The sequence below is a fragment of the Cryptomeria japonica genome, chromosome 5 (assembly GCF_030272615.1).
Source record: "Cryptomeria japonica chromosome 5, Sugi_1.0, whole genome shotgun sequence".
In the NCBI taxonomy this organism is placed as follows: Eukaryota; Viridiplantae; Streptophyta; class Pinopsida; order Cupressales; family Cupressaceae; genus Cryptomeria; species Cryptomeria japonica.
Window position 1 is genome coordinate 550,974,280 of NC_081409.1, and position 72,089 is coordinate 551,046,368.

At 37.8% G+C, this 72,089-nt stretch overlaps 1 protein-coding gene across 1 annotated transcript; it reads left to right on the forward strand.

Annotated features, from left to right (window-relative positions):
• The first annotated feature begins 31,872 nt into the window (after positions 1 to 31,872).
• On the forward strand, positions 31,873 to 43,975 carry LOC131875635 (LRR receptor-like serine/threonine-protein kinase GSO1). The gene is made up of 2 exons (XM_059220225.1): positions 31,873 to 32,973; positions 42,823 to 43,975. The coding sequence occupies exons 1-2, from the start codon at positions 31,959 to 31,961 to the stop codon at positions 43,506 to 43,508; spliced, it is 1,701 nt and encodes a 566-aa protein (XP_059076208.1). The 5' UTR covers positions 31,873 to 31,958; the 3' UTR covers positions 43,509 to 43,975.
• The last annotated feature ends 28,114 nt before the right edge of the window (positions 43,976 to 72,089 follow it).

A 72,089-nucleotide genomic window follows, 5' to 3' on the forward strand; every position in this document is an offset into this window, starting at 1 on the left:
TATGTCCTTTTTAAAATCTTAAAAATATTGAAAGTAAGTAAAGTCATTGAAGCTTTTCACTTAAAATAAAAGAGCTAAAAGAATTTTATTTTCTCAATTGGTCAATTGTCACTTTTCTTTAATGCAAACTTAAACTAGCAATTGCATCTTGGTGTGCACTGGATATGTTGAAAATATGTGGAAGGTAGAATAGAAAATAATTGGTCTAATTTTTACATACATTTGCAGAATACATGAGGCCAATCGTTAGGCCATTTACAAAATAATGTTGTTTGGTCTCAATGGAGAAGTGATATTTTCAAATCAACTATGCATGCACTTAAATGGATTAAAAACTAACTAAAACAAAACCTATGAAGATAGAGGAAGAGAGAGGGAGAGAGAGATGAGAGAAGAGGATGGGTAGATAGAAGGATACATATTAAAATATAGAGAGGATAAAGGAAGATAGAGGTAGAGATGAGGATAGAGGGAGAGAGGGAGAGGGAGAGAAATAGATAGATATAGGTAGAGATAGAGATAGAGATAGAGATAGAGATGTTGGAATCCAAGAACATTGAGAGGGTGGGGTGAATCAGTGTTATGTCAGCAACATATGATTTTACCTTTTTATAACATACACATATAAATCGGTAAATGAAGAAACATAACTTGAAGTAAATAAACCAGCCACATGAATGAACACCATAACACACAAAATTTATACGTGGAAAACCTCAAAGAGGAAAAACCACGATGAGATTTGTGACTCACAATATCAATTCACTAGCCATATGAAAGATATTATATAGTATGGGGGCCTGCACATGTAGGAAGTCACATTGCCTAGAGCATACTTCTCAACACAAAAGAGTCTCACTGACTACAAGCTTCTGCTGAGATAAAACAGTAATGGTCAACTCACAAAATGCATTTGCAATGCCAAAAAGAGTTTCAGTTATAGCTTTGTTCTATACCAATCCATAAACCCTGAACACTTTACTAGTATCTCCTTTCCTCCAAGAATGCTTTACAAACCATCTATAGATCATTGCATGATATAACATTCATAGACAAATGATCTACATACATATCCTTCACATCACACAGTTCTACTACCTTGTCATACAAACTCTTCTATCCCATATATATCACAATGACCTAATAAACTGACTTATATACCCTTTACAAACAATATGCCTTATGTCAGCTTACAATACATTACAAAAGACATAAAATTTTGGCCCAATACAATAATTAAAAAATGATTGAATAAAACTTCCTTTGGATCCCAAACTGATGTTGTCTTCACTGAAGTGTTGGATGTTGGTGTCGGTGTCGGTTGTGACCCTAAATACTCCAATGTCGGTATCTGTCAGTGTATGCCTCACAATCTGTCAGTGTATGCCTCACAATGTCGATATATGTTGGTGTATGTCTTCTATAGAATCTTGTTGCCATCAATGACAACATATGAATCCAATGAGTGTCAATTTCCAACAATCTCCCCCTTTGGCATTGATGGCAACACTCATGTGAAAAATGGATTCCCTGCCGGTTCAACTGAAACATGAAACATGCTCCCCCTGAGCTGATTGACTATGTTTGTAATATACTTTGTCTGATATCCTCCCCATATTTTTCACATATATATAATCCACCTTTGGCATCAATGCCAAAGACTAGTGAAAGAATTGAAATAATTTGGTTAAGAATGTATGCATAAGAATGAATAATTATAGATTACTTTACCGGAGCTTGACCAATCTCACGATTTCTAGATAAGCTTTCTCTAGCAACTATGTATAAGTATCCTAGCTGGTTTTGAAAGTTTCAAATATGGATACAAGTCCACTTAGTAAATATGCAAGTGTTTCTTTCTCAGTGACTTCTGCTGGTGTGAGCTTCACAAGCATATCCATACATTCCCTCTTATGTACACCAAGTGAATCCAATCTTGGACTCACCAAACCTCTGAGACTCCTTGCTTGCCGAATGATCTTGTCTCTTTCTTTTTCAAAAGAAAAAATTTGGTTCTCCAAAGACACAATTTTTCCATCAATGGATGTTGTAAGTGAAGATAGTCCATCAAAAGAATTAGCAATATTAGCCATCTTTTCATGTAGCTCCTTTAACCTGTTATCTACATTTTTGTAAGAATTTCTATATTACAATAGACCTATAGATGTAAGTACACTATTTCAAATATTTTTCAATAAGTATAAGTTTCTCTCCAATCTTCCTCTTTTATGTCTCAATAATCTGGTCAAAAGCAGATTTCTTAGCCAAGGTGAATCTTTCAAGTGCTTGCTGGTTGGAAATCTACTATAATGATTGAATTTTTTTATATATGTGCTTTGTCAATACCTTAAGATTGTCGAAAGGGCTTGCTTCATTTTCAATCATACAATCAGGAATCAATATGTGCAAAACTATTATTGACTTATCTATTATTCCTTTGTCTGCAGATCCCTCCTTTATTAGCTTTTGAGTAGCCATCATCATTAGCTCTGTGGGACTCATCTTTGTGATTAATTTCTTCTCAATTTTAGAAGTATCAATTGCCAAAAGTTTTGTTGGGGAATCAACTGTCGGTATGGTATTGGGAGTCTTATCAGTCTTCTTTCCCTTATCCTCTCCTGGTGTATCCCTTTTCTCACCCTCTTTTGCACTGGTGGCTTCGCCACTTGGTGCAGTATCTATTACTGTCGGTGGAGTATTATCCACAATATTATCAGTACCCTATACATTATCTACATTGCCTTGCTCGAACTATACAAATGTTGTCTCTACCAGTATAGACTGTAAACTCTCATCAATTTTGGGTCTACCTATCGGTGGTGTCTATACACTTTTATTTACTGTTGGTTTATTCAAAATTTGATCTGAACTACCCAAAATTCCTTTCACTTTAGATTTGTCCTGAATGGTGGAAGTTGTTGCCTTAGAAAATTCTTCTTCAGAAGTAAAGAAATCAAGATTCTTTTGGAAGAATTTAGACCAACCATCTTTGGTCTCATTTATTATCTCATTTACTCTACCCATCATTAGGCTTATTTGCCAGGGTTTGCTACTAAAAACTGTTCTATTGGCAACATCTATACATCATTTCATCTCCTCATTATTTATAGAGCCACACATATTCAAAAGTTCAACTTCCTTAATTTCCCTATCCCTCTTGGCTACATCTAATCTTCTTGCATCTAACTTACTATACAATGATAAAGGAATTTCCTTCAAAATCTCTACTAAAGCCTTCTTATATATGTCTATATGTAACAAAATTGCTTCTTCAATTTCATTTTGCTCATTATCATCTAAATCTTCATAGAAATTTGACACATTCTTCAAAATACCATCTTTTGTTACCTCATCTATCAATTTTGCACAAGTCATTGGGGGAATGATGGTAACATTACCAAATTCAATTGCTTCATCTATCACACTCTTTTTCTTCTTGTTGGTTTTCTCTTTTGAGTACGTTTCCTTGTTGGAGGTGTGGGTGCAGTAGGCTTTGTCACTTTTCTTACTAGCTTACTCCTTGGCTCCACCTTCTTCTCCTCTATCGGAGGCTTGTTAGCTTTCTTCCTCTATACCCTTCTGAATGCAAGAGGTTGATTATCCTCTTGATCAAAGTCAGAAGTGATAGAAGAAATGAAAGTCTCAGGCCTCTTTACCTCAAGAGCACTAACCACTATTGGTTGATCTACTAGTTTAGATCTAGAACCTAGTTTTGTATCTATCCCGTGAATTACATTTTGAACAAATGTAGACATTTTGTCTATTTTCTTTTCTCTCCTTTTCTTATTGAAGCCAATTTTAACTTCAAGAACCTTCTCCTTCACAATGCCAAAATGTTCAGTCTTCTCATCTAATGGAGCATCAAGCAACATTTTTGCATAAAGTTCCAAGATGATGTCATCAACTTCATATCCTAGTTCAGTGACCCATATGGTTCTAGGTTCCACTGCTTCCATGAGGGTTTCATCAGTTTTTACCATGAAGCAGATATCAGTGGAGTATTTCTCCACAATGTGATTGGAGATCCTTTCCCTCTATCTCATGTTCTCTTGAAAAGTTTTAAAGTAGCCCCAAATCTTCTCATCCCTATCATTGCCAAGACTGATGATTGCATCTTTGATTTGCATACCTACTGGTATGTCATGAGGCCAACATTTCTTTCCCAAACCTGGTAGCTCATTCATGAAATACAACATTAAGTAGACAATAAAATTACCAAACCTAAATGTTCCTTTCTTGACACCCTTGATTTTTCCAAGATTCAATATTAATTCACTTCTTAGCCATTCACATAGATTATACTTTCTATTATTCTTTAAAATTTGGTGTGCAACATGGATACATGAACTAGCAACAGAGTTCAATCGACTTGATTGAGTTACCTTGCAGCCGATGATCATGCTGGCAAATTTCACATCTGTGTCTTTGATGGTGCTGATCCTCATCGATCTTCCATCATGGGTTGCGTTGGTGAGTTTTTCAACCTCAATGTTGGAGATCTTCTTCCTAGGTTCCTGTCCAACTTCGGGTAAGTCGATGACCACCTGAATTTCTTCCTTGGTGATCATGTAGGGTCGGTCCAGCCAAATGAATTCATTGTGGACCCTTCTCAGAACATATCTGATCACTTCATCCTTGAATTCTGGTATGTATAGGATTTTGGTTAACCCTAGGTCTTCAATGACTTGATATTCTGGTTTGATTATTCTGGAGTTGCCCAGTATCATAGATTGATACATACCCTTGATCTCCTTAGTGCCTAAATCCTCCAAGGTCCAGTGAATATAGGCCCTGCCATCTTCTACATAGACTATGTAGTCAGGAACCCTCGAGAATGCGCCCGTAGAGTCTTCCTTCTTTGCTATCTGAGGAACTTCCTAAAAAATGGGTCTAAGTCTATCCTTAACCTCAACAACAGTGGGATTCACAATGAAAGTAGGAGCAGATGATGATCTGGATGCCATTTCAAAGAAGTACCTAAAAATGATCGTCGGTTTGAAGATTTTGATTATTGTTGGAAATCCTTTAGAATGCCTTTGCTCATTTTTGATCACCTGTGATTTTCCTTTGCTTTTCTTTGGTTTTCTCGAGTGCTGGGTGAGTGAAAATGAGTCCATTTTTCCTTTTTATCAGCGAGTAAACCCCAATCCTTCATTATCATAAATTCTTAGCGATATACCTTACCAAATGTTAGTTTCATAGTTTTATGTCAGGTAAACCTTCATCAATGATCAATAGACCTCTCCATATCTCTTCCGAGGAATATGCAAGATTTGCAATGAATTTTTCAACCCCTAAGGTGTATGCCTTATTTATCGGTTGAATTTCCTATTGGTGCAGGAATGCTCTGTTCTACTAGTGGAGTTACTGGTGCAATTACCGGTGTAGTTGCATCTCCACTTGGTTCTTCAAACTTTCTAACCCATCTCTTGGTGTGATCTTGTTGTATTTTATCTACTTTCTTCTTTCCTTTCTCATTTACTTTATCATTGCTAACCGTTTTAGTCTTGCTTCTACAGTACTTAGCAACATGACCTATTTTGTTGCATGCATAACATGTAACATTATTCTTTTGAATTGATTTAACATATCCGATGTCATTCCTTGACCTACATTGATTAGCCAAATGTCCAAACTTTCCACATGCACGACATTTAACATTCATTTTGCAATCTTCTGACTTATGACCATATTTTTTGCAATTTGTTCATTGACTAGGAACAAAATTGTAGTTTTAATTTGCTCTATTTCTACATTGTTTAGCCATATGCCCAAATTTATTACAAACAAAGCATCTACCATTGAATTTATAAGCATTAGATTACCTTATCGATTTCCTCTAGTCCGATGAGTTCTACATACCGGTTGTCTGATCTTCATTTGTAGTACTAGATGTTTTACCTTGTACAAATCCAAGTCCTCTAGAATCTACATTCTGCCTTTTTCTTTTCAATAAATCATCCAATTGTGCAACACTAATCCTAATTTTTTTCTTTACTCACTTGTAGTAGTCAAATCATCTCTCAAAGTTATTATTTGTCTTTCAAGCTCATGCTCATTATTCTGGGATTGTACCAAATTAGTTTTCAACATATCATTCTCATGAGCCAATCTGCCACATTCTTCAGATTTGTTCTTTAGAGATACAACAAGATTTTCTTCCTTCTTCTTTTTGTCGTCAATATCTTTTGACATTCTCATAGTCAGGTCTTGCATTTCATTCTTCATGAGCATGTTTGCTTGACTCAGTTTCTAACATATTTCTTGAGTGCATTTTTCTCTTCATCATCCTGGTTTAGCAAAAGTTCCTTCCTCCTAGCTTTAGCTGATGATAACCTTTCTTGCAGGACAAGAATGAATTCATTAACAGAATTCAATTCATCTTGCAGTTTTAAGTTCTTCATCCTTTCAACATCATAATCCTCAAGTGCCATCTCAAGTTGCTTCTCAATAACCATGTTTAACGATTCTGGTTTTAGGATCTTCCTCAAGCTATTAAACTTCCTCCAAGGCACTAGGCTCTGATACCAATTGTTTGAATCTAAGAACACCGAGAGGGGGGGCGAATCAATGTTCTATCAGTAACATATGATTTTACCTTTTTATAACATACACATATAAATCGGTAAATGAAGAAACATATAACTTGAAGTAAATAAACCAGCCACATGAATCAACACCATAATACACATAATTTATACGTGGAAAACCTCAAAGAGGAAAAATCACGGTGGGATTTGTGACCCACAATATCAATTCACTGGCCATATGAAATATATTACATAGTATGGGGGCCTGCACATGTAGGAAGGGACACTACCTAGAGCACACTGCTCAACACAAAAGAGTCTCACTGACTACGAGCTTCTACTAAGATAAAACAGTAATGGTGAACTCACAAAATACATCTGCAATGCCAAAAAGAGTTTCGGTTATAGCTCTGTTCTGTACTAGTTCATAAACCCTGAACACTTCTACCAGTGTCTCCTTTCCTGAAAGAATGATTTGCAAACCATCTACAGATCATTGCATAATATAACATTCACATACAAATGATCTACATACATATCCTTTGCATCACACAATTCTACTACCTTGTCATACACAATCTTCTATCCGATATATATCACAATGACCTAATAAACTGACTTATATACCCTTTACAAACAATATGCCTTATGTCGGCTTACAATACATTACAAAAGATATACAATGTCATCCCAATACAATAATTACAAAATGATTGAATAAAACTTCATTTGGATCCCAGATTGATGTCAGCTTCATTGAAGTGCTGGATGCTAGTGTCAGTGTCGGTGTCAGTGCCGATTGTGACCCTAAATACTCCAATGTTGATGTATTCCTCCTAATGCCGATATATGCCGGTGTATGTCTTCTATAGAATCTTGTTTCCATCAATGACAACATATGAATCCAATGAGTGTCAATTGCCAACAAGAGATAGAGATAGAGATAGAGGGGAGTGAGTGGTGGGAAGGACAGATAGGGAGATAGAGATGGAGGGGTAAGAGTGAGAGAGAAAGGTGAAAAAGACAAGTGATAGAGAGATGTGTAGAGGGAGATAGATAGATAAAGAGGGTGAAAGTATATGAGTGAGAAATATAAAGTTGGAGATTGTAGACACTCAAAATTGTCATGTCTAATTAAATAAATATTTTATTTATTTAATTATCTAAGCCTAATTCTTCTATTAATTAAATAAATTTTTATTTATTTAATTAATTCATTTATCCTCTTCTAGCCTTATTTCTCATTTAAATAAATACATTTATTTATTTAAATTATCCCTTTCCTAAATTAAATAAATATTTTATTTATTTAATTGTCCTACTTCTTCTATTAATTAAATAAATCTTTATTTATTTAATTAATTCATTAGCTTTTTCTACCCATGACACATGTCATTCATCTCCTAATTCATACACTACCTACCTCTTTCATTATTTTGGTATTTCTTTTACCTACCCTCTAATCCTAGCCGACCTCTCTTTTTATACCTCTCAATCTTAACCCTCCATTTCCTATTGTGTCTTCTATTTAAGGAGATGCTTTCTTCATTGTCTAACCCTAATGACACATGCTAATGATCTTTTATGCAATTGACTACACTATGATCCTACTTGCAACCACATTCCGTTCTTTGTTGAGCTCTTGTGCATATAAAAATCTGAGAGCAAATATATCAAGCAAGATCAATGGAGATAGGAAGAATGGAGATCAAAACCCTATTGGACATGTGATGGTATAATCTTTGTGATTTTGAGTTATTTTGCATTGTCTTAGGTTATCTTCATATGTTATGGTGGATCTTTGTTGATTGTTAGGCTAGGGTTTGGTGGTTGAATTCATTTAGCCTTTCAATATTGTTATTATTGTTATCCATTTTCACCATAAACATTTTGGCACGCCCGGTGGGACTCTTGTCCCTTTGCATTTAACAATTTTGTTGATGATTTCGCATTTTTAAAGTTGCAGATCGGACAATTTTCGATGACATTTTAGGTTTTTCCGCGTCTGCGAGCGTTCGGATCGCGTTTTTGTGTTTCAGAAGTATCTGCAATATCTTGAATCGCGTCTGTGTTTTTTTTTGCCAGATTTTATTTTTGCAGGTTTCTGTAACCGCATCTGTGATTAATCTTATCGCGTCTGTGTTCGGGAATAGCGTCTGAGGTGTCCAAGCGCGTCTGTGAATAACAGAACCGCGTCTGTGTCTGGTATAGAGGCGTCTGTGCTTTCTGTTTTTCAATTTCAATTTTTCTGAGATTCGGGTTTTCGGATTTTGTACTTAGGATTTTAGATCTGGTTTATTTTCGGCTAACCCTTGCAGATCTAGCTAACTTGGTTTGTGCAGCTTGCTTTGGAGGCAAAAACGTGTTTGTTGAAGGCCCCTTTTTCACAAAGTCTTTTGGGTTTTCTAAAATTTACCTAACTTGTGTGCTTGCAGGAAGGGGTTATCATTTGAAACAACCCAAACTACTAACAATTTTGTTGCAGGGCCTTGGCTAGGGTTTTGTAATTTTGTTTGTGTGCCTTGTTTTCATAGCTTAGCAAACACTTCCATTGGTGCACTAAAATTGAATCATTGTCTTTTGTGTCTTGAGCAATAGGCTCTTTTTGTTTAATCTTTAGAGGGCCTGTCTTCCCGTGTGGTCATTAGGACTACTAGTGAGAAGAGAACGACCCAAGTGGTAGCGAGGAAAACCCACCTCATCCAAACCACTATAATCAAATGTATTCATGGTGAAAACTATGAATAACGTGTGCTGATTAGTTCATACCGACACTATGTCTCCCCATAAACCCGTTTGATCAAATTTATTTGATCATTTGTAGGGTGTAACCCCTACCGGCTGGGAGCCTTCTGTATTTACAGAGCTGAAAGTGCCGCATGTATGGCCACATGAGCGGATGCCCTTACTAGCACCTCTTTGTTTTAGATGCCCAAATCCTTCTAGTTGTTGAGGCAGGAGGTCGGACCTCTGGTAGTGGCCCACACACATACGGTTCTTAGTAGAGATACAAAGTTCGCCATGGGGACTGATGCTTGGCTGACCCGAGAAGTGAGTGCCGAGGGTGGAGCTAGTGAGGTCAAGCATCTAAGTATCCGCTCGGAATAGCGTAGCCTCGGGGGTAAAACCCTATGTGGGATCAACAACTATTGTCTTGGCCAGCCCTAAGATTTGTGCTTGTCTTATGCTAAACACTCAAACATTCAAGACAAAATAGCAAAACATTGTGTCTTTTGTGTCTTCAAGTGTATGCAAAAACTTTTTACATCAAACAACACACTTTTGGAGTCTAAACAGTTTGCAAACATTGAGTCATCAACATTGTGTCCTCTTGTCACGAAAAACAGTCGAAAAATCAGATTTGGTCACAACAAAACAACTTCACAGATAGGAAAAATTGCACTAAGGTTACAAAAACGCGTCTGTGTCTGTTTAAACCACATCTGCGTCAGATAAGCGCATCTGTGAAGTACAGAATAGCATCTATGTTTTTATCAGCGTGTGCGTCAAACAGAGAGGCGTCTGTGTCTGGGAATCACGTCTGTGAAGTATACAGAGGTGTCTGTGTCAGGATTTGAAAACTTTAACAGTCAAGCAAACAAAAAAAAAATCAGTTTCGGCATACTTGAGCTTCTTAGGTTGTCTCTTCAGGTTTCATCTAGCATTCAGCCTGTTCTAAGGTTTCACATAGTCCATCATTGCTTCATACCTCATTTTACATTCATACTTGTCTAAACTTGAGTCAAAAGGTCACTTGCTTGTCCTCATCATACTTTGTCAACACACTACATACAACAACACTTTGCTAAGTGGTCCCTCATCAAGGTTTCTTACCTTTGGGTCTCATTTGGTTTTACTTAGAGTCAAGGTCAGCTTACCTCATCAAGAGAAACTATCCTCTCTTTGGAAGTCACACCTACTCTACTACTTACATACTTGGTCTTACACTTTGGATATTGCAAGTACACCTCAAGATTCACTTACACTTCATACAACTCTTGGTCTTCCATACTCTTATCATTTTTCATCTAGTTTCTCACATCTTGGTCTAACACCTAGTTCATGGTTGAAACCCGCCTTCAAAAATCTAGGAGAATAGCTAAAGAAGCTCAAGAATCCGTAAATATGAGTTCTTATGAGTATGACAATGATCTATTCTACAATCCTGAGCACACTACATTACCAGACATGAATGTTTATAGACACAATCCAAATGTGGAAAGCACAAACACTATAAACAACAATGCTACGCACAATGACAATGTTGACAATTCTTCAATACTATCAGCAGACATACAAGAATCCATAATGGATCCTCAATTCAATAGATTGGTTGAAGAGATAATGAGGAGAGATCGTCAATACTTTTTAAACATGATGGCACAAAGTGGAGCTAAAATACCGCATGATTTTGACTTATCTCAACTTATGGAAAGTCGACCCTCACAGCAAACTCAACTCAACATGGATCAAAGGAGACCAAATAGTGGAGGAAATAGAGGACCGAATAATATGATGCCTGAGTCACCATCAGTTTTGCTTCAAAAACCAGCAATCCCACATACACAAGCTCAAACATATGATACTTACACTCAAGGACCATCATGGAGGCCTTATGCTCAATCACATGCTCAAGGTATGAATCAATCAAAACAAGTGGATACTCAAGGACATCCTCAAAATTTGGACACAAGGAGACCTCATGTCAAAATTGGGGGCAACACAATGGAAAATGAAAGGCCTATTGAATATGGTTTATACACACAAAATAGATATGGGGTCCCTCAACATGAAGTTTATGCCAAATGCTCCATATATGTCGCAACAATATAGACCTCCATATGGACATGTCTACGATCAGTATCATCCATACATGCAACAAGCTCCTCCTCAAATGGGCATTTCAAACATGGGGTATGCTACAAGAAATCCATCTCCTCCCAAGAATAATTTGGAGCAACAAATTAGAGATCTACAAAAGAAAATGGAGGACATGAGTACACCAAAACCTACATACACTATGAGAGATATATGTCCTTATCCGTTCGATAAGAGCATTCCAATGCCTCCATTTCCTGCTCACTTTGTGACACCAAAATTTGACAAATATAGAGGGAGAGGAGACCCCAAGGCACACATAAGACAATTCTTCACAGCTTGCATTGAGGTAGTGGCAGAAGAAACATACTTAATGAGGTTGTTCCCACAAAGCTTAGGAGATCAAGCTATGGAATGGTTTTCTCAATTACCTCCTGGTATTAAGTCATGGGGCGACCTAGCAGAGACATTCATTCAGCATTTCTCTTACAACATTGAAACAGATGTCTCAGTTACTACCTTGTGCAATACTAAACAAAAGGAAGGAGAATCTTTCGCAACATTTTTACAGAGATGGAGAAATTTAGCTAGCAGATGCTCTTGCGAAATCCCACAGAAACAAATGGTAGAAATGTTCACACAAAATGTTAACAAGGCTATTGGATATGATCTTAGGAAAGCTTGTTTGTCTACATTCAAGGATGCCATTGAAAAGGGCCTAGCAACAGAAAAGGTCTTAATTGAACAAGGAGTTATCAAACTATTCAAAGAAAACAAAGAGGACTTCAAAGGAAAGGACAAACCAAAATTTTGGAATAAGAACAAGAACACAGTTAATGATGGTGTTGTTGATGCCAACACAGTGAGACCCAAGTTCGTCTTTTCTGGATCAAGTTCTACCAACAATCAGGTGAACACTCAAACAACTTCTAGACCACGAAGGAAGTACACTCCATTGGGGGAACCACTTGAATCAGTATTCAAAAAACTTGTAGCAAACAAAGTAATTACAGTTCCAGATTTTCCTCCTTATGAACCAAAGGTAAAACCAAATTGGTGGAATGATGATGAGTATTGTGAGTTTCATAAGAGCAAGGGTCACAAGACAGGTAATTGCCATCGATTGAAAAACATTGTGCAAGATCTCATTGACAGAGGAGATATAGAGATTGAGGGACATTCATCTAATCAAGAGCATGAGATGTTTAAGGAACCATTCCCAAAACATGACAAAGGAAAAGCCAAAGTCACAGATGATCAAGCCAATTATACTAGAGCACCTTACAATTATGATTCTACTATCAATCACATCTCAATGGACAATCATATCTCTACCATTACTATCAAAAACAAAAATCCTGAGAATCCTTCTCAGAGACCCAAAATTGTCCTAAAAGGTGTGGGATCTTCCTCCGAATCTACCTCTGAATGTCATGTTACAACCTGTCGAGGTAAGATCACGTTGCCAGGTGCCTCCACTAAGAATACCAATCTTTCATCAATCAAGCCTAAGTACGACCTTGTAGAACAACTAGGGAAGACACCTGCACTCATCTCTATTCTTGAGCTCTTACGCATATCCCCTGCACATAAGGCTATTCTTGACAAAATCTTGAGAGACACTGCCGTTCCTACTGATCTGAACATGGACCAGTTTCAAGCCATGGTGGGATACCTTTCCATTCCACACTCCCTTACATTCACAGAAGCCGATGACGCCTCCGTAAGTCAGCCACATAATGCACCATTACATGTTGAAGCCTTCATACACAAACATCGAATAAAGCGAGTCCTGATAGATGGAGGAGCTGGTCTAAACATTTGTACCTTGAGTACCATAAGACAATTGGGATATTCTGACAAGGCTGTGAATGCTACAAACCAAATCACCATCAAGGCTTATGATGATGAAGAGTGCTCGTCCAAGAGCACAGTCACCTTACCGCTAAGAATAGGGCCAGTCACAAAGGATGTGGTTTGTCAAGTCCTAGATCTTGATCTCACATATAACATATTGCTAGGACGTCCGTGGATTCATGAAATGAGGGCAGTCCCATCAACATACCATCAGTGCATAAAGTTCCCTCACAATGGAGTCGAGGTAACGGTCAATGGTGATCCAAATCCATTCATATATTGTAATAACTTGAGATCACATACTGAAACTATCATTCCCAGTAATCGTGAGGCTACTCCTTCTTCAGCATACATTGATCCTGAGTCATTAAAACCCTCGACATCCAAACAAGGTGAACTTAGAGGCAAGTTTCAAGACAAAGGCATGGGAGAATACACTCTGAATCAGACAATGTTTTTACAACAAGTCCTGAGCTCTCCAAAAGAATATGGGAGGCCACATCCTAACAAGCAAATCTCCATCATGATACTCAAATGGGATCCTACCATCTTTCAAAAATGGGGTGAACTAGAAGAAGAAAATTTATATAAAATGCTCTATAAGGACGTTGAAGAGAACACACATGATCAGATTATTATACCCTGTGAGAACTATGGCAAAGGCTTCAAAATTTTGCAAAGATTCAGGTATGACAAAAAAATCCCTCTCGGACTACGCAAAGAAGGTGTCATGGAGCCCTTACAACCTGAGCTAACTACAAGAAGGGAACGCTCCAAGGGGCTTGGTTTTCTGAATCCCAGACTACATAATAAAAGAACAAAAGAGGTATGGCGAATTAAAGTTGCCGAAGTTCAACAAGAGGATTACTATTCCACAGACTCCAATGAGTGGGAATGGGGTTCAGACAAATCCTCCAGTGACTATGAGCTCACCGAGACATTCAGAGAGCCAGATGAACCCACAGAGGAGGAGGAATTTTACAAAAATTTCAGAGTTGGTCAAGAACCAACCCATAAGGATCCCGCACAAGCTTCGTTTCAAGGTCCTAGGTCAAAATCACATAGGATGAGGACACCTATCCCAAAAGGCTCTACTAGTGATGACAATTTGGATTCGCTCACGATCGAAACTGATGAGGAGAGTGTCATCGATGACCTCGATGATTACCTTGACATACCTGAATATAACCACATCTTCACTATTAGTCCTGCAAACCCTGAAAGCACTAAAGACCTTCCCCTTGTTCACCCCCAACTCATTGACTGGGATCATGAAGGACCAGCACAATTTGATACATTTCAAAATGACGAAGCTATTATCGACTACCTTGGCATTCGAGATGATCTTCCCCCTGGAGACCACAAAGCAGGATATGCCATAGAGCTCAACAACATAGCATACTTTGGTGAGGGTGTCGGGCCTTCTAGTCGCAAAAATGTGAAAATAAAAACAAAACAAGGGTCTTATGGCGAAAACCACACTGTGGCGCTATCTGACTCCAAAAAAGTAAAAAGAAAGGACGTATCTGAGGGTGAAAACCTCTCTGAGGCGCCCGAAGATGGAAGGCTCGACATTCTCCCAGCATCATACGAGGAAAAATCATCTATGTTGGTAGAGGAGACTATAAAGACAAACATTGGTACAGCAGAGGTCCCACACAACATATTTTTGGCTCAATCATTGACAGAGGCCGAGAGGACAAAATTCATGAGCTTCTTTAAGGGATGACAAATCAAATTCGCATGGTCATACGCTGATATGCCTGGACTGGATCCGGATTTGGTTATGCATCATTTGACAGTCAAACCGGGGGCAAAACCAGTAAAGCAGAAATTAAGGAAAATACATCCACAAGTGGCATTGCTAGTCAAGGCAGAGCTGGAGAAATTACTGGATGTCGGATTCATACGCCCAATTGATTATCCCGAATGGATTTCCAATCTAGTACCCGTCAGTAAACCGGATCGCAGCATAAGGATATGTACAGACTTTAGAGATATCAACAAGGCTTGTCCAAAGGATGATTTCCCATTACCAAACATTGACTTGATCGTTGATCTCACAGCAGGTCATGAAATGCTATCTTTAATGGACGGATTTTCTGGATATAATCAAATCAGGATTGCACCTGAAGATCAACATAAAACATCATTCAATTGTCCATGGGGAACCTTCTGTTGGAATGTCATGCCTTTTGGGTTGAAAAATGCAGGCGCTACTTATCAAAGAGCGATGACCACTATTTTTCATGATCTCATGCACATAACAGTGGAAGATTATGTTGATGATCTCTTGGGAAAATCAATAGACAGAGACACACACTTGGACATACTTTCAGTTGTCTTTGATAGGCTGGAAAAATACAAGGTAAGATTAAACCCAAAGAAATGTGTCTTTGGAGTAACCTCCGGGAAGCTCCTAGGATTCATTGTGTCTAAAAGAGGAATTGAAGCGGATCCAGCAAAAGTCAAGGCTATCTTGGACATGCCGCCACCCAAGAATATTAGTCAACTTCGATCTTTACAAGGGAGACTCCAGTCCATACGAAGATTCATAGCACAACTTGCAGATAAGTGTAATCCTTTCCAGCACCTGCTACACAAAAACATCAAGTTCAAATGGGATGAGAACTGTCAACAGGCTTTTCAGACGCTCAAAGACTATCTTTTGAACCCACCAGTCTTGATGCCACCAATTCCCGATCAACCATTGCTACTTTACATATTGGCTACTCCGACAGCACTAGGGGCACTCCTAGCACAGCAAATACCTGACGGCAAGGAAAAAGCAGTCTACTATATCAGTCACACATTGGTGGGATATGAGCTAAACTACACACCAATCGAGCGTGCATGTCTCGCTGTGGTCTTTGCTTCACAAAAATTATGACATTATATGCTCACTCACAAGACTAAGTTGATTGCCAGAATTGATCCACTAAAATATCTTCTCAACAAAGCTACACTTACTGGGCGGCTGGCCAAGTGGGTAATGATTTTGAGTGAATTTGACATTGAATACATGGACAGAAAAGCTATAAAAGGACAAGCAATTGTAGATCAACTGGCAGATGCTCCCATGATAGATGACGCTCCTCTACAGTCAGAATTTCCAGATGAGTCCATTCTAACAATATCACCTGCAAAGTCATGGCAATTATATTTTGACGGCTCATATACACAACACGGGGCAGGAGCGGGTATACTCTTTATAACTCCTCAAGGTGATTCTATACCAAAATCATACCGCTTGTCATTTCCTTGCACCAACAATATAGCGGAATACGAGGCATTAACAACTGGGTTAAGAATTGCAGTTCAATGGAAGATCCAAGAACTTCATGTTTTTGGGAATTCTCAACTTGTCATCCGTCAAGCAACTGATGATTACCAAACAAAAGATGAAAAACTAATGCCTTACAAACAACTGATAGATGATCTGAAACAACACTTTGCAAAGATAGAGTTTGAGCAGATACCAAGAGAATAGAATCGCGTTGCTGATGCCATGGCTACAATTGCTTCGCTCATTGATCTACCGCAAAATGAGACCTGCTATGAGTTCCTGGTAGACAACCTACTACTTCCGTCATATGAGATCACCCCTACGGAAATGATATGTGTTGTTGGTCCTGAATCCCAGTTATATGGTCCCATATTCACATACCTTCACGACAATATCTTACCTCCCGATCTATCGAACAATCAATGCCGCACTTTCATTCGCCAATCCTCTCGATACGTCATTTTAGCAGATATCCTATACCGATGAGGTCTAGATGGCACCCTTCTTAGATATTTAGAGAGTGACGAAGCTCAGATTGCGTTACGAGAAGTGCATGAAGGGATATGTGGTCCGCATACTAGTGGTCCTACCTTGGCCAAGAAACTCATCAGGACTGGATACTACTGGCCTACTATGGAAAAAGATGCATATCAGTTTGTCAAGAAGTGTAAGCAGTGTCAAATTCATGGAGACCTCATACATGCACCAGCACAAGAACTACAACCACTTGCATCTCCTTGGCCCTTTTGTCAGTGGGGACTCGATCTCATAGGCAAGATTCACCCTCCTTCTTCCAATGGACATAAATTCATTATTACAGCCACAGAGTATTTTACAAAGTGGATTGAAGCCGTGCCTCTCACACAAGTTACTAGGAAACAAATCGCTACCTTCATCCTGAACTACATCATTTGCTGATACGGGATTCCTACTTCCATTGTTACTGATAACGGGCGTCCCTTCAAAAATCAGGATGTTCGTGAACTCTGTGACCGCTTCCATATTGCCCACCGTTTCTCCACACCATATTACCCCCAAGGTAATGGCCAAGCTGAGGCGTCTAATAAAACAATTCTCAAAATCCTTAAAAAGACAGTCGACGATGCTGGCCGTAACTGGCATATCCAACTCAATCCTGCACTCTGGGCCTATCGCACAAGTGTCCGCACACCTACAGGAGCTACACCCTACTCGCTTGTCTATGGCGCTGAAGCCATCTTGCCTATTGAGGTCGAGTTACCTTCTCTACGGGTCTCCTTGAGAAACATAATCAACGATGAAGACTATAGGGTCTCTCGCTTACAAGAACTAGAACTGCTGGAGGAACGAAGGCACACTGCTTTTAACCATCTCAAGGCTTACCAACAACGAATGAGTCACAGTTACAATCACAAAGTTAAGCCTCGCACATTTGAGGTAGGTGACTTAGTACTCAGAGAGAACCCCAAGAATCAGCAAGACAGAGATAAGAAGGGCAAGTTCGAACCAAACTGGCTTGGTCCTTACATCATTACAGCGGTATATGGATCTGGGGCATATCAGCTCTCAACTACAGAAGGTGAACCTTTGGAGGATCCTATCAACAGCATGCACCTTTGCCGGTTCTACACATAGCTCATCAGAGTATCCTAATTCAAAAATACAAAAAAATCAAAAAATTCAAAAATACAAAACAAAAAAATTATAAAAAATAAAATAAAATCGTTACTTGGTGAAAACCTGGCAAACAGGCGCCTTGTGACACAAAAAAAATTGAAAAATCGAAAAAAGTAAAGAGAAATAATTTCGTCCAACGGTGAAAACCACTTCGGTGGTGCCCTGAGCAAGTACCATGGTGAAAATTGGGTCACCAGCGCCATGCGTAGAGACTTTGCTCCTCTCTCCTTCAGGATTCTCTTTCATCCTTTCACTTTGCACACACTCACAACCTATTCGTTCACAATAAACTTACCCAGTCCCATCATGGCTTGTTATTGATCTACCCAAGATTGGTTAGCCATTCATAATAAACCTCCCTTTTCACATCCCTTTCCATCCATAATAAATCCGATCCTATCTGTGGCTAAGGCAAAATCCTACGTCTAGTGATGGGTGTGGAACTGAGAACAGCACATATTTTGAGGAGTACAGTTTCTTCCAGCTTTCTTCAGTCTATTCGCGCACAGTCCACAATAAAGCAACATTTGCATCACAGATTCGCAATAAAGTTTCATCTTCTCCGCAATAAAGTATCAGTTTCATGGATTCAATCAGTTTTAGATGAGACACAACAGCAACAATGGGCTTCAACAAATCAAATCTTTCAACAGACTCAGACAACAAATGGTTCAGTGCTATCTATCCTTTTTGTGAAAGTGAACATTGTGACCATAATCAAATAAGACTTATACAAGTGACAAGAGACACTAAACTTGAGGACTACAGTGGATGTTGGTGTCGAGTCTTGGTTTTCTTTTGATTTCATCTTTATTTTGGTGACATGTCTTTTAGCTTTTCCGGGATGTCTTTGACTAGAGATTCTATCTCCAGGATATCTTTGACTAGAAAGGCGAGGATGGGGTATCGTCACCTATTTGTATTTGTTGTCTGTGGATTGTCTTTTAGTAATGCTATGACTTGTCCAAGGATATGAGGACACTGTGAGTCTAGTATGAACTGGGGCATTCCTTGTTTGTGACTGTCTTATCTCCATGCAAACAGGTACAAGGACTTTTTGGGTCGAACATATGCCTCGATTGTCATAACCTATTTTGCCATAATAAAGCTCAATGATGATAACGCACAAGAAGCTCTTTCACGTTCATATCTTCCGTCTTCCATCCCCCTTTCTTGATTGACTTCCATTGTCCTTCTCGAGTCCGCGTAGCCTGCTATCACATGACTGAGTATAATGACACACCAAAACATTTGCATTTCATATAGTTACACCTACATCACCACATATAAGCATTTCATACATACATATAGATATCACAATTGCATCACATCCTGCATACAACACATGTTAGCACATCTCACATTTTCATTATGTAAATAATCATTTGCATTATCATTTGCATTACATACATTCACATTTGCATCATGCATCACATATAAAACATAAACGAACAAAAAAAAAATATATATATATTGCATTGCATCATATAAGCATCCATATCATAAAACATGTATCACATAAGAACATTTCATCACATAAGGTACACATGCATATAGCTGCTGCAAAAATGGATCATCTCATATATAATCAAAAGTGTCATGATACAATGATGTCAAAAGAATCATATGGCTACAAAATCACCCGCAGGTGTCTACAATACAAAAATGGTACATATACTGATACAAAGGGGAGCCCTCTATGGCTATGATGAACTCCCTCCCTTGGAGCCGCCTGGCCTCGACGGAGTCTGAGCTCTAGATGGTCCCGCTCCAGGATCCCCCTGCCTGTCTGGTGGTGGTGGAGGACCCATGACCCCACCGCTAGATGCCTGCCTCCTACGACTCCCTCCCGTAGCCGTTGCTGTGCGCGACGATCTATGGAAGCTCCTCGCCCGCTGATCCGCTGGCATGGCACCATAGTACAGATCCCTTCAGTAGGCGATCTCCTCTCCGGCTCGCAGCACATATGCGTAGCCTGCCCCTGCATCCTCTGCTGCCCGCCTCCCTGCCCTCAGAGCTGTCTCGGCCTCAATATATCGCTGGATGGCCTGGTCTCTCTCCCGCTCTGTGTCCCTAAGCCTGATCCTGAGGCGATCCCTCTCCCGCTCCAAATCCGCAATCCCTAGCAGCTCATCCTCCTCAGGATCTCCACCCTCAACCTCTGCCTGTGGCTCCTCCTCTGCAGGTGCCTGTACCTGTACCTCCGCCTGCACCTGTCTAGGTGCCTGAATAGGTACCTGTCCCTGTGCCTGTCCCTGTCCCTGTCCCTGCACCTGTCTAGGTCCCTGTGCTCTAGGACCCTGTGCTGCTGGTACCTGTAGGGGCAATCCACCTCGACCCCTCACCACCTGAGCTTCTCTCTCCTGTCCTCCCTCCCTCCGAGGTGCTACTCGCCTCTCTCCCACCACTCCCCTCCGCCTCTGTCGACCCCTACCTCCATCTCCTCCACCATCATCATCATCATCCCCTCCCACCTCTCCCTCCAGCAGCTCTCCCAGATCTATCAATCTCAGAAAGGGATGCTCTGCCCAATACGCAGAGTACTCTGCATCCATCCCTGCATCCTCTACCTCCGGCCACATGTCCCATGGTAATGGCATCATCTCTGCCAGCTGTGTCACGGCCTGATCATATGATAACAGCGGCCTGAACTGTACCTGATCTCTGACTATACGGGCATACATGCCCGAGCCTCATGGCATCCGCTGAATCCTGCCGAACTGTCTGCATACCCTATCAACAAGCTGCCTCTCCAGAATATAGGGCATCCGCCCAATCAGATACCTGCTCTTGAATGCATAGGGTAGCTCCACTGCATCGTCATCCCACTCCTCGCACCCCAGGTACGGCCTCCAGATAACCATATCAATGTCATCTATGACGCGTCTCCAGTGCTCCAATCGACCAATCCGAGGCTGTGACGTAATCATATCATACAAATGCACAAAACTCCGTCCATGCCCTCTGCCTCTGAAGTGGATAGGTCGTGTGATCGGCAGGTGCTCATATGCCCACACCTGTAGGAGAGTCACTCCGCAGCCCAAGCCCACTGATCCGTGGTAAACAAACTGATGCAGCTCATACTACAAATGGGCCAGGACACATGGCCCCCATGCATATCTGGTGTGCTTAGTCACCAGTGTCTCCAATGCCCCTCCCCAGCCAACTGCCAATCCTCGTGTAGCTCTGTCCGAACACAAGTACCCACTGATGACTCCTCCGATAACAGCTGGTAAAGCTAAACCTGTAGCGGTCATGGTATCCTATGCCACGTGACCTGCTCGCATCTCCAACCCGGGATCCTAGAATACCCATCTTAGTGCCTCCCTGTCACCATCTCGATCATATGGAATCAACTCTCCATCGATCAGAATATGCAAAATCTGGTAGACATCCTCCAGCGTCACTGTCATCTCCCCCATAGGCAAATGGAACGTGCAAGTCTCGGAGTGCCATCTCTCCGCCAGTGCAGTCAGCAAACCCATGTTTGCCCGAAACTCAGGCACATATAGCACATGTGTGAGACCCATCTCCTCAATAGAAATCATGTCCTGAATCGACAACTCTGGTCGCAACCTCTGAGTCGATGGGAATCTCTCCCGTGACTCCAACATAGGCAGATACTCCTGCAGTCAACCAATCAATCATGTCAGTTATCGTGGCATTCACTGTTTATCACAAAATGCTACTTGCTATCTAAATGCATACGCTTACCTATCCTAGTGACACTCACTGTTCATCACAAAGTGTTGCTATCTATCCTAGTAGTGCTCCCTATTCATCACAAAGTACTACGTGTGTGACATTCCCTGTTCATCACAAAGTGTTACTCACATTCACACTCCTTGTTCATCACAAAGTGCTGCCTATCTTGGTTCTCCCTGTTCATCACAAAGTGCCTTGATCTATCCTAGTCTTCCTAGAGGACCTGCTTGAGTGTATCCTCTCAGCAGCTTATCCAATCGACAGCGTATGTTCATCACAAAACTGTCGATTTGACCTAAAAAGACACAACCTATGCATTTTGACACACAAACGCGCTTATAGACTGCACATACGTGCTTCTGCAACACAGACGCGCTTCCTGAACACATACGTGCCTATACCATGCACAAACGCGACCAGGGAACTGTTGGGAAAAATGGTGTCTCAACCTTGCATTTATGTGAGGTTACTATTTATAGTAAGTTTTCATTTGAGCATGAAATGGTGCGAAACTCTCCCTAAAGCTTCTGGTTGGCTAGATAAGCATTCCGGTAAAGTTGCGTCACAAGGTCACAGCTAGTTTTGAAGATATTAAAGTTTTCGTCTTGGAGGGGTGCAATAAAATGTTTAAATTTAATTTTGGGGACTTTAGAGGCTCCGAAATGCCCTGAAAAGTTGCCGTAACCGGCGAAGCGGGTTACGAGGTGATAGAGCACTTCGTGAGCTTTCCGGCGCTTCAAACGGTTCGTCAATCGGACACCCGGTTCTCAAGTTATGGCCTCCGGAAGTTTGTACTCCTGAAATAGGAAAAATAATTTGTATCGAATACATAAATGAGCTGTAAAAGGGAGCGACACGTGTTGATGTGTGCTTTAACATGTCATAGAAGGGAGATAAGGTCGGCTACACCTTATTGGGTGGTTTTAGCCCATGGTTTTGTAATACCGTTTGACGGTTTCTTGTATTGTATCTCCTATTTATGAGGTGTGTGAGATAGAGGTTGTGTGTAAGAGTCTTATGGCTATTGAGTTGCCTCTGAATCTCTGATTAGTGGTACTCCTGCGAAGAGCTTGCTCTGCAAGTATGTTGTAATCTGTTTTGATTGCTGAATAAAATATTGAGCTGCTTTTGGAGGGTGGGGTTTTTCTCCCGAAAGGGTTTTCCCCATGTAAATCATTGTGTTGTGGTATGATTGCTATTATATCTATTTCTATTTTCTGTAACTGTTGTAACAATCTGAAAAAGTTTTGCATTACCCTCCTCTCAAGGTTAGTGTAGGAAGTTGTTTCCGCTACTTAACTTCCTTACAAGTGGTATCAGAGCCTAATCACCTTTGGTTTCAATTGTGGGCAGTTGGGTTTTTTGAACTAATCCAGATTTGAGTGGGAGCTTGTGCAGAAGACACTTTTTGATCTTGTTGCAGGAATTTTCAGATGGCGAGTTCGTCAGGGAGAATAGAGGTGGAGAAATTTAACGGAAGTAATTTTGAGATGTGGAAGCTGAAGATGGAAGATCTGCTAATAGATCGAGATCTTTGGGATGCTGTTGATGCGAATGTCCAAAGGCCATCAGATCCTACTGCGGCAGCTCAGTATGATGTTATGGACCGAAAAGCCAAGGGTCTAATCAGACTGTGCCTGGCAGACTCTGTTCTAATCAATGTCCATGAAGAAAACTCTGCAAAGAAGCTATGGACTAAGCTTGGTGAGATGTATCAAGTGAAATCTTTATTAAATCAAATTTTCTTAAGAAAGAAATTGTATTCCTTGAAGATGGAAGAGGGTGGACGAATTGCAGACCACCTAGAAGCATTCAATATGATTGTGGCTCAATTAGTATCCGTCAGTGTTAAGATGGACGAGGAGGAAAAATGTCAAATCTTGCTTTGCTCTTTTCCTGATTCGTGGGATTCTCTTGTTATGGCTATTGGTAGTACTTCTGTTGTTTTGAAATCTGAAGATGTGGTGGGTGCCCTACTCGGTGAAGAGATGCGAAGGAAGGTATCCATCAGTTCAAAGGAAGCCCTAACTGTTCGTGGAAGACCTAAAGAGAAAGGCAAGAAGAATGAGAAGCGTGGCAAGTCCAAATCCAAAGGGAGATCGAAATCTCCTGGAAAGTCCAAAGTCATTTGCTGGAATTGCGGTAAACCGGGTCACATCCATAAAGACTGCAAAGAAGAAAAGAAGAAGAAAAAGAAAAAGTTTGATTCTGATTCTAAGTCCAACAAGGAAGATGGCGATGCCTTTATTGCGGCTTTGGCGACTCATGCAGGTAATGATGCCTGGCTAATTGACTCAGGTGCATCTTTTCATATGACTTCCAATAGAGATTGGTTTTCTGAATATGAAGGATTTAATGGAGGTAAGGTGTACTTGGGTGATGATTCACATCTAGACATTGTTGGTCGAGGTAAAGTTAGAATCAGGTTTTCTGATGGTAGAATAAAAAGGATTAATGGTGTGCTGCATATCCCTAGATTAAAACGAAACTTGTTATCTGTGAGCAAACTGATAGATGCGGGTGTGCAGGTAGTCTTTTCTGAAGCAGGATGTAAGATGATTAAGGGTGCTATGGTAGTTGCTAGAGGTGTCAGGTTTGGCACTTTGTATAAGCTTGAAGCATACACTGTTGAGTGTAATAGCACTTCTGTAAAAAGTAAATCTGCGGATACTTCACTGGAAGATTTGAAGGTTTCACCTTCAGCAGATGGAAATGGTTTTTGGGTACCTAAGGGTGCTCTTTCATCTGAAGCAAAGTTACCTGCAGAGAAGACTATGCTATGGCACCAGAAACTTGGCCACATTGGAGAAAAGGGTCTAAGGACCTTGAAAAATAAAAATCTTGTTGAAGGTTTGAATGATTTTAATCTTGACTTTGATTTCTGTGAGCATTGCATTTATGGAAAACAAAACCGCGTTCAGTTTTACTCGAGTTCTCATAAAACTTGTGGTGTTTTGGATCTTATCCATTCTGATGTGTTTGGTCCAGTAGATGTCTCTTCGATTGGAAAATCCACATATTATGTTTCATTTATTGATGATTTTAGTAGAAGGACATGGGTATATTTTCTAAAGAGTAAATCTGAAGTTTTTAGTCATTTTAAAGAATTTAAAGCAATGGTTGAGTTGCAGACTGGAAAGAAAATAAAATGTTTGAAAACTGATAATGGCGGTGAGTTTTGCTCTAATGATTTTGATAGATTCTGTAAAGACTGTGGAATTAACAGGCAGAAGACAACTCCGTATTCTCCACAGCAGAATGGAGTTGCAGAAAGAATGAATAGGACACTGATGGAGAAGGCTAGGAGTATGTTGAGTGGTGCTGGTCTCGAACAAAAGTTTTGGGCTGAAGCTGTTGCCACTGCTTGCTACCTGATTAACAGGTCTCCTACATCAGCTCTTGTTGATAAAACGCCTACGAAAGCATGGTCAGGTCACAAGCCTTCATTGAGACATCTTAGAGTTTTTGGTTGCGAGGCATATGCACATGTGCCAAAGGAGAAGCGAACAAAGTTGGAGAACAAGGCTGTGAAATGTATCTTCATCGGGTATAGTTATGGTGTGAAAGGATACAAGCTTTGGGACCCTGTTGCACAAAAGGTAATTCACAGTAGAAGTGTTATTTTTAGAGAAATTAAGTCTCCTTCTGTTACATTGCAGCCAGAACAGACTAAAAAAGAAGATGTGATTCAACTTCCTTCTACACCTGAAAGAGTTGAATCGAGACCCCTAGATAGGCAAGAATTTGAGGAGAGCTTGTCTAACTCTCAATCTTCAGAAGAGGAGGAAGAACCTCCAACTCAGCTTGTTCGAAGGTCTACAAGACATAGACAACCACTTGAAAGGTATTCACCTGATGATTGGAGATGTATTTTTGCTCTGAATACTAGTGTGGATGAACCAAAATCTGTAGAAGAGGCATTAGGTATGAATGATGCAGAATCCTGGAAGATTGCTATGGAGGAAGAAATGGCAGCTTTGAAAAAGAATGATACATGGGATCTTGTACCATTGCCTGAAGGACGAAAACCTGTTGGTTGTAAATGGGTGTTCAAGAAAAAGATTGGTTCAGATGGAAGCATTGAGAAGTATAAAGCAAGGTTGGTTGCAAAAGGCTACTCTCAGGTTGAGGGTGTTGATTACGGTGAGATATTTTCTCCTGTTGCAAAAATGACGTCCATTAGATTTTTGCTTTCTATTGCTACTGCTTATGATTTAGAGGTTGAGCAAATGGATGTGAAAACTACTTTCCTTCATGGTGATTTGGAGGAAGATATTTATATGACACAGCCGGAGCACTATGTGGTGAAAGGCAAAAGTAATTTGGTCTGTAAATTGAAGAAATCTTTGTATGGCCTCAAACAAAGTCCTAGGATGTGGTACCAGAAATTTGATACATATGTGTTGAGTTTGGGATTTGAACGTTCTAAATCAGATCACTGTGTTTATTATAAATCTGATGGTGATCATTTCTTATTCATTGCATTGTATGTTGATGATATGTTATTCATTGGTAAAGGGAAAGGTATGATTTCAGAACTGAAGTCTTAGCTCGCTGCTAAATTTGAAATGAAAGATCTTGGTGCAGCAAAGCACATTCTTGGGATGGAAATTAGAAGAGATAGGGCGAACAAAAAGCTATGGCTAGGCCAGAGTAAGTATGTGAATTCAATGTTACAGAGGTTCAACATGCAGAATTGTAGACCATTGAGTGTTCCTTTTACAGTTGGAACGAAACTATCTATTTCAGATTGTCCTACATCCCCATTGGAGATGGAAGACATGAGCAGAGTGCCTTACCAGAGTGCAGTTGGAAGCTTGATGTATGCTCTGGTCTGTACTAGACCAGATATTGCCCAAGCAGTGGGAGTACTTTCTAGATATATGTCTAATCCTGGTAGAGTTCATTGGGATGCAGTCAAAAGAGTCTTCAGATATTTGAAGGGTACTTCAGAGTATTCTTTGTGTTATCATGGTAATTTAGTTGGAGACATGACTTCCCTTGATATCCATGGTTATGTGGATTCAGATTGGGCAGGTGATATTGATAGCAGAAGATCCACTAGTGCTTATGTGTTTACTTTGTTTGGTGGTGCAATTAGTTGGATGAGTAAGCGACAGGCTGTGGTTGCTTTATCCACTACTGAAGCAGAGTATATGGCAGCTACTCATGCTTGTAAAGAGGCCATTTGGCTTAAGAGACTGTGTTTGGATATTGGAATAAAACAAGGTACAGTGACAGTTTACTGTGACAGTCAGAGTGCAATTAGCCTAGCTAAGAACCCGACATTTCATGCCCGGACCAAACATATTGATGTTCAGTATCATTTTGTTAGAGATATGGTCGAAGATGGTAGGGTGAAGCTGGTTAAGGTGGAAACTTTGATGAATGTTGCAGATGCTTTAACTAAGGCAGTGAGCACAGATAAGTTCAGATGGTGTTCAGAGTCTATGGGCCTTATGGCCCCTGGCAATTGATTCATTGTGTTGACATTCCCTTCCGCTCATGCAAGGTGTTCGACAAGTGGGAGATTTGTTGGGAAAAATGGTGTCTCAACCTTGCATTTATGTGAGGTTACTATTTATAGTAATTTTTCATTTGAGCATGAAATGGTGCGAAACTCTCCCTAAAGCTTCTGGTTGGCTAGATAAGCATTCCGGTAAAGTTGCGTCACAAGGTCACAGCTAGTTTTGAAGATATTAAAGTTTTCGTCTTGGAGGGGTGCAATAAAATGTTTAAATTTAATTTTGGGGACTTTAGAGGCTCCGAAATGCCCTGAAAAGTTGTCGTAACTGGTGAAGCGGGTTACGAGGTGATAGAGCACTTCGCGAGCTTTCCGGCGCTTCAAACGGTTCGTCAATCGGACACCCGGTTCTCAAGTTATGGCCTCCAGAAGTTTGTACTCCTGAAATAGGAAAAATAATTTGTATCGAATACATAAATGAGCTGTAAAAGGGAGCGACACGTGTTGATGTGTGCTTTAACATGTCATAGAAGGGAGACAAGGTCGGCTACACCTTATTGGGTGGTTTTAGCCCATGGTTTTGTAATACCGTTTGATGGTTTCTTGTATTGTATCTTCTATTTATGAGGTGTGTGAGATAGAGGTTGTGTGTAAGAGTCTTATGGCTATTGAGTTGCCTCTGAATCTCTGATTAGTGGTACTCCTGCGAAGAGCTTGCTCTGCAAGTATGTTGTAATCTGTTTTGATTGCTGAATAAAATATTGAGCTGCTTTTGGAGGGTGGGGTTTTTCTCCCGAAAGGGTTTTCCCCACGTAAATCACTGTGTTGTGGTATGATTGCTATTATATCTATTTCTATTTTCTGTAACTGTTGTAACAATCTGAAAAAGTTTTGCATTACCCTCCTCTCAAAGTTAGTGTAGGAAGTTGTTTCCGCTACTTAACTTCCTTACAGGAACACAGACGTCCCTACAGGGCACAGACGCCTCTACATTTCACAAACGCGTCTGTATTCAGCACAAACGCGGTTCCAGGCACAGACGCGCCTGGACCCGACACAGACGCGCCTGTCCGACACATACGCGCTTGGCACTGACACAGACGCGGTTCCACGTTTTTGCATATTTCAACTACCCTATTCCTAGCGCATTTATTGCTACTTAGCATGCATTAATGACAAAACTTGAAATGCGTGAAAGTACGAGGAGGTTTTCGGGTACTTACCGGCTCTCCTGCATCTGCTGGTCGTTGGAATCGGCGAATACGGTCAAATCTATGAATGAAAGCCATCGCTGCTGACTACTGCTACTCTTTTCTCGCTCTGCACTGTGATCTTGTAAGGGTGTGGATGACAATGAGGATGTCTTTTGCCCGTGGTCTATCTTATAGCCTACCCTAGCCCTCGCCCTCATTTCCCGAGTCAGTATTCTTCTTCTTGTGACTTTGTCACTTTATTCGCTCAACCCATTCTATCCCGTCTTTCTTATCGAGAGATTGTCTGCAATCTTTTCAGACATTTTCATCCAATCTCTCGAGGGGGCATATTATTCCCATCCTGGGGCAACTCTGTATCAGTTCATCTTATCTTCTTCGAAACAACGCGACAAGCCGCATTGTCTCAAAGAGGGGCAAAATGTAGACACTCAAAATTGTCATGTCTAATTAAATAAATATTTTATTTATTTAATTATCTAAGCCTAATTCTTCTATTAATTAAATAAATTTTTATTTATTTAATTAATTCATTTATCCTCTTCTAGCCTTATTTCTCATTTAAATAAATACATTTATTTATTTAAATTATCCCTTTCCTAAATTAAATAAATATTTTATTTATTTAATTGTCCTACTTCTTCTATTAATTAAATAAATCTTTATTTATTTAATTAATTCATTAGCTTTTTCTACCCATGACACATGTCATTCATCTCCTAATTCATACACTACCTACCTCTTTCATTATTTTGGTATTTCTTTTACCTACCCTCTAATCCTAGCCGACCTCTCTTTTTACACCTCTCAATCTTAACCCTCCATTTCCTATTGTGTCTTCTATTTAAGGAGATGCTTTCTTCATTGTCTAACCCTAATGACACATGCTAATGATCTTTTATGCAATTGACTACACTACGATCCTACTTGCAACCACATTCCGTTCTTTGTTGAGCTCTTGTGCATATAAAAATCTGAGAGCAAATATATCAAGCAAGATCAATGGAGATAGGAAGAATGGAGATCAAAACCCTATTGAACATGTGATGGTATAATCTTTGTGATTTTGAGTTATTTTGCATTGTCTTAGGTTATCTTCATATGTTATGGTGGATCTTTGTTGATTGTTAGGCTAGGGTTTGGTGGTTGAATTCATTTAGCCTTTCAATATTGTTATTATTGTTATCCATTTTCACCATAAACAGAGATAAATAGATAAAATGATAGAGAGGGTGGGAGAGGGAAAGGGTAAGGGAGAGATAGTGTTCCAATGAAAGAGATGTGGAGATAGCAAAGGAGAGGGATAAGGATGGAGGGAGATAAAGAAAGCTCGATGATAGGGAAGTAGAGAGATATAGAAAGAGGGAGTAAGAGGGAGAAAGGGAGAGTGGGTGAGGTAGGGATAGAAAGAGGGAGAGATTAAGAGATGGATATAGTTGGAAAAAGGGACGAGGATGAGAGAGAAAGATATGTTATGGAGAAGTAAGGAGATAGAGATAGGAAAGAGAAATAAACAACAACCGAAACTCTTTTGCTTCTCCCATCGGACTTTTAACATTTTCTTCTCTAGATTAAATCATTGGTGAAAATTTAATATTTATTATTTAATTAAATATTAAATATATACTATAATTATATTAATTGTTATATGACAAATCACCTTTGTAGATATTTCTTCTAAATTTGTATAGATTAATTTAAAATAATATCATAATTTAATGTATATTAGTTTAAACTAAATAATTATATTATATTATATGTAAAAATTTATAATATAGAAAAATATTACATACTAACTATATATTTCTATTTTATTTATTTTTTATAATGTAATTATATTAATATTATTTTCTATTATAATTCCACACACACATATTAGATTAAGTTTAAAATATATATTATGTAATATAAAATAATAATATTATTATAATATTTAATATATATAAATACAAATTTATAATGAACATAATTACTCTTTATAATTGTGATAATATTATTACATTAATACATATAATTGTGATACTATCAATAAAAGATCTATTATGTCTAAAGGTGACTAGTGATGAAACTCGGTCATAAAAATCGATGGACTGAAAAGGAGTTTTTTTTGGATCAATCAAAATATGAAACTTATAATATTATTTTAATTTTTTTTTAATAATTTACATTGTCTAAAATATACAATAATGTAATATAATTTGTAGTGTATAAAATATAAAGTAATTATTAAATATATATTATTATACAATATATAGTAACTATATAAGTTATATTAAATGAAATATCATATAAACTATAAAATATAATTATAATATATAATACTTAATTTGTAATTAATTATAAACTATAATATTTGTTCTTAATATCATATAAAAATATTTTAACCAACCTATCAAAATTTATTAAAATTAATCTTATATACTTAACTTCTATACATATAATCTTAAAAAATATATATTTAAAATTAAAAGAATAAATTTAGGCCTAATAATACAAGAGTTAACTTATTTTATTGGGTCACTTGAAAGACACTCGTGATTAAAGATTACTTATCTTTAAAATTCTCTATTAGAATAATGTTTTGCATTCATTAGGTAGATGAAACTTATAAAAGGAACTTTTACAAGAGATGCTTTCCTGTTAACATATGAAGTAGATTATGTTGTAAATTTTAAACTTATAAATAATAAACTTTGATGTTTAATAAATTATTTAAACACTAATTTAGTCAAAAAAAAATACATACATGTATATAGTTTTAAAAGATTTATATTATTCTCATTTCAATCATTCATTAATTTTTTTAATATTTCAAATATTATTTAAGTTTTGAAAATAGAAACATGCAAATTAAAGATCAAAACTAATTTAAATTAAAAAAATTAAATATAAAAAATAAAATCATTTTAAAAATTTAAAAATTTAACATTAACATAATTTATTTTCCAAAATCATAAAAAAAAAACTTTATGTTTAATTATTAATCCTCAAAAAGTTATATAGTTCATTACAATTTTTTATAGTAAAAAATTCCGTGTACCTAGTTTTTTGGAAAAGAGCTTTAAAGTTTACATATAAAGGGAGCCGTGCAGGGTTAAATATAGACTTAATTTAATGAAATAGTCAGAGGATTCATACTAAACCCGTGAGTGACAAAGACTTTCTTCACCTGACTTCACGCGCATTACTGAGAGAGAGGAGACAAAAGACTATGGTTTCTTTGGAAGAATAATCCCGGAAGCCATGAATGAATGAGCTCACACAATTCTTTTCACCATTACTATTCAGATGACACGTCCCACAATTCCATAAGATCTTATTAGAAAAATGCGTGAGACATCCAGATTCTTCTTCTTGACTTAGCTGTTTTTCCTGTATGCCTAGATAAACAAGAAGAAAAAACCTATTTGGTACCTAGTGTTTCTGCATCCATGGATACAGTCCCTGCAATTGCTTTTCTCTTCATCCTCGTCATTTGTCTATCTCTACATGTCCATGCCATTTGCCAGCCTAGGGATCTCACTGTGGTTAAGGGATGGAACATTTCATCTGATAAAATATATGTTGCTTGCCATAACACCACTGGACGCATCGTCAGTCTCCATATCACAAATACCACTTTCTTTTCTGCTATTCCACAGCCCATTTGCAAGTTTTCCATGCTCACACATCTTGAAATAGTCTCCTCTCATTTAAGCGGTCCCATACCCACTTGCCTCGGCACCCTATCCAATTTGATCCATCTCAATCTATCAAACAATAAGCTGAGTGGCAAAATCCCTGCTACACTTTGGAAGCTGAAAAACCTTCAAATTCTCGATCTTAGCAGTAATGAACTTAATGGCCTGGGCATTAACAACATGGATTTGTCAAACCAAACCAGCTTAAAATCTCTTCAGCTATACCGTAACCATTTCAATGCATCCATTCCACCCACCATAGGCTCAATTGCTTCCCTTACGGACCTTAATTTGTCTTCGGCACTTTTCCAAGGCCCAATTCCACATACCCTCTGGAACCTTTCGGCTTTACAGAGAATTCATCTAAATTACAACAACCTCACCGGTGCAATTCCTTCTTGCTTCAGCATGCTTTCCAATCTAGTGGTTTTGAACCTTAATAGGAATCATCTCAATGGAGTACTTCCCCCTTCACTTGGAAGACTGCAGAGCCTAGAATTGCTGGATGTTAGTACAAATAATATCCGTGGAGAAATACCCACTTCTTTCGAAAATATATTCAGTATAAGGAAGATTCTACTGTATCACAATAAGCTAGACGGCGAAGTTCCTTCTTATTTTGAAAAATTGCCCAGGCTGGAACAGCTGCTGCTATCAGAGAACCGGCTTAGTGGAGGAATACCAGTCCAAATCGCTAATTGTAGGAAGTTGAAGCTTCTTGATCTTTCTTCAAATAATATCTCTGCTCAAATTCCTCCTGAAATAGGTTTGATTCTGTCCCTTCTTATGTACTTCAATTTCATTCTATTTGAAATTTAGTTGAGTATCTACATCACTGTTGGATTTTATTTTTCCATGTACTTAATTATATAAACACTTTAACTTAATTAAATATTATTATTCAATAGATATGCTAATAAGGAACTATATTTTATCCTTATCTGTAAAGGGCTTTCTAAAAACCGTTCTCTAAATACGCAAAATCTTAGCAGATAAACCAATGTTTCAAATTATTACTCTAAGATATATTTTTATAAGTGGGAAGAATTTCATTGAGGGTTAATGTTTTATATTCTGAAGCTATCCTAAGATCCGTCCGTGCCTAAAATTTAAGTTGTAGTTGCATATTAAATAAGTATTTTTATATTTATGAAAAGAATTTGGTTTATAAGATTGTTTTCTATTCTGAAGCTGTTTTAAGATCATTGAATTTTATATTTGCATAGCTAAAATTTTAAAAGTAATATTCTTATTTGTGAGAAGAATTTCATTAGCAAGTGTTTTATATTCCGAAGTTATTTTAAGATCATTCAATTTTATAGCTGCATAGCTGCATAACTATGTAGCTGAAAACTCAGTCGCAGTTGTACACTTGGAAAGTAATATCAGTTTTTAACAAAAATATATATTTTTCTGTCTTTTTTAAGCTAAGTTACCGGTTCCGGTTCGGATTCGGGTTCGGATTCGGGTACGGGTTTGCAGATTCGGTCAAAAAAAATAAAATTTGGGTACGGGTACGGGTTCGTCCGTACATATATATATATATATTTTAATTTTTTTTAATATATATATATATATATGTTCAAACTTCAAACATCAAAATTATATATGTTCACAGTTCAAACATACAAATATGAAACATCAAACATACAATGTAACTTTCCCATACAATGATACATAGATGATAACCTAAGTTACCGGTTCCCGTTAGGATTCGGGTACGGGTTCGCGGATTCGGCAAAAAAAAAAAAAATTTGGGTACGGGTACGGGTTCGTCCGTACATATATATATATATTTTAATTTTTTTTAATATATATATATATATATATATGTTCAAACTTCAAACATCAAAATTATATATGTTCACAGTTCAAACATACAAATATGAAACATCAAACATACAATGTAACTTTCCCATACAATGATACATAGATGATAACAAATAAATCATAAATCAATAAATCATAAATCCATAAATCATTAAAAATATTTTTTTTTTATTGTTTTTAAATGCTTGCTAACCCGTGGGCCCCGTTTTTGGGAACCCACGGGCTTGGGTTCACCCGGGTCCTCCTGGGTTCGCCCTGGGTCCCACCCGGGACCCAGCCGCCTGGGCAGGACCCGAGTGGGACCCAGAGCGAACCGGACCAGGACCAGGACCGGGCACGGACCAGGACCATATATGTTTAAAAAGTAATATTGTTTTTAACAAAATATATGTTTTTCTCTATTTTTTTTTTCTTTTTGAAATTATGTTAGAGTTGGTCAATTTAAATCTTACAGACAATAACATATGGGGAGACTTGCATCCATCTTTTGAATTAGAGATTCTAATATTTCAAGAAACATTCCTTTTGCCTTGAACTTTCTAAAGTCCCTTAAGGTATTATTACTTCACTCCAACAAATTCATAGCATCCATACCTACATCTTTAGCAAGTTGCAAGTCATTAAGAATCTTGCCTTAAGTTTAAATGGATTCACTGGAGAATTTCCTTCTTGGGTATTTGGTCTTGAAAATTTGTTACTCTTGAATTTAGGAAATAACCACTTCACTGGATCCATAGAGGGTTCTTCCAGTAAATTGAAAAAACTTCAAGTTTTAGATTTATCAAACAATGCAATTTAAGGATCTATCATCAATGTCTTAGACTTACCATGAAGACATTGAAACCATCTAAGGCAAATCTTTATTTCATAAATAGAGCAACAAATCTTATTACTTTTCAAAGTGAGATGTTTAATGGCATATTCTTGATAGTGGACTTCATTCTTATTGCTAAGGGGAGCCCACAACAATATGAGTATGTGCCTTCTAACATTACATTGATAAGCTTAGCATGGAATCACTTTACTAGTGAGATTCGTAAAGATTTAGGAAGCTTGGAAGGGCTTCGATATTTAAACCTTTCTCTCAAGATGCTTAGTGGCCTAACCCCTCTCAAAGCATTTCAAAATTAGTGGTGTTAGAATCACTAGATATCTCTCATAATAAATTGGAAGGGTTTATTCCTCAAGTTCTTGCAAAATGGAGTGGTATAAGTGTGTCATATAATCAACTTTCATCAACTTTCATGCCTCTTCCATTTCAATCAGAAAAAAAAAAGAGATGGTAAGGCTAGTAACAATGAAGATGATGGTATGGTATCATGAGATGCATTTTGGATAGGATGTGGAGCAGATTTTTTGTATGTGAGGTGAGGAGTTTAGTTTTTACTGGAGTTTTATTCAAGAAGATTTAGAAAAACAAATAGATTAATAATGTTATATTTTGGAATCAAGAGAATGTTGCAATAGATATAATTTTTTAATAAAATAGTTAAATTTATAATTCATTGTGTGGCTTAGATATCTAAATTAAAGACTTAAATTTTTATTTTAACTTTATAATTAATTATAATATTCTTTATATTATATCATGAAATTCATTATATATCTTTAATTTAATTTTTGTTTAATTTGTTGTTTACTTGAATCTTGGTTAAGTTTTCTATCTTATTATTTCCTTTTATGTTTGATTTAAAATTATAAAAATATTCTACAAATTTGAAAAAAAAATTATTATATTACAATATAATTATAAAGACACAAAAAAAAATGTTACAAACCATATAAAGACACCCTTTATTAACCCTAACATTCTTTTCCTTTCAACTGTATTTCCACTGGCCACTATATACTCCTCCATACATCCCACTACAATGGACTCTTTGGCTGTATCCTGCACTATACTGTGGAAGTAGGAGACAAAATACCAAAACCAATGCAATGGACGTCCACATAAAATAAGAGCAAAACAGTCACTACCCATCTCTACATGGTCCTGTTTGTGAGTGACAAACAAACCTAATTGAGACCTTTCTGACACCACAACAATACGCCCACAGAGCTCTAAGCTCTCAACATATTCCTTTCAACTCAACCTGTCAACAAATTCTGCGTACTAGACATTTCACTGATTTAACCTCTTCCAGTCAAATCACTAACAATTTATTTTAGAATGCACTCAGGCCCTTCCTCTAGTAGAGTCACCTCCATATATTCAAAATATAACGGGAGAAAGAGTTTCAGCAAATATAGCCTGTTATCTGCGTTGGTAACAAAATCCTTTTCTAGTTTTCTTCTTGCTATCACTCATCACTCTTATAAGATATCCAGCAAATGCAAAGGAATCATCGGTAAATAATTACATAAGCTCACCATCACAAATAGAGCCATGAAGAATTTTATTGCTTCCCCTTCCCCAAGTTCCTAACAGAAATGGTTTGTTTTGCTACCAGGAAAAACTTAGCTTGACAACCACAAAGCAAATGAAAATTGCCATGCGCAGCCACTTAAGAACATAACTGTTGGAAGTGAAGTCCAATGGACTCTTTCCTCTTGCCGCCAAAAACTCTTGGTTCTTCAACTTCTCCTTGCAAGCTCTTTAAGAGCTGATTGTAATTCATTTGTAGAGGTTAATTCTGGAGCTTCTTGCAGCTGTGTATATGTAAACCAGATTGGTTATTAATCGATTGATTCCCTTGCTTCAAGTGTGGACGTAGGCAATTGCCGAACCACAATAAAATCTATGTGTCTCATTTGCTTGTGTGTGTTTATAATTCTGTTTTAATCTGCTGTTTAAATTTGTTTCTTCATCCTAACAATTGGTATCAGAGCGAGGTTAGATCGTTGTTTAGATTTTGGTGGTTGAAATTCCAGAATCATGGAAGAAGCGAAGATAGAGAAGTTCTCCGGTCAGAGCTTCAAGTTATGGAAGGTGCAAATGGAGTCTTTGCTGATAAAGCAAGACCTTTCACTCACGCTTGAAGGGAAAACAAAGAAACCAACTGGGATGGCTGATGAAGGATGGGAAAAATTGGACAAGGCAAGAGCGACAATTTTTCTCTTGATGTCCAATAATGTTCTCTTCAATGTCACGGGTGATGCAACAACAAAAGATGTATGGGATAGACTCATAACCATGTATGAAATGGCATTGACTGCAAATAAAGTATTTATCATGAAGCACTTGTACAAATTGAAAATGAAGGAAGGTTGTGCTATGGCAAACCACATCAATGAATTTAATACATTGATTAGTCAAGCGACTTCGGTGGAGATGACACAAGATGATGAAAGCAAGGCTGTTCTGTTATTATTTTCTTTACCAAGCAGCTGGGATGGCGTTGTAACAGCAATTAGCACATCAATATCCAGTAAAAATAAGTTGGTTTTTAATGATGTAGTAGCTACTCTTCTCAGCGAGGATTTGAGAAGAAAGAATGATGAACCTTCATCCGGTGAAGCCTTAATGGTGGTCAACACCGAAAATAGAGGTAGAAGTCATAATAGAGGCAGAAATAATTACCATAGAGGTTCGAAATCAGCAAAGAGATTGAAGTCTAGAAACAAAAATGGTGAATGTTGGTTTTGTGGCAAAGCTGGTCATGTGAAGAAGGATTGTAGAAACTTCAAAAGGACACAAGAGAGGGTGTGGGACAGCGAAGCAAATAGTCTATGATAAAGATGATAGTGTACTAATCCTTTCAACAACCAACACTACTCTGGATTCATGGGTGCTTGATTCTGGTGCCTCCCATCATGCTACCTCATGTCTTGAAGCGTTCATTAACTACCATGAAGGTCATTTTGGAAATATTTTTTTAGGAGATAACAAAGCTTGTGAAATTACAGGCAAAGGAGATGTATTGCTGCCATTAGAAGGTGGTAAAACATGGCTACTCAAAGATGTTTGCCATGTCCCAAAATTGAAGCGGAATTTGATATCCGTTGGACAAATCTTTGATCAAGGTCTTAATGTAAATTTTCTTCCAGATACATGGAAGGTGACTCACGGTACCATGTTGATTGCAAATGGTAATAAAGTGGGTAGTTTATACATATTTAAGACTCATGGTGAAGTGGGAGCTACAATGGTGATTGAGGACAGCAAAGCGGATCTTTGGCATCAAAGACTTGGGCACATTAGCAAGAAAGGTCTCCATGTTATGCATACAAGAAATCAGCTTCCAGGCCTCAAACTTGTTGACTTACCCTTTTGTGAACATTGTCTTTATGGCAAACAAAAGAGAGATAGTTTTTTGAAAGGTGGGCATGACACAAAGACAACACCACTGGAGCTTGTATACTCGGATGTTTTTGGGCCTACCGAGGTAACCTCCATTGGAGGAGCTAACTATTTTGTAACCTTTCTTGATGATTGTACAAGAAAAGTATGGATTTATATGCTTTCTAGGAAATCTGAAGTCTTTTCAAAATTTTAAATTTTCAAGGCTTTAGTTGAAAATTAGATTGGGCATTAAAATTGAATGTTTACAAACCGATAACGGTGGGGAATTTTGTTCACATGAATTTGATGATTTTTGTGCTGATAAGGGGATTAGATGAATCAAGGTTGTTCCCTTCACTCCTCAAGAAAATGATGCAGCTGAGAGGATGAATAGAACAATTCTTGAAAAGGCATGATGTATGTTGTCAAATGCAGGTTTAGGCAAGGAATTTTGGGCAAAAGTGTGTAACACAACACTGTATTTAACCAACCAAAGTCCATCATCTAAATTGGATTTTGGTATTCCCAAAGAGGAATGGCAAGGGAAGAGGATTTCATACTTGCATCTTCATGTGTTTGTATGCAAAGTCTTCTCGCATATACCCATGGAGAAGCGAACCAAATTGGATCCAAAGTTGCTGAAATGTATTTTTGTTGGGTATGGCGAAGAGCAATTTGGGTTCAGATATTGGGATCCAGTTCACAAAAAGATTGTTCGCAGCAGGGATGTAATTTTCCATGAAACTTCCTTCCCCGCACTACAAAATTCAAAAAAATCAGAGAAAGAATATGTCCCTATGTCTTTGTTTTAGAATTCGACTATCAACGCTCTGCCTCTAGTCTCTCATTCAGTGGGAGCCCCTATGACATCTACCTCAGTTGAATACAATTCTCAGACTGAGAATGAAGAAGTGAGTGCTGATAATGTTTGGTCTTCGTTTAATTCTGAAATTGGGGGTTTGCAAAATAGAGCAAATCCTCCCCAAAATAGCACTGATGTCGCAGGAAACATGGAAGATCACCCTTACGGTGAGCATTTTGGCTCACATTATTCCCAATTGGTTGGGAAAACTCCACGGTGGTCTGCAACTCCACCATATCCTGCAAGTTCTGTTTCCATCCACCATGGCATGCTGTGAAGTCTTCAAACCACGCAGCACACCCACCCTAGTCTCCACGGCAACTCTCCCCACACCTCGCAACTTACTCACCTCTCCCGCAAGCTCCCTGCAGTCTTCTCTACGGGCTCCCAGCAGGCTCCACCTCCGCAGTCAAACCTTGGAATCACCCTCCCATGCAGATCGTGGAGGATTCCACCATGGCTCCCCACTCCCTGCACTCCCAACAACCCCAAGCCGTGGAAGATGCCGCCTTGGCACCCAGCTCCCTACACACTCGCAGAATGCAGGCAATGCAAAATACTGCTGCGTGTTCATCCTCGCGTGACTTGCCTACCTCCAACATGGATAAAAATCCATAGGTTTTTGATCACCCTATAAACAGAGACAATGGGAATGATGTTGATTTGTATAAACAGGGAACATATCAAACAGAGAATCAATTCAGGAAATCAACCAGACAGAGGTGACCTCCTGCAAAGTTCTCCAATTATGATTTATTGTTTTGTGAAGAAGCTGAACCTACTTTGCTCATCTCTGATCAAACAGAGCCTGCAACATACAAAGAAGCTTGTAAAATTGCAGACTGTGATAACTGGCACGCTGCAATGTGCGAAGAAATGGACGCACTATTGTGAAATCAGACATGGGATTTGGTACCATTGCCGCCTGACAGAAAGGCATTAAGAAATAAGTGGGTGTATAAACTAAAAGATGAAGCCGATGGTCACAAAAGATTTCAAGAAAGACTAGTTGTAAAGGGATATACTTAGCAGCAAGACCTCGACTTCAAAGAAATTTTTTCACCAGTAGTTAAAATGACTACCATCCGAGCAGTATTGGGCTTAGTTGCAGCCTGGGATCTTGAACTTGAACAGCTGGATGTGAAGATGACATTTCTCCATGGCGATCTTGATGAGGAACTATCTATGCATCAGCCAGAAGGATTCATTAAAAAGGGGCAAGAACACCTCTATTGCAGATTGAAACGCAGTTTGTATGGGCTTAAGCAAGCCCCCCGACAATGGTATCTTAAATTTGACAAATTCATGATTGATCACAAGTTTACTTAGAACGAGTCTGATCCTTGTATCTATTTCAAGAAGCTTCCTAATGATGAATTTGTCATTCTTCTCCTTTATGTGGATGATATGCTAGTGGTCGGCACAAGCATGAAGATTGTGAGTGAACTTAAAACTCATTTAGCAAAGGAATTTGCCATGAAAGATTTAGGGGCAGCAAAGAAGATTCTAGGAATGACTATTTTTCAAGATAGGAAAAAGAGAGAACTCAAACTATCTCAGCAAGACTACATTAAAAAAAATTTGGATAGATTTGGTATGGCGGATGCTAAGTCCGTTTGTGTACCCTTAGCCTCTCATTTTTAGTTGTCTTCTCAATTATGTCCAAAAACACAAGAAGATAAGGAGTTTATGGATAAAATTCCATCAAATCTGCAGTTGGAAGTCTCATGTATGCTATGGTGTCTACTCAATCGGACATTGCTCATGCTATGGGATTGGTGAGCAGATTTATGGCTAATCCGAGCAAATCACATTGGGAGGCTGTCAAGTATATCTTGCGGTATCTCAAGGGTACTTCTGATTTTTGTTTATGGTTTGGAAAGAACAAGGTAGTTTCGCAAGAGTTTACCGATTCTAATTTTGCCGGTGATTTAGACAAAAGAAAGTCTACTTCAGGTTATGCTTTCACATTTGCAGGGGCAGCAATTAGTTGGGCTTAAAAATTGGAACATACAATTGCTCAATCGACTGCAGAGGCTGAATACATAGCTCTTTCTGAAGGAGCAAAAGAGATGGTATGGTTGCAACTCTTGTTCGGCAAGTTGGGTTTGAAGCAATCAAATTTTGCTTTGTTTTGTGATAACAGCAGTGCCATTTTTATGACTAAACATCAGACATATCAACCATGGTCAAAACATATTGATGTTCGTAGTCATTATGTTCTCCATATGGTCGAAGAAGGCAAGTTTCATATAGATAAAATTCATACCGACATGAATCCAGCTAATGTGCTCACTAAAGTAGTTAAGTGGGAGAAGTTCGATTTCTGCCGAACTTCTCTCGGCCTTTCCAATAATTGATAGCAGGGGTGAGTGGGAGAATGGACTTGTTGCAGCAATTTGTTGGTCTTCAGTGGGAGATTGTTGGAAGTGAAGTCCAACGGACTCCTTCCTCTTGCCACCAAAACTCTTGGCTCTTCAACTTCTCCTTGCAAGCTCTTTAAGAGCTGATTGTAATTTATTTGTAGAGGTTAATCCTGGAGCTACTTGCAGCTGTGTATGGGTAAATCAGATTGGTTATTAATCGATTGATTCCCCTGCTTCAAGTGTGGACGTAGGCAATTACCAAACCAGGATAAAATCTATGTGTCTCATTTGTCTGTGTTGTGTGTTTATAATTCTGTTTTAATCTGCTATTTAAATTCGTTTCTTCATCCAAACAATAACTTCCCATGACGCTTCCTGTAATAGCTCAGTTCTGAAGGGCTAAGAAAGCTACCAATCCTCTATGAAAATAAGTCGTTCATGATTAAGTACATATCTGCCGTTAGTAAGGTATCCCACTAAATAAATGTGATGGATAGCCATTGCCACCAACCTGAGCACCTACCAGGGCAAAACAGGGAGGGGACAAAAATAAGATATCAACAATTATTAACTTCACGCTCACAAATTGGCTACTTCTAGGAAGTTGACGCTTCTTGATCTTTCTTCAAATAATCTCTCTGCTTAAATTCCTGCCGAAATAGGTTTGATTTTGTCCCTTATTATGTATACTTCAATTACATTCTATTTAAAATTTAGTTGAGTATCTACATCACTGTTAGATATTTTTTTCTATATACATTTTAACATAATTAAATATTGTTATTCAATAGATAGACTAATAAGGAACTATGTTTTATCATTATCTGTAAACGGCTTTTTTAAAACCGTTCTTTAAATACTTAAAATCTTAGCAGATCAACCAATGTTTCAAATTATTATTGAATGATATATTTTTATTTGTCGGAAGAATTTCATTGACGGGCTTATTTTATATTCTGAAGCTATTTTAAGATCAGTCAATTTTATTGCTGTGTGCCTAAAATATTAGATGTAGTTGTGTATTTAATAAGTAATTTTTTATTTATGAAAAGATTTTGGTTTACAAGAGTGTTTTATATTCTGAAGTTGTTCGAAGTTCATTCAGCTTTATAATTGAGCAGTTAAAATTTTAATTGTAGTTGTATACTTAAAACTAATACTGTTATTTGTGAGAAGAATTTCATTAGCAAGTACTTGATATATTGAAGTTATCTTAAAGATAATTCAATTTTATAGCTGCATAGTTATGTAGCTGAAAAATTAGTTGCAACTCTACACTTAAAAAGTAATATTACTTTTAACAAAATATATATTTTTCTGTCTTTTTAATTGTAGGAACTATGTCAGAGTTGGTGAATCTAAATCTTATGGACAATAATATACAGGGAGAATTGCCTCCATCTGTTGGCAACTGCATTAAATTAGAGATTCTATCAGTGGCAAATAATAATATTTCAGGAAACATTCCTTCTACCTTGGGCAATCTAAAGTCCCTTAAGATATTATTACTTCACTACAACAAATTCATAGCATCTATACCTACATCTTTAGCAACTTGCAAGTCATTAAGAATGATGGATCTAAGCTCCAATGGTTTCACTGGAGAATTTCCATCTTGGGTATGTGGTCTTGAAGATTTGCTACTCTTGAATTTAGGAAATAACCACTTCAATGGATACATAGAGGGTTCTTTCAGTACGCTGAAAAAACTTCAAGTTTTAGATTTATCAAACAATGCATTCACAGGATCTATCATTAATGTCATAGACTTACCATACATGAAGACTTTGAAACCATCTAAGGCAAATCTTTATCGCATAAATAGAGCACCAAATCTTATTACTTTTCAAAATGAGATGTTCAATGACATATTCTTCACAGTGGACTTCACTCTTATTGCTAAGGGGAGCTCACAACAATATGAGTATGTGCGTTCTGACCTTACATTGATAAGCTTGGCATGGAATAACTTTACTAGTGAGGTTCCTAAGGAATTGGGGAGCTTAGAAGGGCTTCGATAGTTTTACCTTTCTCACAACATACTAAGTGGACTCATCCCTCAAAGCATTTCAAAATTAGTGGTGATAGAATCACTAGATATCTCTCATAATAGACTGGAAGGGCTTACTCCTCAAGGTCTTGCAAAATGGAGTAATATAAGTGTGTTGAACATGTCATATAATCAGCTTTCAGGTCTAATTCCACAAAGCACTCAAATTGAGGGAATGCCAATGGAGAGTTTTGTGGGTAACAAAGGGTTATGTGGGATGTCTCTTCCATTTCAATGCAACAATAGAAAACAAGATGGTAAGGCTAGTGACAATGAAGATGATGGTGACAGTGATGATGATGGTATGATATCATGGGAAGCATTTTGGATAGGATGTGGAGTAGGCTTTTTTGTATGTGCGGTGTGGAGTTTAGTTTTTGCTGGAAATTTATTCAAGAAGATTTGGAAAAACAAATAGATTAAATATGTTATATTTTGGAATCAAGAAAATCTGACAATAGATATAATGTTCTCATAAAATTGTTAAATTTATAATTCATTGTATTGCTTAGATATCTAAGTTAAAGACTTAAATTTTTATTTTACTTTATGATTAATTATAATATTTTAAATATTTTTAATATTATTTAATATATCACGAAAATCATTATATATCTTTAGTTTATTTTTTTTGTTTAGTTCGTTATTTAGTTGAATATTGGTTAAGATTTCTATCTTACTATTTCTTATTAAGTTTGGAAAATATTGACTACCTATTTCTTATTTATTTGTTTTTCAAATTATGAAAATACTCTACAGATTTGAAAAAAAATAAAATTATATTACTATATAATTGTAAAAAGAAATAAATTAATTGTTACAAACCATATAAGAATACCCATTATTAACCCTAACATTCTTTCCTTCAACTGTATTTCCACTTGCCACCATATACTCCTCCATACATCCCACTACAATGGACTCTGGCTGTATCCTGCACTATACTTGGGAAGTAGGAAACCAAATACCAAAACCAATGCAATAGATCTCGACCTTAAATACGAAGAAAAAAGTCGCTACCCATCTCCACATAGCCCGGCTTGTGAGTAACAAACCAGCCTAAATGAGACCTTTCTGTCACCTCAACAATATGGCCACAGAGCTCTCTACACATTCCTTCCAGCTAAACCTGTCAACACATTCTGCGTACTAGACATTTCACTGATTTAACCCCTTCCAATTATCTCACTACCATTTTTTTTTTTAAGAATGCACTCAGGCCTTTCCTCTAGTAGAGTCACCTCCATATCTTCAAATTATAACGGGAGAAAGAGTTTCAGCAAATATAGCCTATTATCTGCATGAAGGATTCTTCGGTTGTCGCTAATGTTGTTGTGATACCGAATGTTTCTATCCCCTCTACTGGAAACAGATTGTTGCATCTTATCCCGCTGGTTTCTTTGTGCGTAGATACAACTTTTGTCCCTCCTATTAGTGGCGATCTTATGGCCACGACGGTGATACCTCTTACCTCGCTGACTGTTTCAAAGGGTGTTGGCACAATTTCTGCTGGTTGTGAGTCTATATCCGTGATGGTTTCTACTCCCTCTTTCTGGCACCCTTTTTTTCACTCCGGAAAGATCGGTGCTAGGCCCTTCGGATTGGTCTATTGCGGCAGCTAAAGTTGAAGATGGTTGGAATATTGTTAAGGGAAAGCATTCAAAGATGTCCAAGCCCTCTTTTGATATGACCCTTCGTTCCGACAAGGCCAAATGAGGACCTTTGTAGTTGGTTATTTGGGCCGGTTTTACTAGCCCTGTTGTCTTTTGGGGCAGTCCATGTCTTTGTTTTTGGTTGTTCTATCTAGTCAAGCTTTCAAGCTTTATCTTTCTTTTCATCTGATGTAAAGGGTTTTAGGGCTCTTTCAAAACCTTTTTTCACTTAATCAAAAACAAAGTCCTTTTCTTCTCACCACTTTCAACCAATTTCTTGCTCTCACTCATCACTCTTTTAACAAATCCAGCAAATACTCTAGAACCATGGGAAACAGAGCTATGAAGCATTTTATCAGAAATTGTTTTCTATGCTATCTATTAAAACCACAAGGTCATTGGCCACACAAATCCATTACAAATGTCCAGGACCACAAAAAAACTTAGCTTAAAATCCATGATACCAAACCACAAAGAAAAAGAAAATTGTCCACACCTCTCCTTTCCCTTCCTCTCCCTCTTCCTCTCTATTTTTGTCACTCTCCTCTTTATCTTTTACTATCTCCTCTCTTTCTTTATCTCTCTCACTATTCCTTTATGTTTTTCTCTGTCCCCCTCTCATAGACTCTATCTCTCTCCTTTCTCTATTACTCTCCCCTAGCTTACTATATAAACTACTCTAACTTATGTCATCCCTACCATGAGAATTCTTCCATCTACTTCTATGTAGACACCGATCCGAATCATACCTACCGTCATCCTAAGATCCCATGACCTCCTCTAATCAGTATTATTTCTTCTACCCTATATGCAATGATAAAATTCTAGGAAAATAAAATGATGAAAATATAAGGATTCTAAGCATTCAACATTGTCATTTGAGATCTTGTTAGACATATAATATCTATGCATTTTCAGATAGCTTGGGATGTAGAGTGGAAAAGGTGACCCAGATACATACTTAATATGTTATAGTGTAGCATGTGTTGATTTTTAATATAAAATATATTGTTGGTCAAGTAATTTTCAAATAATTGAAAAGATTATGATATTGAATGGTTCTTTTATTACCTCATGGATTCATACATTCTTTTTATAACTTGACAAAGTTTTTATTAAAGCAATTCAAAATTAATATGAAACTTGTATATTTATTATTTTATATTTCTCTGAATGTGCCCAAAGGAACAAGTTGAGCATGTAAATGACTAAGTCATAATGTTTCAATCTTTATATTCTAAGTTTTTGATAAATATAATCTTTATATTCCAAGTTACTTCATCACTCTGATGAAACTATGATTGATAGTGTGTATCTAGATAGTTTTTACACATTTTATGGATCTCTAAAGAAATGAAAAAAAAATATTGAATACGAGATACTCATTAGAAATGTATTTAAATATTTTTAATCATCTCAATATTCTTACCATGAAGTTATGATTACTACTTCCTCTTTATAATGAATTTATTACTACTTCCTCTTTTCCTTATTTTAGAAAAGTATTGCTTGCACCTAAATGAGGAGCAATGATAACACTAATAGTAATTTATATCAAGCTTCTATTGTGATTTGATGGATGCCCATAACTTGCATTATTTGTGTGAAGAAAATATATATAAAATAAAAAATATCACAATGAAGTTGCTAACAACAATGACAAATTCATTGGTGTGCTCAACAAGTGGACTTTCTAGGGAAGCCACATCCATAAATCAGAAATCTAATCTTCCAATTCTTGAGAACAATGTATAATATAAATGAATTGATTTTGAAATGTGGAAAACTAAGCATGAATGAATGCAAATTAATTTAACTCTCTATTTTACTTAAAGTATTTTTTATAATACAATTTTTTTATGAAATTGGAGGTATGATAGGTGTAAAGAAGATAACCCAACAATCAACAATAAATGTATTTCATGTAATCGAATTTCTAAAGTTCAAATCCTTTTTATAGACTGTATGCGGTGAAATTAAGCCCTAGAATCAAGGTTGGCTTTTGACTTTTTCATAGCTGAGTGTTAAAAATCACAGAATGTAAAAAATGCATTTATTAGTGGTAATTTTTTCTAATGTAAATAAATTGATTTTAAAATATTAAAATTCAATATTTTACTTGTGATAGTTTCAACTAGAGTTTTATTCACACAATCAAATTGTTTTTTGTTTTGTTTTGTTTCATTCAAAAAATATTCTATAGTTATATGTTAAATGAAGACATTGGTTATGTGATTGTGTCTGAAAAAACAATTTACTAATTTTCATGGTGTTTCCTAGTTGGTGTAAGATTTTTTTTCCATTTTGTTGGACTTTTATGAAAAAAGAAAATTAGAAATAGAAATAAATATAATGGAGACCAATAAAAATGGTAGAGCGAATGACCACTGGAAATTTGTGAAAGGGATTGACAAATGTTTAAAACAGTAGCGAGCTAGACCAAAACCAACAGCCAAATGACCTACAAAATAGGGGAAACACCCCACAACACTGAACCAAACAAAGACACCTAGGCAAAACAACCAACAACAAAAACAAAAAAGCTATCCCAGAGCATGCATGAGCTCAGATTTCTTTTGTATTGCATTCTTATTAATTTCCTCGAGCTCCTCCATTATGAATCTTGTGGTGCTCCTCTCCCGATTTCTACTTCTTGTTCTGGTGTAAGGTCCAGTAGTTGCCTACATGTCCAACCCCTGAGAGATAGACTCCATATTCTTCTTTTTTTAGTTGGAAACTCAAGGCGGAACACTACTAAATCAATGAGCTTTCTGAACAACAATTTTCTCATTAACCTTTTGAAGACCTTCCACACTACTGTTCATGGCTTCTTTTCTTATTTGCACCAAGCCCCCCGGGTTACCTTTTAGTTCCAACACGTTCTTCTCCAGATGAGCAATTCTTGACTCAAGTTAGATTTTTTTAACTTTCACACCCTCAATAAGTTTTTAAGTCAATCTCAAGAGCTTATCAGTCTTGTTTGGCATGGGATTCTCTATGAAAGTGTTGATTGTTGGCATTATGTGAACCGGTATGAGGACACGATGACATTGTATGTTGTCATTGATGTCAATATGCTGAAGAAGAGAGAACCAGTATATGTGAGAACTGGTATCACTGTGAACCGGTATATGTGTCAAAGTGAAGCGGTGTGTTTGTGTAGCGTCCTAAAATTGTGACACTTGCAATTTCGACTGCATTTGGGTCTTCACGATGGCGACGCAACACTAAACCTGAATGGAGACCCCGAAACTTGTCCATGACACCAAAAACTGCATTTTTTAGCACCCTGGCCTGATCCTCCTTGCACCCTGTTGTCCCTGGAGGTGGGACCATGGCGCCCAGCGCCCTGGTCCTTCAGGACTAGGGTGCCCAGCACCCTGGTCCCCCACGACCATGGCGCCCAGCGCCCTGGTCCCTGGCCCTATTTTTGGGCCCGGTCTCTTTTGGGTCTCGGGTCTTTATGTTTGCAAATTGGAAAATAATATTTCCTGGTCGGCCTAAGGTCAGAAAAATCAGTCTTTTAACCCTAATTGACAAGTATATAAACTATATTTCCTCTCCCATTTTGGGAGGATGAAGAAAAAAGGCGGAAACGATATTCAAGCATTCAAGCATTCAAGCATTCCTTCAAGCAATTGATCATTCTAAGTCTCCATTCAAGGCTAAGTGTTGCATTCAAGACAAGGATTCAACCATTGAAGAGGAGATCACATACAACATACAACATACAACAACATTTACACCTTCGCATGTAAGAATACAAACATTCTTACAACAAGGTATCAAGTACTTGTTTACATTACAATCATTTACATTTACAGCATTTCTCATTTCTTGGTTAATTCCAAAACCGGGGTTTGACCTAAGGGCAAACCCCTAATCCCTAACCCCCCAATCGTCTCCGCTTTTCTATGTGTAGGTTGCAGGTATGCGGCTGTAATTGAAGATCTTGAACCCTTGTGCAGAGACGAACAGATCCCCCTTCGTTTCGTGGATTTTTCGGAGGACCGTGTGCACGTCGGGCGCCATCATCCCGTCAACTTTCACCCAAATTTGCAGGACAGTGTCGTCTCGATATTTTACTACTAATTCTAGGTCCGCAACTTCATCCCGTATCCCTATCTCTGTTTATAAGCGAATCTTTCTTGCTCCTACATACATTCCTAGTTCAATCTTCTATCTACATTCTTTACAAAAGAGGGTATCCTTGATGTCTCAACCCTTGAAACTAATTTAGAATCCAATCCTGCATTGTGTGGGAGTGGATCTTGTGGGTTTCAACCCCTCTTTTGAATGTAAAATCCCTCCTAAGTGAAAACCGTCAATCCTAGTGACCCCCTTTCTCCTTGGAGTGGGGGAGAACACCTAGGGTTCGATTTTTCGCTTTACATTTTGGTGAACCCGACGTGAACATCCTTTCTGATTATTCATGGTTAGATCTGAAAATTGGATGCCTTGATTACATTTCCATGTTTGATCTTTTGCAATTTTTAGAGGTTAATTACATGAAAACCCTAAATTTTCTTTTTAGTAATTGAGCTTGTGAAATGTTTAATTGTTAATGCTTGTTTCAGATCTACCCTTCTACTGCAAATTGTCAAATCATATTTGTGCTTTAATTTTGAAAATTAAGTGGTTAAGTGTCAAAACCCTAATTTTTAAAACCCTCTTGATTAAGCCTTTGACTGATAATTTCACTGATCAAAACACCTCCAAATCAACTGTAACTTTGGATTCCGCAACAAAATCATAATATCTCTCATCCCTGAAAATTTGGAAAAAAGTTGCGAGGACCATGTGCACCCCGGGCGCCATTGTCCCCGACATTTTTTCCGAAATTTCGGGAGTTAGATCTTACTGTATTTTTCTGCTAAAATCCAGAATTTTGGCTGATTTCATCAATTCTAACACTTTCAAAATTACAGTCAAAGTTGGTCTAGCGATTGCTTGGATTAAGGCTTCTAATCATTCAAAAATTGTTGAAACTGAAATTCATGTCAAAATTGTGTTTCTTACTGTCCTAAATCTGAAAAGTGTGTTGGCATTCATTCAAAATTTCAATGCTTTATTCAAATTTTTGCAATTTGTGACTTTTGAAATTAAATGTTTAATTGCAACAACCTTGATTTCCACTTTCAAAATTGAATTTTGCGTGAAATTGAGTCAATTTTTAAATTTCAAAACCTGCATTGCTTTTGGTATTCCCTCTAAAATCATAAAATTCAAAATTTTAGTTTCCCTCTCTTTTTCAAAATTCAAATTTTGCATTTTTCGACAATCTTGGTAGGGTTCAATTTTGAGATTGCAACTTTAATTTGGCCTATCTACAGATTGTAAAATCACTCAATTTTTTTAGGTTAGCTTTAAAATCATCATAACTTTCATCCCTGAAAATTTTGAAAAAAGTTGCGAGGACCGTGTGCACTCCGTTTGCCACGGTCTCAGACATTTTTTTCAAAATTTCGGGAGATTGTCCTGATTGTATTTAACAGCTTAAATCTAGGAGATTGACTGATTTTAATGAAATTTGCTACCTCTAAAATTCAAAATCTTCTCTCTCTCTCCCTAGTGCATGAGTTTTACAACAATAAGCCCTACTTACACTATTCCCGTTAGACGAAGCCTTAGAATTAAGTCTTTCCAAGGTTTAATTACTGAGGAGATGGAACCTAATTTGAATGGCCTTTTTAACGAGGACATGGGTAATTCCTCTAATCCTCTTAATGATGAAGAAGCTCTCCATGAGGTTTCTGAAGAACAACTTTCGAAATTGGATAACCAATTTGACGATTTTCGACAATGGATGTCTCAAGAATACCCTGATAGTCAAGCTCTTCCTTTAATTGAGGGTCTAAAACGTATGCTTCAAAGTGATAAGAATGGAATTGATATTTTGCGTGGTATTGCACACATTGTGGATTCAAATGTGATGCCTATGAAGAGTTGTGCTGAAACTTTGGGTTATACACAACCTCCTACTCAAGACAATCATTCTATTCCTTTGACAACTCCTATTGCTAGTATACCTACTTTCACATCAAACATAATAAAGTTACTTTGATTGATTTAATGCATTGTAAACAAGGTGTTAAAGAAAAAGTGACTGATTTCATTGGTAGATATAAGCATTTGTATGCTCAAATCTCTTTTCCAGTGCCTGACAATGATATTCAAAGAATCTTTATTTCTAGTTTACAAAAAGATATTCGAGATAAACTTTTGTTTTCTGAGTTTACTTCTTTCCAACAGTTGTGTGCAACTCTTCACAATTATCAACTGACTATGAGTCAAATGGAACAATCACATCCTATGGCTCCGAGTGATAAGGGTGATAGTAGTCAATAACCATTTGGGAAGTTTAAACCGAACAGAGAGTCCATTAAATTCAATGAAAACATCATCAACAACAATGTGAATGCAGCATCAGGTGTGCCTCCTATTTCTAAGTTTTTCAAGAAAGAAAGAAAGTTTACTCCTTTGAATGAATCATTGCATAGTATTATGAATAAGTTATTGGAACAAAATGTGCTTACTCTTCCTCCTATAAGGCAAATAGATCCTGCAAAGATTAATTCACCCTATTTTGATAACAAATCTTTTTGTCAATTTCATCGTCAACCTGGGCATGATACTGAAAAATGTTTTGCTTTAAAGGGTAAAATTCAAGATTTGATTGATAATAATACTATTTCTGTTTCTGGTGTGAATGATAAAGGCAATACATCTGTAGCTCCTCCTAACCAAAATCTTCAGATTTCTACTAATCCATCACCTTCTCATACCTCTAATGCGATTGATACTAATGATTCCTCTGTCTCGCCTGATGATCTTGTGTCTATGACTCCGAATGTGATTAACTTTGTAGAGCATCAAGAAAACCCTAAAGAACCTTCCATCACCTTTGATTCCTGTGAAACTATCAGGGCACCTGATGGTCCTTTATATATAGTTGCAAAAGTCAAGAATACACCTTCCCGTGGAGTGCTTATTGATACTTCTTGCATGGTTAATATCATTACTGAAGAATTTCTTTTTACTTTGCAATTGAATCAAGTGATCTATGACAAAACAAATGTGGTTGTAAAATTATTTGATGCATTTTCTTCTCCTGCAATTGGTTCTATTACATTACCTATTGAGGTCCATAACAAATCCCTTGATGTGAACTTTGCTATTATTCCTTCATCTGAACAATTTCGTGTGAAGCTAGGCTATCCTTGGCTATCTTCCATGAAAGCTATTGCTTCTCCTATTCACAAGTGCTTGAAATTTCCCCATAATGGTGAAGTTGTTACTGTCAATCATAGTCTCTTTAAACCAGCTGAAAGAACTTCTAGCATTCCTATTGATTATTTCTGGCCTAAACAATTCCAATCTCTTCCTCCGCGAAGTGATCATCTTTTCAAATCTTATCAAAAGTGGAAAAAAGATATGATCCTATCTCTAAGTGAACCTAGAACACCCAAACTTGATATTCCTATCATTCTTGAGAAGGAAGTTCTTCCTTTGAAAGATAAAACTAATGTCTTTCCTCAAGAAGATTCCCAACCCATCCCCATGGATGTGACTATGTCTATGCCTAATAAACTTCCTAAAAGTAGACCTATACCTCCTCGTCATGATGGACTTGGTCTCCTTCCTAAACCAAATATTCTTCCTTTATATGGAGCAGTTCCTCCTCCTTCTTTTTATAGAGAGAAGAGACCTTCTTCTTCTCCTATTATCCAACCTAAGAGACCACAACCTAAACACCCAAGTGATAAGGATGAGAACATTCCTCCTCCTCAATCTTCTCAACTTCCTACTAAGACTAGACAAAATCGTTCTGCATGTGAACGCCGACGAAAGCGTCGTCTTAGAGCTCAGGCAGCTGCTTCTCAAACTTTACAATCTCCAAAAACACCTTCAACAAGCATTATTCCATCTTCTCCAAAATCTCCAAAACATAAGATGCATGATGGTCTTGATCCTGTGCGAGTTAAAGACCCTATTTTTATAAATCTTGATGATGATATAGATGAAAATGTTATTCATGATGAAAATGTTACTTCTCTTGCTTTTGATAGTGAATATGAACTTGTTGATGTTGATAACCATTTATCTAACGAATTTTCTAAAGCACTTATCCTAGCTCCTAGACAAGAACAACGTGGCTTGGAACATGAACATAGCCCTTGTTTGGATCTTGTGATAGCTCCATCTGCTGTGTTGGATGTTCCTCCTCTAGTGTGTTCCCTACCTTCCCGAAACATTGATCAGCAAGATCGGGGGGTAGATGACGTGCTAGACTAGTTTCATTTAGCATAGCAGATTCTTTCCTCCTCTCTTTTGTTACTTCTTCTATGTGTTATTCTCATTCTTCTATTTGTTGTCCTTAGTGTTGTCTACTTGAGGACGATGCAAAGCATTGCGACCTATTTTGGTCTCTCTCATGTTGACTCAAAAGACACATGTGTTCCCTTCTTCTAGGTGACCTTCCTTGATTGGGGAATGTAGAACAATTATGCATACATACATATGATATACATGAATTATCATATAGTATACTAACCCCGAGGAAAGCGAAGTCACCTTGTGCTTTGTGTTTTGTATCTATTATCCTTGGCCTTATCTCACACTTGGGGGCTAAATCCTTGTGATAACGTGCTCCTTTCCTCCTCATTTTCTACATGTATCACTACCTTAAAGCAATCACCCCCGATGAGGTGTGTGCGATCTCTTTAACATAGGGGGGCATACACCTTGTTCATATCTCTTCAAGATACTTGAAAATTTCTTGACAAATTTAGCTTTGCCTTGAAAATTTTTGATATCTTTCTTGCATGACTCATAGTGAGGGAACCTTACTATTGACAGTCATGGTTCTCCCTCGTGATCTTCCCTTTTACTTTGTCAATCGAAGTCGTAAGATCCTTAGTCCACTGGGGGCTTGGTATATCTTGCCTTCTTGACGTGGTGAAAGTTTTTCAATGTTGTTTCCTTGTACTTTACTAGAAGTATGAGCGTACGCTTATACTCCCGCTAAAGTGGGGGCTAAATGTAACGTCCTAAAATTGTGACACTTGCAATTTCGACTGCATTTGGGTCTTCACGATGGCGACGCAACGCTGAACCTCAATGGAGACCTCGAAACTTGTCCATGACACCAAAAACTGCATTTTTCAGCACCCTGGCCTGATCCTCCTTGCACCCTGTTGTCCCTGGAGGTGGGACCATGGCACCCAGCACCCTGGTCCCTAGCCCTATTTTTGGGCCCGGTCTCTTTTGGGTCTCGGGTCTTTATGTTTGCAAATTGGAAAATAATGTTTCCTGGTCGGCCTAAGGTCGAAAAAATCAGTCTTTTAACCCTAATTGACAAGTATATAAACTACATTTCCTCTCCCATTTTGGGAGGATGAAGAAAAAAGGCGGAAACGATATTGAAACATTCAAGCAGTCAAGCATTCAAGCATTCCTTCAAGCAATTGATCATTCTAAGTCTCCATTCAAGGCTAAGTGTTGCATTCAAGACAAGGATTCAACCATTGAAGAGGAGATCACATACAACATACAACATACAACAACATTTACACCTTCGCATGTAAGAATACAAACATTCTTACAACAAGGTATCAAGTACTTGTTTACATTACAATCATTTACATTTACAGCATTTCTCATTTCTTGGTTAATTTCAAAACCGGGGTTTGACCTAAGGGCAAACCCCTAATCCCTAACCCCCCAATCGTCTCCGCTTTTCTGTGTGTAGGTTGCAGGTATGCGGCTGTAATTGAAGATCTGGAACCCTTGTGCAGAGACGAACAGATTCCCCTTCGTTTCACGGATTTTTCAAAGGACAGTGTGCACGCCGGGCGCCATCGTCCCGTCAACTTTCGCCCGAATTTGCAGGACAACGCCGTCTCGATATTTTACTGCTAATTCCAGGTCCGTAACTTCATCCTATATCCCTATCTCTGTTTATAAGCGAATCTTTCTTGCTCCTACATACATTCCTAGTTCAATCTTCTATCTACATTCTTTACAAAAGAGGGTATCCTTGATGTCTCAACCCTTGAAACTCATTTAGAATCCAATCCTGCATTGTGTGGGAGTGGATCTTGTGGGTTTCAACCCCTCTTTTGAATGTAAAGTCCCTCGTAAGTGAAAACTGTCAATCCTAGTGACCCCCTTTCTCCTTGGAGTGGGGGAGAACACCTAGGGTTCGATTTTCCGCTTTACAGTTTGTTTAAGGTGAACCGGCATGTGGTTATGGGAACTGACACATGGAACCTTTGTATGACTATCGGTTGGTAGTCTCAACTTCAGGGTTTTCGGTTGAAGTGCTTCAAGCCTATGTGGCTCAATTGGTGACTTTGTGTGATGAGTTAGCAGTATAATGAAGAACAGATCGTGTTTCCACGTCAGCCTTGTGTGCGTGAAGGGTCTTGCATGAAGGAGAGTGTTCCTATCTACCTCGGGAATGTGCGAAGTCTATAAATGGTGAAAATACGTGATGGGTTATCAGCCACCATGAAAGCGGTGGAAAATGAATGATGGAGAACGTCTTGAAATCGATTCAAGACTATTGCATTTAATGCAATGTGCTCAACGGTCAAGATTGAACCATTTGAATTGCTAAACCTAACAGGTTTAGGGTTTAGGGTTTATGCTATCGACCTATCTGTTTCCTATAAGGTCGATGTTGTGTTTCTTTCTGAGGTTGTTGGCAAAAGTTGTGTGTGTGTATCCAAGTGAAGGGATACATGATTCTTGCCAGACTAGAAGAGAGAGGTAATACCTGCAGAGTGTAAGTGCAGAAGGTGAAGAGGAGCGAAAGCAGATCTGCATTGGCATTGAGTGTTGTTACCAGATCATTGTAATACCCATTGATCTCTAACCACTTCAATAGTTGGAAAATCCCTTAACAGGGTAGCTTTAACCAGCTTACTGTAAATCCTTTAACAAGGTGACTCAAAACCATTGAGTTCTTGAAATCCTCTAACAAGGTAACCTTTAACATGGTTTAACCCTTAACCGAGTATTCTAGCCATCCCTTAACTGGGTGATCCCTAATAGGATCGGTTCCTAATAGAACCTATTGTATCATTCTTTAACCAGACAAGGCTCCTAACAGAGCGAACTTCTAAAGAGTTCAAAAACAGCTTGTGGGTATTCATCCCCACCATGGTTTTTTCTAGTTGGGTTTCCACGTGAAAAATTTGTGTGTCATGTGTGCTGTTATTTATGTGATGGTTTGAGTAATTTGTGTCTGAAGGTAAATCATGTTGATCTAGCTATTTATATATCTTTGATGATATATTACTTATTCATGCACTAGGGTGAAATGGAAATGAAGTATTAGATTGTATGAAAAGAGATAAGTGTCAACCCGTTTATGCTTGTCTCAATTATTCTGGGTTTTGCTGGTTGTACTTTGTTTAAGACCGGTGTTACTATTTGTCTGCCAAAGCACAGTGTCTGCTAACAAATCGGTTTTAGGATTGGGTTTTGCCTGTACTGATTCACCCCCCCTCTCAATACCGGTTTGGTACTATCTGTTCATCATTGAGTTATCAATTGGTATCAGAGCGTCCTCCAGGTCCTCTGTGTTATAAGCTTAACCGCTTGAGGAAAAGATCCTAGTCTAATGATGAAGAGGGAAGGTCCAAAGTTCAACAGAGATAATTTCAGTATATGGAAAGATAGAATGAAGATATACATCAGAAGCATGGGTGCTCAACACTAGAGCTATGTTGAGAATGTTTATATTGCCCCTACCGGTACTCTCACCAATGACCAAAAGAGAGAGATGTAGGAGAATGGGCAGGTCATGGAAGCCCTAATTAGTAGTTTATCTAGTGTTGAGTTTATTGATGTCCAAGATAAAGTAAATCCCAAAGAAGTATGGGATACTCTTGAAAATATCTATGGCGGTGATGAGCTTGTAAAACAAGCTAAGGAAGAAAGCCTTAGAGGGAAGTTTGAAGACATGCGGATGGTTGAAGGTGAGACCATTCAACAATATGGAATAAGAATCAAAACTGTTGTCGGAGATATCAAGAGTGCAGGTGGTAAAATGGAAGATTCCACTGTGGTAAGCAAAGTTTTGAGATCCTTATTACCGGTCTATGCAATAAGGGTTGCTGCTATTCAGGAGTTGAGATCAATAGACAAGACTAAGGTAACCCTAAACTCCATCATTGCAAAGTTGACAGCCTATGAGCTAAATAGTTTTGATGGTAGTGTTCAAAAGATTGAATCAACTTTTAAAGCTTCTGTTGTACCATCCAGAAAAGGAAAAGAAGCTAGCACTAGTGGTGAACCAAGATAGAGCAGAGAAATGGATGATGAGGAGATTCTGATGGCATTTGAAGCTCTTCTTGCCAGGAAACTTCCTAAAGGAACCGACAAATACAGAGGTAAGCTCCCTTTGAAATGCTTTTCTTGTAACCGGATAGGACATATTGTTGTAACCTGTCCTAATGGTGACAACAAGGACAAACTGGAAAGGTTCAAGAAATTCAGAGGAAACCAGAGAAACTATTTTGTGGCAGTTGATGAAGGTGTCACAAATGAGGAATTAGAAGATGAAGAAAATGAAGATATTGTGTTTGTTTCTATCAAGGAAGATGTGTCAGACAAGAAGGCTCTTGTCTCTCGCTTTGATAATTCCAATGAGTGGATTATTGACAGTGGTTGTTCTCACCATATTACTGGTGACCGAAGCAAGTTTCTATCCTTGGAAGAATATGATGGTGGTGTGGTTCGCTTTGGTAATGATGCACCATGTATGGTCAAAGGCAGAGGGTTCATCTCTCTAAATGGAAAGAGTAGTGCTGACAATGTGTATTGGGTTGATGGTCTCAGACATAACCTTCTGAGTGTTGCCTAGTTGAATTACAGTGGTCTCACTCTGGAATTCAAGAATGGAGTGTGCAGAATCAAAGGAAAGAATGGTGAATTGGTGGCCACCAGTATGCAGACCAAAGGTAACCTATTTCAGCTGAATGCAAATATAAGTACGTGTCTTATGGCTAAATTTGATGATAGCTGGATATGGCAGAGGAGATTTTGCCATGTAAACTTTGATAACATTGTGAAGGCCAGTAAGATCAAGGTGGTTAGAGGGTTGCCAATGCTGAGCAAACTGGAAAATACCTTGTACAAAGAGTGTCAATTGGGGAAAATGTCATCCTCAACCTTTAAAGGTAAATCTTTCATTGCTGACAGTTTACTTGATCTTGTGCATACTAATTTGTGTGGTCCTATGAAAACTAGGAGTGTGCAGGGAGATAGGTATTTTATGATTCTTACAGATGACTACTTAAGAATGATGTGGGTCACATTGTTGAAAGATAAGTTTGAAGCTTTTGGAAAGTTCAAAGCTTTCAGAGCATTAGTGGAGAAGGAAAGCGGTAAAAGGATCAAGTGCCTGAGAACTGATCAAGGAGGGGAATTCACTTCCGGTGAATTCAACATGTACTGTGAAGCTCATGGCATCAAGAGGCAACTATCTACCCCCCGGACTCCACAGCAGAATGGCCTAGCAGAGAGAAATAACCGGACTGTGGTTGAAGTAGCTAGAACTATGTTGATTCAAGGAAAAGTTGCTCACACCTTTTGGAGAGAAGCGGTGAGCACTACAGTCTACACAATGAACTGGGTACTCATCAAGAAAGGTAAGGATAAAACTCCTTATGAGTATTGGACGGGTAAGACACCTGTGGTTAGCTACTTTAGAGTGTTTGGTAGCAAATGTTACATCAAGAGGAGCGAACACCAGAGAAAATTTGATGTGAAATGTGATGAGGGAATTTTCTTAGGGTATTCCACCAAGAGCAAAGCTCTCAAGTGTTTCAATAATAGGACTCAAAGAATTATGGAAAGCATCAATGCGAAAGTTGATGAAACCTCTGAGAAAACTGAGGAAACTGGCAGTGAGCAAGCAGTAAATGAACTGGTTGCAACCTTCTGGGAACCAGTTGCTAGTCAACCAAGTACCAGTAACAATGTTCCTACACCGGTGGATGTAGATGCTGATACTGATGGAGATGAGGTTGAGGAAGAAAAGCAAGAGGAATCTACTAAGACCATTCCTCGGTATATCAAGCTGAATCATGATCCTAAGAAGATCATAGGAGATAAGGATGCAGGAATCCTTACAAGAAGAAAGGTCAGAGAAAACTCATATATGATCTCTAAATTTGAGCCTAAATCATTCAAAGAGGCACATAAAGATGAAGACTGGATCAAGGCAATGGAAGAGGAACTTGACCAGATAGAGAGAAATGGTACATGGTCTTTGGTACCCAGACCGAAGCATAAAAATGTCATTGGTACCAAATGGGTTTTAAGAAATAAGCTGAATGAGGATGGCACGATGATCAGAAATAAAACCAGACTGGTGTGTAAGGGATATGCCCAAGAAGAAGGAGAAGACTATGGAGAAATATTTGCTCCTGTAGCCAGATTGGAAGGAGTTTGTATGCTTCTTGCATATGCAGCTTTTAAAGGATTCAAAGTATATCAAATGGATGTAAAATTTGCATTCCTAAATGCTGTACTTGAAGATGAAGTGTATATAGAGCAACCGGATGGGTTTGCCCTATCTGAAGACAGTGACATGGTGTGTAGGCTACATAAAGCCTTATATGGTCTAAAGCAGTCACCTAGAGCATGGTATGAATGCCTGCACTCCCATCTTGTGAAGATTGGATTTGAGAGAACAAGCGAAGATAGCAATATCTACTTGAAGTCTAAAGGAGGTCAGATCCTGATCTATGAGGTATTTGTTGATGACATAATCTTTGGTGGAGATGACAAGATGAGTTATGAGTTTGCAGATGAGATGAAGAAAGAGTTTGAGATGTCACTCATAGGGGAGATTAAGTTCTTCATTGGACTATAGATTGAGCAGATGAAAGATGGAATCTTTATTACTTAGTCCAAGTATGTCAAAGAGGTGTTGAAGACCTTTGGCATGGAAGATAGCAACCGGTTGGTACACCGATGGTGACCAGTTGTAAACTATCCAAAGAGGATGACTCAGCATTGGTTAATGAGAAGGAATACCGATCAATGATTGGTAAGTTGCATTATGTAGTGCATAGCAGACCGAACATTGCACATGTAGTGGGTATTACCGCTCGGTTTCAGCAAAGCCCTAGAGAATCCCACTTGGTAGCAGTCAAGCGGATTCTTAGATATTTGAAGGGAACTATTGACTATGGGTTATGGTATCCATACAATAATGATTTTAACCTGAAAGTGTTCACAGATGTTGATTGGACTTGTAATGTAGATGACCGGAAGAGCACAACTGGTGGTGCATTCTTTCTCGGTGGTAGATTGGTCTCATGGATGAGTAAGAAGCAGAGTTGTAACTCTCAATCTACAACAGAAGAAGAGTATGTTGCAGCTTTTATGAACTGCACTCGGGCAATTTGGATGAAGCATGTATTAAATGGCTTCAAAGTTCATGTATCTGAACTGGTAAGTATATTTTGTGACAATACTAGTGCAATTAACATCTCCAAGAATTCAGTTTTACATTCTAGAACCAAGCACTTTGAGCTTAAGTATCATTTCTTGGGGGAAAAGGTTTAGAACAAAGAGATTGCACTGGAACATGTTTCCAGTAAGGAGCAGTTAGTAGACATATTCACCAAGCCTCTCCCAAAGGCTACATTTATGTACTTAAGAGGTGAATTAGGGGTGGTGCCCCTTTAGGAGGTCAACTAAAGGTATATGCTCCACATCAGTCAGGTATTGCATAGTCAAAATTTTTTTGGATTGATGTGTTGAAGGATGCCACTCCTCAGGGGGAGCAGCATAATGGAATAGGGAAGCTTGTGCCTCCACTTTGGCATTGCTATCAAAGGGGGAGAAGAAGAGAAGTGGAGAAGATATCTGCAGAAATTGGGGGAGAAGATGTGAAGTGGAGAGATATCTTTGTATATTGCCATCAATGCCAAAGGGGGAGATTGTTGGCATTATGTGAACCAGTATGAGGACATGATGACATTGTATGTTGTCATTGATGTCAATATGCTGAAGAAGAGAGAACCGGTATGTTACCAAGAACCGATATATGTGAGAACCAGTATAACACTGTGAACCGGTATATGTGTTAGAGTGAAGCGGTGTGTTTGTTTAAGGTGAACTGACATGTGGTTATGGGAACCGACACATGGAAGCTTTGTATGACTACCGATTGGTAGTCTCAACTTCAGGATTTCCGGTTGAAGTGCTTCAATCCTGTGTGGCTCAATCGGTGACTTTGTGTGATGAGTTAGCAGTATAATAAAGAACATATCGTGTTTCCACGTCAACCTTGTGCCCGTGAAGGATCTTGCATGAAGGAGAGTGTTCCTATCTACCTCGAGAATGTGTGAAGTCTGTAAATGGTGAAAATGCGGGATGGGTTATCAGCCGCCATGAAAGCAGTGGAAAACGAACGATGGAGAACGTCTTGAGATTGATTCAAGACTATTGCATTTAATGCAATGTGCTCAATGGTTAGGATTGAACTGTTTGAATTGATTAAACTAACAGGTTTAGGGTTTAGGGTTTATGCTACCGACCTATCTGTTTCCTATAAGGTCGATGTTGTGTTTCTTTCTGAGGTTGTTGGCAAAAGTTGTGTGTGTGTATCCAAGTGAAGGGATACGTGATTCTTGCCAGACCAGAAGAGAGAAGTAATACCTGTAGAGTGTAAGTGCAGAAGGTGAAGAGGAGCTAAAGCGGATCTGCATTGGCATTGAGTGTTGTTCTCAGATCATTGTAATACCTGTTGATCTCTAACCACTTCAACAGTTGGGAAATCCCTTAAGAGGGTAGCTTTAACTGGCTTACTGTAAATCCTTTAACAAGGTGACTCAAAACCATTGAGTTCTTGAAATCCTTTAACAAGGTAACCTTTAATAGGGTTTAACCCTTAACCGGGTATTCTAGCCATCCCTTAACTGAGTGATCCCTAACAGGATCAATTCCTAATAGAACCTATTGTATCAGTCTTTAACCAAACAAGGCTCCTAACAGAGCGGACTTCTAAAGAGTTCAAAAACAACTTGTGGGTATTCATCCCCACCATGGTTTTTCCCAGTTGGGTTTCCACGTGAAAAATCTGTGTGTCACGAGTGGTGTTATTCATGTGATGGTTTGAGTGATTTGTGTCTAAAGGTAAATCATGTTGATCTAGCTGTTTATATATCTTTGATGATAGATTACTTGTTCATGCACTAGGGTGAAATGGAAATGAGGTATTAGATTGTATGAAAAGATAAGTGTCAACCGGTTTATGCTTGTCTCATTTATTCTGGGTTTTGCTGGTTGTACTCTGTTTAAGACCGGTGTTACTATTTGTCTGCCAAAGCATAATGTCTACTGACAAACTGGTTTTAGGATTGGGTTTTGCCTGTACTGATTCACCCCCCCCTCTCAGTACTGGTTTGGTACTATCCATTCATCATTGAGTTATCATTGATAATGTCTTTAATTCCCTTATTTAAGGTACTTGGTGGAGTTCACAAGAAGCACATCAAAATCCATTTCCTTTTTATTCTCCCCCAAGTCCACTTGGTCAACATTGATGGGAATTTTTGATTTGATTTCCTATTCCCCTTTACCCATTGAATACCATGTTTTCCCCACTTTTAGCTTTTTCAAGCTTTGAGAGCCCAGCTCTTGGGGTTTAGAATTGGGGGTTTTAAACTTATTTTCAGCATGTCTAGGGTGTTTGGTTTTTCAGCTACTATTGGTTTCTAGAGTAGCTTTCTATGGGGGTCCCTCTTCATGAGAGGGCCAATAATCAGGGTCATCCATCACAGTGAGGTCGTGCCAATGCATGGCCATATCTCTCATTCCTTCCTCATCAATCTCAATGTTCGAGACCACTTGCACTTCAAGGTTATCTGAGGGATTAGGTTTGTTTACAACATGGGAGGGATTGATCTCGTGTGCTTTAGCATATCCCATAATAAGAAAAATTAAATCCTCATGGAGAATTGTGTTCTCACTATTCTTGACATGACTTGCCAAACTATGCTCTAAAGAGGAAAGAAAATAAAAAGGCAAGGAGATCTTTCTATCATGCCTAAAATGATTTAAAATTGCTAAATAATAAGAGAAAATGTTGGCAAATCGGTCATCTAGAGTAATGTACCTCATTATAACTTTAGTCACATCTACCCACAGACTCATGAGGTCTTTCTAACAATATCCCCCATCCGTTATTTTCTTCACTCTATCCCTTTAACTTTGTTTATCAAAGAAAACCAATAGAGCTTCCTCCATCACTTTCCTCTCCCTACAAAAATTTTTTCCCTCTATTTGTAAACTAGTGATTTTAGCTATAAAAAGGCTCATCAATTCTGAATTCATCCTCAAAAGCACTGAGGATACCATTATTCTAGCCCTGCACAAACTCATCTATCATCTTGGGGTTCTGGCCATGTAACTTTTGGAGGTATGGCGCAAGGCCACCATCATAAATTTTCATTCATAGATCCTTGTTTTGTTCCCACTTCTGGCTCGAAGTTGGTTTTGTTCTATTTTTATCACCCCCATACTTAGATTACCTCTGCAAACTTCAAGATTTATAGTATTGATACCAAACCTGAACCAGGAGATGAAAAACTAAATGGCTAATAACATATTACAATGTTGGCAATTGACACTCATTGGATTCATTTTATTATCATTGATGGCAACAAGGTCTGATGGAAGTCATAAACCGACAATTGGCTCGACATATACTAGCAGATATCAACTTTGGAGCATTCAGGGCTACATTGGCACCGGCACCTGCATCAATACTTCATTGGAAGCTGACATCAAGGCAGATTTACTTAATAAATCATTTTGTAAATATTGTCAAGTCCGACATTGAATATCTTTTGTAAATGTATTGTAAGCCAACATACAACATATTATTTGTAATAGGTATATAGGTCAGATTGCTAGGTTATTTTGGAGAGATATATGTGATAGATGATATGTGTTGATACAGGAGAATACAATAGAACTGTATGGTGCGAAATATATGTATGAAGATCATTTTGTATGCGAATTTTACAATGATCTGTAGATATCTTGGAAAGCATTCTTGAAGGAGAAGTGATGTCAATAGTAGTTCACAGTTTATGAACCGGTACAAAGAAGAACTAGAACTAGAACTCTATTTTTGGCATAGTAGATGCATTCTTGAGCTCATTTTTCAAGAATTTACTTTCGAAAAAATCTTGTAGTCAATGAGGATCTTTAGTGATGAGCAGTATTCTCTAGGCAGTGTGCCTTCTTGCAAGTGCAGGCCCTTGTTATATGTAATATCTTTTCATATGGCCAGTGAACTAATATTGTAGGTCACAAATCCCACCGTGGTTTTTCCTCATTGATTTTTTCCATGTATAAATTCTATGTGTTATGGTGTTCATTTATGTGGATGGTTTATTTGCGTCTTGTTATATGTTTATTTATTTACCGGTTTATATATGCATGGTCTAGAAAGTTAAAAATAGTTCATACCAGCAGAACACTGATTCACCCACACCTCTTAGTGTTCTTGGATCCCAGCAATTAATATCAGAGCTTGGTACCTCAGAAGAAGTTTAACAGCTTGAGGAAGATCCTGAAATCAGAATCTTTGAACATGGCTATGGAGAAGAAACTTGAGATGGCTCTTAAGGATTATGATGTTGGAAGGATGAAGAACTTGAAATTGCAAGAAGAATTGAATTTTGCAAATGAATTCATTCTTATCCTGCAAGAAAGGTTATCATCTGCTCAAGCCAAGAGAAAAGAACTTTTGCAACAACCAGATGATGAGGAGAAGAATTCTCTTAAGGAACAATGACAGAAACTAAGTCAAGAAAACATGCTCATGAAGAATGAAATGCAAGATCTGACTATGAGGTTATCAAAACATATTGAGGATAGAAAGAAGAAGGAAGATAATCTTGTTATATCTTTGAAGAACAAATTTGATGAATGTGGTAGATTGACTCATGAGAATAATCTGTTGAGAACTGATTTGGCACTCTCAGAACAATGACAAGAACTTGGAAGATAAATAACTGCTCTGAGAGATTATCTAACTATTGCAAGTGAGTATAAAGAAAAGTTTAGGATTAGTGCTGCATAGTTGGATGACTTATTGAAAAGACAAAGATAGATTGATGATTCTAGAGGACTTGGATTTGTACAAGGAAAAAGCTCCAGTACTGCAAATGAAGATCAGTCAAGCGGTATGCATCTCATTAGAATAGAGGAAACTAGTAAGGCAATCTAATGCTTATAAATTCAATGGTAGATGTTTTCTTTGCAATAAATTTGGGCATATGGCTAAACAATGTAGAAATAAGGCAAATCAAAACTACAATTTTGTTCCCAGTCAATGCACAAACTACAAGAAATATGGTCATAGATCAGAAGATTGCAGAATGAATGTTAAATGTCATGCATGTAGAAAGTTTGGACATTTTGCTAATCATTGTAGGTCAAGAAATGATACCGGATATGTCAAAGAAATTCAAAAGAACAATGTTACATGTTATGCATGCAACAAAATAAGTCATATTGCCAAGTATTGTAGAAGCAAGACTCAACCGGTTAATAATCATAAAGATAATGAGAAAGGAAAGAAGAAGGTAGATGAAATACAATAAGATCACACCAAGAGATGGGTTAGAAAATCTGAAGAACCAAGTAGAGATGGATCTATACTAGCAACTCCACCTGTAGAATAGGGTATTCCTCCACCAGCAGGAAATTCCATTGGTAACTAAGGTATAAGCCTTAGGGGTTGGCAAAGTCATTGCTAAATTTTTCCTATTACCTTGGAAGAGATCTAAGAAGATTGGAAAGAGATCTGGAGAATTATGTTCATCATCTATGAAGGTTCACTCGGCACATAACTATGAAACCGACATCTGTAGGGTTGTTGGTGTAGCATTCATTATAGAAAATTAGGGTTTTTCTCTGATAGAAGAGGGTAAGTGAATTCATTTTCACTCACTGATCATTCAAAGCAATCAGAGAAAAGTAAAGGTGAGTTAAGAGCAAGCAAAAGCATTGTGAAAAGGATTTCGAGCAGTTATCAATCTTCCACCGACATTCACTTTCAGGTATTTTTTGAAATGGCATTTGGATCTTCAGCTTCTACTTTTATTGCAAATCCCACCATTGTCGAATTCAAGGACATGTTAAGGCCAGTATTTAAGGAGGTTCTCGAAATTGCTAAAAAGGAAGACTCTGCATGAGTATTTTATAGGGTTCTTGATGGCGTAATGTATGTTGAAGATGTGAGGGCATACATTCACTACACCCTTGAGGATTTGGGCTCTGAAGGCATAAAAAGCATGTATCAATCTATGATATTGGGAGACTCGAGAACCATCAAACCAGAATTCAAAGCAATTGAGGATCTAGGGTTAACTGGTATTTTGTACATACCAGAATTCAAAGATGAGGTTATTAGATATGTTCTGAGCAGGGTTCAGAACAAATTTATTTGGCTAGGTAGACCTTAAATGATCACGAAGGAGGCTATTCAAGTTGTCACCAGCTTACACAGGGTCGGACAAGAACCTGGCAAGAAAATTTCCAACACAAAGGTTGAGAAACTCACTAGTGCTACACCTGATAATAGATCAATGAGGGTCAGCACAATCACCAACACAGATATAAAGTTTGCAAGCATGATCATAGGTTACAAGGTAACTCAATCCAACCAATTCAATTCTATTGCTAGTTCATGCATTCATGTTGCATATCAGGTGCTAAGGAATAATGTGAAATATGATTTATGTGAATGGATGAGGAGTGAGTTGATGCTAAACCTTGGTAAGATCAAAGTAACCAAGAAAGGCACTTTTAGATATGGAAACTTGATTGTTTGTTTAATGCTTTACTTCTTGAATGAGCTACCTGGTCTAGGGAAGAAGCATTAGGCTCATGACATACCAGTAGGTATGCACATCAAGGAAGCTATCATCAGTCTTGGTACCGATAGAGATGAGAAACTTTGGGGGTATTTTAAGACATTTGAAGAAAACATGAGGCAAAGGGAGATAATTTCAAAGAACATTATGGATAAGTATTCCACTGATATTTGTTTCATGGTAAAAATTGATGAAACTCTTATGGAAGCAGTTGAACCTAGGAAAATCTAGATTATTGAGCTTGGATATGAGGTGGATGATAGAATTTTTGAACTCTATGGAAAGACGTTGTTAGATGCCCCATTAGATGATAAGACAAAGCATTTTGGTACAGTAGGAGAGAAGGCTCTTGAAGTGAAAACCAATTTTAATAGAAAAAGAAGAGAGAAGAAAATAGAAAAGATGTCTGCATATGTACAAGATGTGATCCATAAGATAAACACTCATCTGGGCTCTAAATCTAAACATGCAACTAAACCAACAGAGGTTGGTACTGCAGAAGTGAAGAAGCCACAAGTTCACATTTCCCCTATCACTTCTGACTCTGATTCTGAGAATAATGAACCTCTGGCTTTCAGAAGGGTACAAAGGAAGAATGTGGTAAAACCACCAGTAAAGCAGAAAAAGGTAGAGCCTAGGAGGAGACTTGTTAGAAAGGAAAATAAGCCTACTGCACCTCTACCAACGACAAGGAATCCTATGAAGAAGAGGAAACTAGTCACACCGGCAACCACAAGCAAAAAGAAGAAGGGTGATGATACTAGAACCGGTAAGACCATAATGACCTGTGCTGAGCTTATTGATGAAATTACAAAATATGGAATATTAAAAAATATATCAAAGTATTATGAAGATTTAAAAGAGAATGAGCAAAATGAATTAGAAAAGGGTATTTTTTTGTATATAGACATCTATAATAAATCCCTAGTTGAAATTTTCAAGGAAATACCTTTATCCTTGTATAATAAACTTGAGGCTAGAAGACTTAACGCTGTCAAGAGGGATAGGGAGATTAAGAAAGTTGCACTTTTGGAATTGTGTGGTATTGTAAATAATGAAGAAATGAAAAGATGTATAGACACTACAAATAGGATAGTTTTCAGTAGTAAATCTTGGCAGATAAGCCTTATGATGAGGAGAGTAAATGAGGTGGTAAATGAGACAAGTAAGGGATGGACCAAATTCTTTCTGAAAAACCCAAACTTTCTCACATCTCAAGAAGAATTTGCAAGGGAAACAACTTCGACCATTCCTGACAAATCAAAAGGGAAAGGTATTTTGGGTAGTCCAACTCCAATTTTGACACAACCGACAGTAACTATAGATACTCAAACACAACTAGAAACTAACGAGAGTGTATATTCTATACGTGCACAAACCATTTTTGAGAAAGGCAATGTACAAGACACTAGAAATATTTGTGGATAATACTCCATCGGCAATGATCGACACTGCACCAAGTGGTGAAGCCACCGGTGGAAAAGAGGTTGAGATGGACAAGGTAAAAGCAACTAAGTCCATATCAGCAGGTAAAACTAATTCCCCGGCAAAGGTTTTGGCAATTGACACTTCTCAGGTAGAGAAGAAATCAGTCTCCGAGTTAGGTCCAATTGAATTAATGATGATGGCTGCTCAAAAATTACTAAAGGAAGGTACTGTAGATAAAGGGTTAATTGAACAATCAGTCTTAGTATTGCACAGACTAATACCTGATTGTCAAATTGAAGAAGAAGTAAGCCCTTCCGATAAGCTCAAAACTCTAATAGAGCATATATCCAAAAAATTCAACCTCTGAGGCAGATTGTAGACCGACGAGCTTTGGACAATTTCACAGGAGCAAAAAGAACAACTTTTGATCATCTTATTCCCATTAAGGACAAATTTATTCTCATTGAGGTTTGTTTAAATAATGTACAAATATCTACAGAGTGTGTTGTAACATAGAAAGTCTTAGAGCTAATGTAGATAGCAGATTGAAGGAGTTATATGATAAGATGGGTAAAATTGCTAACTCTTTTGATGGATTGACTGCACTAACCACATCTATTGATGAACAATTTTTTTCCTTGGAGAACCATTTTTTTTCTTTTGAGAAGGAGAGAGATAAAATCATGAGAAGAGCAAGAAATCTAAGAGGATTGGTAAGTCATAGACTAGATTCATTGAGTGTTCACAAGAAAGAGTGCATGGATATGATAGCTAAACCCACACCGACATATATCCAAGAGAAAGAAACACTTTCCCACTTACTAAGTGGACTTGCATCTATTTTTGATACCTTCAAATCTCATTGGGATACATATCTTTAGTTATTACAAAAGGCATACCCAGAAATCCTGAAGATGACTAAGCTCCAGTGAAACTAACAATATTCTTTATTCTTTCAATTCTTTCACCAGTCTTTGGCATTAATGTCAAATGGGAAGTATGTATATATGTGAAAAATATCAGAGAAACACATTGGAAGGATATCAAATGGAGTGTATTGCTCAGGGGGAGCATGTCGACAAGGAATCCATTTTTTCACATGAGTGTTGCCATCAATGCCAAAGGGGGAGATTGTTGCCAATTTACACTCATTGGATTCATTTTGTTGTCACTGATGGCAACAAGATCTGATGGAAGTCATAAACCAGCACTTGGAGGCATATACCAGTAGATACCGGCTTTGGAGCATTTAGGGCTACACTAGCACCGACACTAACATCAATACTTCATTGGAAGATGACATCAAGGAGAATTTACTTAATAAATCATTTTGTAAATATTGTCAAGGCTGACATTGAATATATTTTGTAAATTTTATTATAAGCCAGCATAAGGCATATTATTTGTAATAGGTATATAGGTCAGTCTGCTAGATTATTTTGGAGAGATATATGTGATAGATGATATGTGTGGATATAGGAGAATACACCAAAACTATATGATGAGAAATATATGTATGAAGATCATTTTGTATGTGAATTTTATATCATGCAATGATCTGTAGATAGCTTGGAAATCATTCTTGAAGGAGAAGTGATACAAATAGTAGTTCAGGGTTTATGAACTGGTACAGAGCAGAACCAAAACTAGAACTCTATTTGGCATAGCGGATGCATTCTTGAGTTCATTTTTAGTAATTTACTCTAGCAAAAAGGTTGTAGTCAGTGAGGCTCTTTAGTGATGAGCAATATGCTCTAGGTAGTTTGCCTTCTTGCAAGTGCAGGCCCTTGTTATATGTAATATCTTTTCATATGGCTAGTGAACTGATATTGTGGGTCTCAAATCCCACCATGGTTTTTCCTCATTGAGGTTTTCCACATATAAATTATATGTGTTATGGTGTTCATTTATGTGTATGGTTTATTTACTTCTTGTTATATTTTTATTTATTTACCGGTTTATATATGCATGGCCTAGAAAGTTAAAAATTGTTCATACCGACAGAACCCTAATTCACCCCCCCTCAGTGTTCTTGGATCCCAACATAGAAACTCTAGTTTTGAATCGATACCACATATTACAAGAAAAGTATCTATTTATTTAACAGGATGGCATCATAAATGTTGGGTCTTTGGACAATATTTTTGGCATCCTTTCATATCAGTTCATAGAAGTGTATAGGGAATGTTTCTCTTGGTCATCCACCATATTATGTCCCCATACGCCACACCAAGGTTAGCCATATAATCTTTAGACATATATTTGTTGGTAAGAGACACTGTACTGATAGAGATTAGTACATGATGAATGCTTCTGGGTTGTCATTGATGGCAACTCAGATCAAAGATCACATCCGGTATATGCAGATTTGTTCTACCACAAGTTTGATATTCATTTATGCTTAAGTCTAGAAGGTGGAATGCAGCTCGTATGGGTACATTGAACAAATATCCATTTTAGTTGCATAGTTTTGGTTGCGGTAAAAGAGTTATATGGTTATATGTTCGTGACAACTTGATTCACAATCCTAGCCTCTGGTATTGGTTTTTCATGCAAGCTAGAAGATTCAGTATCCAGTAATTTAGGAAGAACATAGTTATTTTGGTGTAATGTGTTGTGTGGAATCTTTGGGATAATAATTTTTAACAATAATAGTGGATTATAGAACAAGAAACCAGCACATTATCTTAGATATGGAAAGGGGACACAAAGGAACCTATGAATACAAATTGAGCCTGAAAATGACAAACTGGTATGTTGGGCACCCTAGTCTAAGGGTGTTTGTGCAAATAAAATGAAGTATATTTTTATTCAAGAAATCCAAGGTCTATCTCTCTAAAACTTAGCTACAAAGCATCAAAGACATGTGCTAGGCACCAAAATCCAAGGGTTTTTTGCTTCTTCAAAAATAGGGAATATTTTTCACTATTTTCTCTATGCACTGATAACAATTTTTAGAGTTGGATCTGAACATACACATATAAAAGTGGGAAAAAATGATTATCTTTTAAAGTGGATTACCTAAGTCAAACCTCTTGTTGGTGTTCCCACCTCCATACTAGATATGATTGATGTAAAAGAGATCTTGTCCTAGGGAGGAAAAAGGCTAAACAATAATGGAAATGTTGAAATGAAATGATTATACCATACCATAGGTACGAAACCCTCTCATGGAGTTTCACATAAATGTGATGATGTAATTATCTTTAGACAAGTCTTAAAAGTGTTAATGCAATAACATGATAACTAGATTTAATTTGAATTTGGGCTTGGGCTGATTTAGGTTTATTTTGAAAGTTGAAAATTTAGAACTAGATTGAGAATCAAGAACTTCAATTAGATTTGGCTTGATGTGGATAGTTGAATTTTCTACTTAAGATGCACAAGTTCTTAAGTGAAGGTTGATTAAGAATGGATGTTTGGATTTCTTATTAAATATGAGAAAATTATTAAATAATATTTTCCTTGGTTTGACTGATTTGATGTGGACTGATATGCTACTTAATATAGTGGTGCAGTCACGGTGAGGAGGGTCCTCAAGGAGAAAAATCT

Bases quoted from the DNA above. Each gene is read 5' to 3' on its own strand.
- LOC131875635 (XM_059220225.1), top strand. From the start codon at position 31,959: ATGGATACAGTCCCTGCAATTGCTTTTCTCTTCATCCTCGTCATTTGT. The intron at 32,974-42,822 runs GTTTGATTCTGT...TTTTAATTGTAG, and splicing joins TCAAATTCCTCCTGAAATAG to GAACTATGTCAGAGTTGGTG.